Source organism: Ambystoma mexicanum, chromosome 11 (assembly GCF_040938575.1).
Source record: "Ambystoma mexicanum isolate Mex_15411 chromosome 11, UKY_AmexF1_1, whole genome shotgun sequence".
Taxonomy (NCBI): domain Eukaryota; kingdom Metazoa; phylum Chordata; class Amphibia; order Caudata; family Ambystomatidae; genus Ambystoma; species Ambystoma mexicanum.
The window spans coordinates 476,977,899-477,049,987 of NC_090934.1; positions in this window are offsets into that span (position 1 = coordinate 476,977,899).

Genomic DNA, 72,089 nt, shown 5'->3' on the forward strand with positions numbered 1-72,089 from the left:
CTTTTTTAATGTCAAAAGGTCTGGGTTGAACCAATTTTGATGGTTGCTATCAGGTCTAATAAGTTTATCTCCTTGACCCCCCTCTTTGCATGGTAGTTTCTTCAGTGTTATTGTTTTTGTCTCGCCTTTCTGCAGGCCATCAGTTATGTATTGTATAGCTTGGTCTAACTGCCAGTAATTGTTTGTCAAGATTCTTTATGTAGCTGTCTTCATAGGAGAATGTTGTTTGAGACATCCTTCCCAACATTTCTGTTTCCCCTTGGAATCTTCCTTGGGTTGTAAACATGGGTAGGTACATGAGGCATTATGCTCCTGTTGCTGGTATTTTAGTTGCTATCAACGTTCTGGAGGCACACATGGCATAGGGGATTAGTGAGTAGACATATCAGCTCTACCCTGTGGTTTCCTTACCTACTTTGGTCATGTGTTTATACCACATGTTGGTAGACACTCGAGCAGTGTCAGTGAGATATAGGTGCAACCCCCATGTCTGTGTCAGCACTGCGCCTACCTCTCCTTACTGTGCTTACAGTGTTCCCCTTTCCTGCTCGCCAGAAGAGAAATGCAAAAAACCCACTTGGGAAAAAGAGGCAAGACAAGATAAGCATATTTTTAATTACTCCCTACGTTTACCTGTGCTGCTGGATCCTTGTACAGCTTGAAGATATCAGTTGCCCACCTGAAAAGCGCAAATACTGTGCATTATTGTTCTAGTATCGTATTCATTTCAACCCTTGGATCATGTAATCTGTCATAGCAAAGATAAATAGTTGTTCCCACACAGTTTTAATTCTTGGGTCTATGAGTACTGCAAGGACAGATGGGTTTCCTCGTTCGAGTTGTGGGCAAGCGTGCACCAAAACTTCTATAAAAATGTGATAGTACACACTAGTAGGACTTGCTCGAAAATCTGTTGGACCTTCTGCTAAAGTGGACGAATTGGCTCTGGAAAGTATCAGGGTATGAATCATTGGTCAACATGGAAAATGATGCAATGAAACAATCACACTTTCACAAAGAATTTGTGCAGAGAGAAAAACAGCAAACAGACAGTGTACCTTCTCTCTGGATGTGTAGGAAGGCCTTTGCCTTATCTCTGCTGACCGTGAGCGAGTAACCATTGGGTATCCTCTGCTCGGCTCGGCAGTGCTGGTTCCAAAGTGTCTCCTTGCTCTTCTTGCTGAGGATCATTGGCCCTGTTGATCTCGTTGCCAGGTGAGGCCACAGCTTTGTAAGGCTTGATGTCACTGATATGATTCCAAACAGTCTTCCCCACTAGTTTGATCGCTCATTGTGGGGACCTGTGAATCTGGGTGCATCCCAAAGCCTGGAGAAATGTGTGAGGAGACCGTTGTCTCCTTGGTATACAGGTGGCTGCTTAAGCATGTCCTCTGGGTTACTGATGCCGTCAACACCATTGTTGTCTCTGCCGACTTCAGGCCACCCCTGTTGTCGTTGTATCTGTCGATAGATAAAAGAGGCACCACCAATCAAGGAAGTCACATAATCATACATTTCCTGACCCAATACATCTGCATCATTCTGCGCATCCTTCATTGCCCTGGTGGGAGGAGCCAGGGGAAGTTGCATGCGTGCGGCGTCCTGTTACAACCTCATGCAGGGTTAAATGGTGGTCGGACACGGGCTTGTTGCGCAATGCGAACAGAGCTAGAGGCAAACAGTATAGCCAATTCGTGTTGGGACTCTTTTTAGTCTTGGCTATAGATTCCTTGAGCAGGCAGTTGAGGCGTTCACACATCCTGTTTGCTTGTGGGTGATAAGCACAGGAGAATTTGTGTTGGATGCCCAGCAACATTGTATATGTTGGAACATCTCATTGGCGAAGTGAGGACCATTGTCAGACCATAGGACTTCACACACGCCCCATTGTGGGAACACTTCCTGGACCAGAAATGTCACTGCAATGAGGGCATCAGGATGACAACAGGGACCAGCCTCGAGAAAATTGACATACAACCACTATCATGTAGCGGTACCCTTTACAAACCTGGATCATGTCGACATAGTTGACGTGGAGATGTTGGAATGGACCAACTGGCGAGGTATGGCTACTCTCACAACTCTCAAGGTATGTCCTGCGGTAAAATGCTTGCAAGTCAGACAGTTACTCATGAATTCGGCCACGTGTTCTGCCAAGTTGGGACAGAACCATGTTTCTCCAATATGGGCGGCCTTCCCTCCCTTTATGTGTTGGATAATGTAGCTGTGTCGGTACTGTGTGCTATAATGCGAGTGGCATAACCACCTTCCCTGTGTTATTTCGACACTATAGGGCATCTGTCGGAGATAGTGTGCATCCCCTCCTAAGCCACAAGTCCTTTTCCTCCCTGGGTGCAGCTCCCTGCAGCTCCATGATTTGTGTCACTGGTAGTATATTGTATCCCTCTTTTAGTATCATTGTTCTTGCAAAATTACATGCGTGTGATGAGGTCTCCATTTCAGAAAACTCCCCAAAATATGCAGCACATTTTGCTTCTGCATCTGTTGCTTAATTTTCCCTTGAAACAGCGTCCTCCCCTCTTGTATGTGCTTGGCATTTTACTATTGCTAGTTGCTCTGGGAAATGGCTGACGTCAACCAACCTGCCCAATAGAAGTGTGTGCTGCACCGGGGATCCATCAACATGTCGGCAGCCCCTCCTCATCCAACGTGACAGCCCAGAATGCACTGTGGATGTCACGTAGGCTGAATCTGAATAAATCATCACTTCCTTTCCCCTGCTGTGCTCTAAGGACGATATTAAGGCTACTAGTGTAAATATGCATTCACTTTAGTACTGCAATGGTATAATGTTGGCCTATGCACACACGCATTGAACCGCAATATGCTCACTTGACTGTCATTTTGTTATTTTGTCATTTTGGTTGCTTTGCTCGATTCACTGTCCATTCCATCATGCACGTGGTAAAAGACTGCTCGGTGAACCTCTCTGACACTCCCGTACAGGAATACACAAACTGCTGAACACATTGTTTGTCTTTCATTGAAGAACCTTGAAGCTCTCACATAGAGCGTAGTTAATCTGTAAATTAGGTGCCATCCTGCCGGGGCTGTGTATTTCTCTCCACTGTTATATGCAATTAAGTACCTCTGAAACGTGCTCCTTTAGAGAAACCGTATTGCTAAACTGAAATGAAGACTGACCTTAGGCTCTAGGAGCAACACAGATAAGTAGCGTGAGGAATGTTACCTTGTACTAGAGAACAAGATATACTCCCACACTGCATTTTGCCCTGTTCCAATACAGTAAATTGTCTGAGACACGACGTGCAGGTTTTAGCTATATGTGGCTATGGTAGTTATCCACGTTTATAGGTCACAAACCCTAATACATGAAGGGGTAGGACAAGCTTGGTATATGCTATCTGGAAGGTATATAACAGGCTGTTTCCCAGAGCTCTGGGCTCACTCTACGCTATTCCTGTGTACATGCATGACTGAGAATGAGACTTTTGTACGAAATGCAAATAAACGTTGTACTTTGCTCCTCGTGACTGGTGTGTTTTCATTCATTTATAGTAGCCTCATTTTTGGACTAACACTAGCTCTGCTGCTTGTGCTGAATAATGCAATGGCAGTCTTGCGCTTGTCACTACCTCACTAGTCCTGTCTTCTCTCAATCTCACTACTGCTGTCCCAGTATGTCTCTCTCCATCTCTGTGGTCAATTGTTGATGACCCGTCAATGTAGAGCACCTCTCCCCCCTCAAGTGCGTCCTCCTGTTCTTTGCGAGTGTCACTGAATTCTTCCAGATTTGCTGTGCAGTCATGTGCGTAATCACCCTCTTCTAGAACGTCAGTGATAAATGTTGCTGTGTTAACATGTCTGCACCTCACTAGCTTGAGGGCTGGGTTGGATAGCAACACCTCATACCCTGATGCACTTTGTGTTGTCAGTGTGCTCTTTGGTCTTTCCGGTGTTTCAAAGAGAGCATGCTCCAAGTAAAGTGTGGTGCTGCATCCCATGGTACTGCTCGCTGATTTGTCCACTGTGAATGCGGCTGCAGCCAATGCTCGCTCACATGGATAGTGTCCTCTCATCACTCGGTATAGCTTACTGCTGTAGTATGCTAGTGGCTTGTGCCCTAGGCTAGTCTTCTGTGTCAGTACTGCTGTCATTACTACTCCATCGGAGTTGGACAACAGGAAGAATTCCTTTTGATAGTCTGGGGTCCCTAACACTGAAGCTGTGCCAATTAATTCCTTCAGCTCATTAAAGGCGTCATTCATTTCTGTTGTCCGCCATTGTATTTTCTCCCCCTTCTGTGCTTCGTTTAGTGCAGTTAGTAAGGGTCTGGTATATGTGCTGTTGTAAAATACCCATGCCCTGTAATAATTACATAGTTCCAAGAACTGCTGCCTCTTTCTGACTGCTGTGGGTTTTGCTGTCTTTCGTATTGTCTCTGCCCTCTCTTGCATCACTCGTCAGCCACTTTGGAATCATCTGTCCAATGTACAGTACTTCTGTTTGGCAGTATTGCATTTTGGTCTTGTCCACCTTGTATCCCTTGTCTGCTAACACTGTCAGCATGTGTAATGAGTAATTTATGCACTGTTCTTCTGTCTTGCTACAGATCAATTTGTCATCTACGTACTGTATGACCGTGCTCTACATCTGTATGTTGCTTAGGTCCATATGAAGGACTCTATTGAATATGGACATTGATTCACAATACCCTTGAGGTAGTCTTGTATGTTTTCACTTCTTACTTCTATATAGAAATGAAGTTAAGTCTTGTGAGTCTGGGTGTAGTTGGATAGAGAAGAAAGAATTCTTCAGATCTATGACCGTGAAACAGGCAGCTTCTGTTGGGATGCTGCACAACATTGTGACTGTATTTGGAACTAAAGTATATTCTGCTTCTACAATATGATTAAGAGGGTGCAGGTCCTTTTTAAAACTCCACAATCCCCCTGTTGCTTTTTGACTGGGTACACGGCTGTGTTGCATGGTGATTCTGATGGTACTTGGATGCCTTGCTTCCCTATTGCTGCAATGGTTTCATAGATACCTTCATCTGCCTGTCTTCAGAGTGGGTGCTGTTTTACTCATGGTAAAATCGCTCCTGGATTCAGCTTTATCTTCACGGCTCCCACCCCTTTAGAAGCCCCACATCATAGGGACTAGCAGTCCATAAAATGCTGGGCACTTTGGCCATATCCTCTTTGAGAAAAGTCGGCAGTGCCTTCAGCCTCATCGCCATTCTCTGTGGTACCTCTGTGTAATGTATCCTCACCCAATAGGTGACCCTCATTTCAAACACCATCTCATGGTCTGATCATGTGTCTCTGAACAATTCTTCATCTGTCACTGTGGTCAACCTGAATCCTTCAGCTACGGCGATCACTGCTCACCATAGTTGCCCTGTGTGATCTGTCCCATGTACTGCTATCCACTCATCTCCCACAATTATTGCTTCTAATTCCAGTGGCCCTATCATCCCTTCCTCTTCATCTAATGGTATCTCTAGGTCTGAACAAGTACTCATTTGGAATGCACCACATCTTCCCCATAATCCCTGGGAGCCATGCTATTGCAATCTCAGTCCCGGATTGGGACATCTGCTCGTCCACAGACACACCCCTCTGTACCCTTTGTCCACAATAAGCTTGAATGATTTCCCTCCCATTGAGAAGGTGTATCCCTGGTGGAGCATGCTACCCCCTGGTCCGTGAATGAAATGGTCATGTTAAGTCTGCTCATAATGTCTCTCCCCAGTATGTTTACCGGTGTCTGTTGGGAGTAGGTGCAAGGATAGATCACGTTCCCCTATAGAAAGTGTAATATTGTCTGTGAAAGGAACCACTTTTGTAGCCCCAAAGAATCCTGGATCATTCATGGCATTGCCTGACAACCTATATCTCCCCTCTTGGATGCAGGATTTAGTCGCCCCTGTGTCCACAAGAAAGGAAAAAGTTTTGTCACCTATCATCACCCCTGTGCGTGGCTCCTCCACAGGGTTGGGTGTAATTGACAGGATGGAAAACATTAAGTTAGTCTGTGGGCTGTCCCATTGAGGGTATAAGGATATCCCCTTCCCCAGAAATGGGTTGTTCCCTACCATGTCCCAGGAGGATAGCTCAGCGGCAGCGTGCACGACTTGGAAACAAGACGACACGGAGCAACACAGGTTCGATCCCTGAGTCCGCGCTTAGAAACCTCTGGATATTAAGCGCGTTATAAATAACCTATCATATCATATCATACCATGGTGACCCCTGCAGGTTTCTAATGGGGGCCATTGCTATGTAGTCCCTACGTACCATTTGTCCCGTCATTTGGTTGTGCGTTGTTCTGTGTCTGCTGTATCTGCTGTGCTGTGCACGCGTGCTGTGTGCTACCCTGTGCCTGGGACATCTGTGGTGACTATAAATATTGCGGTATATGTGCTTGCATCTGCAGTGCCTGTGTCATGGGCTGTTGTGGCTGCGGGTATGCGTTTGGTGCCTCTCCTTGTTATTGTGTTTGGTCCTGTGTATAATACTCATCCTGTTCCTCTTGTTATGCTGGCTGGTATTGCACCCCCCACATTCTGTGACATCCCCTGTGTCTGCACACTCTCAAAATGTGCCCTATTTGTCTGCATACCCAGCACTGTGGTGGCTCCCTCCCCTGCCCTTGGAAACCACTTGGAACCTACTGCATCTGCTGCTCGTATCCTCGAAACCCTCCTGTAAATCCCCCTTGGTTATGATGTATCTCCGGTCCTTAACTGCGTCCTCTAGGTGGCCCCCCTCTTCCTCGGAACCCATGCTGAACATTCCCCCACCCCATAAATCCTCCCCCCGCTGGTGGTGGTGCATACTGCGGCTGTGGTGTCCCTTGCCCTCCCGTGCTTGTCAGTAGTGCCCCTTCCATGGCATATTTAGATAGCTTCCTCTGCACTAACATCGGTTTCTTGTGGTTCCTCTCCTCACGCTTTTTTATCTTGTTTTCGTGCATTAGCCTACAATGTTCTACTATCGTGGGCTGTATTTCTGGCCACGGTTTTGCCTCCATACCTACTAATTTCTTAAGCTGTTTCTGTACCGGTTCTGGTAAACCTTGGCACAATATGTGGTAGAATAATGCTACTGTTTTATCCCACGGTTCTCGCATTTCATGGGGGGAAAGCTTTTGAATTTTCTCAATATAGTGTAAGGGGTCTTGGTCTTCCCCCATTTTGCATGCTATAATCGCACTAATGTCTGATGTGTCTGATTATTGTGTCCTTAGAGCCTGCTATAGGGCTGCTCAGTAATTTGCAAATGGCAAACCATTGTGCACCGTGTCCTGGGTGGTTACTCCTGGGTACCCCGCCCTTCTCCATACGTCATCAGCGGCCTCCCCGAGAATTGCCACTAGTAGCCCTTTTACATCCCCCATTGCTAATTTCTGTCCTGCTGTCATTCTTTCTATTTCATATATCCATTTCCCAGCACCCGCAGTTAACACGGGTAGCCTACACCTCAGGTTTACTTTGTCTATGTGCTTCCATGGTTTATATTGAGGGCCCCCCCTCCCTTTTCCAGTAAGGGCAACTGTGTGAATCCGATCTCCTCATCCGCTCCTCGTGTCAGCCTGATATGTCTGTCAGTGTCTTTAATGTCAGTGTATGCTCTTCCTGGCTCCCCTTTCTGTCGCCCTAGGAGATCCCAAAGCCTTTGTACATATGGAACCAGGTCATCTAGGTTGCATAAGGTGCCCACCGGTCCGCGGTGCTCAGTCGTCCTTGCCTCACTTAGATCCCCCTGTGCTTTTTTCCCATGTCCCAGGTCACACTTCTGTCTTCGCTTTTCCCCATTGACTGGTGCTTGGGATGCCCGCTTCCCTCGTCCCCACTACCCGCTGTGTCCTCTTCTGAGTTGGTGTCTATATTACTGCAAAAGTCATCCATGAAGCTCAGTCTCCTAGAGGTCGTGTCTGTGTTGGGCTTCACTGTGAAGTCGATGTCAATCCAATCTTGCCAGCCACACAGCAACTGCAGTTTGAGGGGGGTATTAAGCATTGTGGGGTATCAGGTAGCATTGTTTAGCATTACAAGGTATTGTAGAGTATTGTCAAAGTATTGTTTAGCATTGTCAAACTTAGTAGGGACAGGAGCGGAGGTAGACGTCATTACATGTGTATAGGGCGCGTTCGAGCTCAGAGGTAGGCTCTGGTGAACAACCTAGAATATCGACTCAAAGGCACGGATGACAGAAGTATGTAAATAGTGGTTTCCCGTGGGGTGGGCGTTTTAGCTTGGGTCATAGATGATGGTATTCCAGTAAGGTTTAGCAAGGGAGCTGACCTAGATTGCGGACGGTGATCTGACTGATTAAGTTTCCAGGAGGCATATTATTTGCTAAGCAGCGCAGCAGGTACATATCGAACACAAGAGAATATTGGTATACTCTGCTAGAAGGCAGGAAGACTGTGAGATATGTGTTGGGGTTGTGTATATTTTGGGGTAACGAGCTATAACATTGTGTGCATTGTATCTGACTTCTCCGTGATATTTGGTGAGTAAAGTGGTGACGTCACCAGGAGGTTTGTACATAGGACATGGAGAGCACAAGACAGTGAGGAGCTAGCATTGTAAAATTGAGATTGGCAGTGAGGTGGACCATTGGCAGTGTGCGGAACGCACATGCACAAGATTGTGGGTGTGCTTGAGGAGGCAGTGAGTCTGAGGGAGGGCGGTGCTGTCAATCTGGAAAAATGAATACCCTTCATTTGAATGACAGACGTAACTTGATGGCCGTGGGCCAACCGTCTTATGCACCGAATTATAGAAATATAAACTGCTATGCTTGATCGACGAGCGGCCATTTTAAATGTAGCAAGAATCGCCATTTTGCTTGTTAACCATTGCTCATTGCTTTCTGTCTAAAAACTGCTTTGCAGCTTGCAATTCTTGCGGATTCTGCTTACTCTGCTCAACTGTTAACATTGTTGTCTGAATATGAAAGGACAAGGTCGCGGGACTGAAGAGTTTGCTGAAACTCCTCATGAGTAGCCCAGAGGGGAAGGCCCACGCTCCCTCTCTGTAGCCTTGGGAGGAAGCTGTAGGGCATTTAATCACTTCACAGCTGCCAGCCAGTCTCGTACGATATGTTAGAATAGTACAGTTAAAGGCTTGAATTATGCTTTTCTTACGGCCCCCCTTCGCAAAACCCTTTAGAACATGCCGGCTCCCAGGACACAAATAGAACCTCATAGATAGCAAAGCTTGCAATGTGGCTCTTCCCCCGTGTACAGCTTGCTTCCAAGAACAGAACCACCGTGTTCTAAAAGATGCCTCCGCACTTTCTAATTGCACATTGTTACTAGAATAGACATCGAAAGCATTATAATCGTCATACTCGTCGGATATGTCCATCGTCATCCCGAGTTCAAAGGAACTTAATAAAGAGGGGTGTTGAATATGACTTTGCTGATTGTATGATATGCATTTTGTATATATGTAACTGATGTACGTAATTCGCTCTCTTGCGTCCCTCGAGGTCTAGGAAACTCACGTCGCGGGGCGTGAGATCAGAATTGGCCAATTGATACTATCTTTTGCTTGCAATAAACCCTAGCATTGGGAATTTCGACCTCGTGTCTGGCGCATCTTTTCGTGTATGGTTATTGCCTTGTTTCCATAGCACGAGGGACCCCTAGGGACCCCTTTCAAGATGGCGCCCGAACAGGGACCCTCCCCCACTTGCCCCATCGTATACGTTGTAACGGAGTAAAGGTGGAAGAACGGCGAGGACGGGACGGTCGAGCCGGGATCAAGAAGTGTACGGGGCGCCCTGTAGAAGAGAGGAGAGATTCCTTCCGCAGATCTGCACACATCTGATCCCTGATCGACGTACCGGGCCAGAGGGCCAAAGAGGCGAGGGTCCCGAGACGAGGCAGAAGCCAGAGAAGCGCAGACACGACGTGGGGAGAGGTTGCGTTAGAGCAGGCGACTTGTTTTATCAGGTGAGTCATTCCCCGATTCAAAGAGAAACCTGATTTTTGGTAGAGTGTTGATTTTGCAAACTCAAACGTCCAGGTAAAAGTGGCTAACCAAAGGGGAAGGTTAAAGAAACATGCCTGGAGTACTGTCCACTTTAGCGGGGCTTTTCAGCTGCGGTAGACAGTCCTTGGAATATGGACAAAGTACACCGCCTGGGGGATCGCCGGCTTATGATATGTATGCAAAATATGGTGTGGGTGCGATAATATTTTGTGAAATTTGGCATAGGCAAACTAGAAAGCAACCCGACCATCAGTGGCCGATTAATGGTAGTTTTGAGATGGGGAGGATAGATGACCTAGAGAGGGTGCTGATTAGAAAGAAAGCGCGACCTGCAGCTTTTGAGACCGTCAAAGATTGGAGGAGGGAAGCAATGCTCCGACTAAGGAGTAGAGAGAAGCATGCGCGTAGGCACAAAACAAAGCTTGAGATAGCAGAAGAGAAGGAAGAGGAGGAGTGACTGAGAGTCTAAGACGGGAAGGGAGACGGGACCAGATGAACATAGACAGAATATACCCGCAGCGGAACTACACATAGCAGATGAATTAATGGAACATTTGTTAACTAACACGGGTCGAGGCCCAAAACCAGAATCGAAACCAAAAACGCCAGCAGTGATTACGCAGGCCCAACCAGTAGCTCTCATACCCCCTCCCGCAGTCCAAGCACTTCCCCTCACGCAAGCGTTAACCCAAGCCCCGCCCACAGCGCGAGCACTCCCACAAGCGCAGACCGCGGACACACAATTTCCCAGCACCCAGCAAGGCCCTTCACAGATGCCACCTGTGTCACTTGTCCCATCCGCACCTCCCGCTCCAGAGACAGATTCAGCACCATCCGCCCCTCCAGAAGTCGAAATTGAGACTGGGGAGGCAAGAGGCGGGGCTGAAGGAACAGGATTTGGACGGGTAACTCGAAGCGCAATCAGCAAAGAGAGAAAGATTGAATTACGGAAAGAGGCAGAAATGTACATAGAAGGAAATGATGAGACGGCAGCATTGGCCTCAGATTTGAATAAGTTAGCATGCAGTGAGCAAAGAAATGAGTATGTAAGAAAACATGTGCACAAACTGATTGAAGTAAAAAATGAAATGGAAGACAGATATGCTGAAATGTTTGCTACACCTGAGTATAGTAGAGAGTTTATTAAGAAAGGTAGGAAGGAGGCGTCAAAGTTGAATATGAAAAAATCATGGCCGAGAGTTTTTCCAGGTGGGACAAAGCATTTGCCGGTACCGGGACAAATAGGCGATAAACAAAGATTGCAGGTATGGGTAGGGGAAACAATGCGATGGATGTCGAACAAAAGAACGTCAGTAAAAGAAGTAAGTGAGATATGCAATGGGTACCCATTGGAGATGAGAAAAGAAGCGATGCAAACGATAGTAGGGGTGTTACTGCAGCAGGTCATTGGATACAATAGAGGTAGAAGAAACGCACAAGGCCGGGGAAATTTGAATAATATGCATGGGGTGTCATTGGGATTAAATCAATGTGCGTACTGTAAGGAGGAAGGACACTGGCGAGCGCAATGCCCGCACCTACAGAATAGAGGTGGGTTTGGTCAGAGAAGGCCTCATAGAGGACATAAGGGGTCAAACGGCCCAAGCAGAAGTAACATGCAGCAGCAGCAGGGATATACCAATGGAGGTACTCAAACCCAATCATATGGTCAAAACCAAGCACAACAGAACCAGACAGTGAACCAAAGTGTTTCAAACCAAAATCAGGGCGGGCAGGGCCAACAGAGAAATGATCAGAGTGGAGGACATCGAGAGCAGTAAAGCCTGAAGGAAAGAATGTCTGGAACCACATCGCAGACATCAAGCCCTGCCAAGCAGCGGCCTCGCCTGGCGACGAGTTCAACAGAGCCAATGATCAACAGCCAGAGGAACAAAGCGACAATTCTGAATTTACACTGCAGAGAGCAAAACACCCAATGGTTACTCGCTCAATGGCAGTAGAGCTAGGGAACGCACTGCTTACATACATAGAGTGAGGATACACTGTCTATTATTTTATTCTCTACATACATTCTTCGAGAAAGCCAACTGTGATATTTAGTGACAGTTTATGTTACCCACTGATTACCAACCTCATACTTTCTCGAACCAATTTGTCCACAATGTGCAAAGGCCCAGTAGATTTCGGGCCAGCTCGCCTAGAGTATACTATCTTGCCTTTGTAGCATATCTGGCACAAGCTAACCCACAACTCGGACAAGGAAACCCTTCTGTTCTCACCATCCTGAGAGACACAGGAATTAGAGACCTGTGGGAGCAGTTATTCTTTTTTAACCTAATACTAACGCAATAACGCTCACTTCTGTGCATTCCGGACGGGCAACTATATCATCAGGCTGCACAAGGATCCAGCAGTGCAGGTAAAGATGGGTGAAATAATAAAGAATGTGCTTATATTGTCGTGTCTCTTTATTCCAAGTGGAGTATTTGTATTCATATTTTGGAGAATTTCATCGGTTGCTAGCGAATATGCTGTGTCCTCTACTAGCATTACCCAAACCCCAGCAGGTGGTATGACCATGTCAGGTGGACAGGAGAGCACTGCATGTATGGTAAGGAGAGGTAAGTGCAGTGTTGACACAGACATGTAGGGGGTCGACCTCTATCTCACCAACACTGCCCGAGTGTCTGATAACATGAGGTACAAGTACATGACAAAGGTAGGTAAGGAAACCACCGGGGAGAGTTGTTATGTATGCTCATTAATACCATATGCCATGAGTGCCTCCAGAACATTTATAGCAACTGAAATACCAGCAGCAAGAGCTCAATGCCTGATGTACCTGTTGATGGCAACAACTAGAGGAATATTTCAAGGGAAAACAGCAACATTGAGATGGATGTCTCAAGCGATGTTCCCACATGAGGACAACTACATACAGACTCGACATGATGAACAATTACTGGCAGTTAGACAAAGCCATACAGTATATAACTGATGGTCCACAGAAAGTATACACAAAGACTATAACGTTGAAACAATTGCCCTGCCCATAGACAAGGGTGAAGGAGACAGGAGGAGAACCAGGCTGTTGGGAAAGACCACAAATGCTCATGTATGGCCAAGTTTACATAGTGGAAGGATTGAGTGGTGGGAAGCAAGGGCCTCACCCTAGCACAATCACCATTGAAAAAGGTACAAGAAGAAAATGACAAGTGTCTGAAGGAGTGGGATGCAAGTGCAAAGTTACTCACATGGGTGGAGAATGAAGCTGGACCAATGCCTATTATAACCCTGAAAACGCCAGCACTGTGTCACCAAAATGATGGTGAGGTGGAAGTTGGGGAGAATACAGGATGCAGAAGCATAGAAAAGCATGCAGTGATGAAGGCAGGCACTGCAGGACTGTTGGATCACTACTGGGCATGCAGATCCAAGGCATACCAGAAGCTGCCACCCAACTGGGGAGGCGTTTTCTCGTTGGTACATATCCATTTGCCATGGTTGGTCGTGCCACGAAAGGATGTAAAGCTTGATGACTTCCTGAAGATGGACACTAACAAAATGAAGAAAAGGTCAGTGGAAGAGGAGCAAACGGGCAAAGGGGAAAGGCCAGCGAAAATAAATAGACTGAAAAGAAGCAACTATTTCTCATTGAAATCAGAAGCAGCTCTGGATGAGGTGCCAGCAGAACACAGGTTGTTCAGCAGAACGCAAATGTTCTTCGCATTAGTAGTTCCATCACTTCAGACGTATGCGAATACGAAGTGGCTGCAGATTAACCAGTGGGAGCTGATGATGATGATAAACTCTACAGTGAATGGGTTCAATGTAGTAAAGTAAGAGCTCCGAGCAATAATGTTGATGGCGCTCCAGAATAGATATGTTCTGGGTCTGCTCACAGCAATGGAAGGAGAAGTTTGTGCAAAATTGGGAGTTCCTGTTGCACATTCATACCTGCCAACGACAAAGATAACAGCACACTGACAGAAGCAGTTATCCAGCTATCTCAGATGCATGCAAAGATGGAGGAAGAAGCGAAGGGGACTGGAAAAGACCAGAGCTGGATAGCATACCTATGGTCATGGATGCCGTCATGGATATCAGACAGACTGAAGGTAACTACAGGAGCTCTGATATTGGCACTAGTGACACTATACGTGGTGAAGGTAAGTATCGTCCAATGCAAGAAGACAGCAGAGAAAACTATCAGAATGAAGGTTCTGATGGATGTGAAAATAGGAGGAGCAAAGGACAAAATAGTGGAGAAGAGAGACAAGCTGAAAGAAAGAATAGCAAACTGTCCACACTTCCCACTTGAGGCAATGAAGCTAGGTAATCCATTCGATGCAAAGTACTGGGAAGGGAAATGGGTATGGTGCAACCTGTAAGGAGTGTGCAGTTATATGGAATGGACTTTTGATGATCATGTGAATTATTATAGACACCTCAGAGGAATTACAAAAATATGGCAACCAAGAGCTAAAAGCTCAAGATATCAGAATGTGGTCAACAGGTCAACCAGAGGGAGGACTGAAGAGCGGATCCTGAAGATGCCCCTCCTTACTCCCAGATTCATGTCGAGACGAAAAGCCACAAATGCTCGCAGTCACCCATCTTATCTTGGATGAATCCCGAATGCAGCAATGAGTGACAAGTACACTGAAAGGTATCCTCTCAGGCAGCCACACAGATTGAATACAATGCAAATCTTCACCGGTATAGGAGAAGAACCAGAGATTGTGGACAGAGACACCTATATGGATAGCCTCGACTAAGCACCAAGAAGCCGCAGTGCTGACGTCATTAATGACACCACGACATAGCTGCATTAGACATGACACGCCTCGCAGTCCTGCACTGCATCACACAAATACACACTCGTATACATGAAGAACATGTGTGCACAGTTCTATTGCTAGAGGACAAATACATATGCATACTGCCAATGTTTTTATTATTTTTTCATTAGCCAAATGCAGTAACACAGAACCGCATCGCACGCTTGCAGATACTTAACGCGAACAACCCTATGGGACTACAGGGATATATATGGAACCTGGTAGAACCCTGTGTGACTAACATATAGAGAACCTGGCATCAAATGGACAATGTAGAAACCACATTATAAAGGTTAGGAACATTACAGCAGGCCTCAATTCACTGAGCATGATATGAGCAAAGCTGATTCAGGCTGCATGGAGCAAGAAGCAAGCCCAAAGCCAAGGTCAGCGATACGCAGATACATTCCAATCTCAGACAACAAGGGGACCAGCTGTAGAGAAACTGAATAAATCCTCATAATTGCAGGCTGCAGAGCACGATTTTGTGGTCCCTAAGCACGTGGTACAGCCAAACGAGACACCGGACAGTCATCCATGGTGGGAAAGGGGAGCCGATCCCAGCGAGCCAGACACAGACTGCAACAAGTGTTGCAACATGAGGAGCACAGTCTCATAGGCAAAGGTGGTATGCATAAGTTACAATGCAGACACATAATCATTCACATCACCTTGAAGAGGTGCACAGCTAGCTGAGAACTCAATCGAGTCCCAGGCCTGCGGAGATCAGCTCTAACCAATCGCAGAATAGTAACCCAGGGGTGGAGGGTAAGTGGCATGAACCTATGGTAAGCCCACTACTCTGCAACAATGTAATAGATCGTTTTTTGGGGATGGGACAGGCCAGCCACCTGACATGCAAGGACCAGTAGAATAACACCTATGCGGTCCTCTATAGGTAATGGTATTCTCAATACCCAATCCCTCATGTTGATAGGTTTTTTGGGGAAGGGCCCAAGTGATGATGATATTGTAGCACAAAACTATGCTTCACGCCATGGAAAGCTGAGACGTACCAGAGAAGTCTTGTTTTTCTTGTATTGATCCCTGTTGGTTTTATTTGCAATAAACCACAGTATTACTTGCTGTTATCTGAGCCCTCAGTTTGTTCAGGGGAGGGTGTTGGGCTCTCGAAGTCGGAAGACCCCCACCCATACTCTGGCATACCTGGGAGTCCCTCTCAACAGAGTCCTATGGACTCCATAAATGGGTCTTTACGCGGCCCTACTACCACTTAGAATCCCATTTTAATCACACAGGACATAGTGGTGGTAACAGCATATCAGTTTGGTGGGAAATTAACGTATTTACCACCTTATCGCTGGATTTACCGCCAATTTACTTCCAAACTCATAATAAGGTTCTATGTCCCATCTAAATCCTTATGTTTCATGATTTGCATAATGGTTAGACTGCCGATTCTTGTGCTGGAGGCCACACCAGCCCATCAAATATTGAATGCGCTTATTAGACCGTCTATTAGACCGTAGCAGCAGAACCCAAATACAAAAAAATGAAAGCGTGGCAGAAGAGAGAAACCTTTTCAAACGTATAGTAAAAAAAGAATACATTTGTACTGCTTGCATCAATTAAACATAACATCTTTTGATGTTCCAAGCGCAATTGGCATAAGCTGTAGTCCAGCACAGCGATCGCACTGCTGACCCAATCCACAATGTGAGCAAGCAGAACCTTGTCCTCAAAACATGCTCCATCCACGCCAGTGTGCATAGATAGGAAGGGAGCAGCAGATGTGAAATCCGGTCCAGAAACTACATGGGGAAATGGTCATAGATCACAAAGGCACACCGAGAGCGGCAAAGGACGTGAAGCAACACAGTAGCCTTGAGGAATTTACAATCAAGGCATGCTGCTTGTTGTTATTTGCCCCCTACGGAGTGTTATGAAGCGAATACCGTTAAGAAGACAGCCATGTGCATCATGGCGTTGATGCCATAAATGGGGATCAGGCTACATGGGCTTAGCAGAGCATGAGCAGACACTGACAGTAAAGCAACTCAATCTCCTATGCCTCATTTACGTCTACGCAGGGCGCGGATGGCGTACATATACCCCCCTGCTCTCGATAACATGGCATTCGGAGGACCTGGTCTATCCAGCGCTAGGATCTCATACAGGCATCCTCATACTGCCATTGTAAATCCTAATTGAGCAGATGTGATGTTAACATTAAGGGCCGGATTCACAGAAGCGTTTCATAATGGTGCAATCCCATTGGAAACCGCTCTGTGAATCAGGCCCTATGTGCGGGAGTGGGCGCAGCCTACAATGATTCCTTATGGGAATTCAAGACCAACGTACACACCCATAGCACTTTACAAAAGAAACTGATGCCTGTTACTCTGGTTGTTTTTACTGGGAGACCCTATCACCTCTGATCCTCACACGTAACCAAATTAATTTGTGACACAGCACCAATATAAAGAATGTTTACAATAGGGCTGTTACGTGCTGTGGGCCCTCGTATTCCCAATGTGCAAGCTTACTTCTTACTTTCACGCCCAGGCATGCAGACTCCCTCTCAGTGTCAGCCTAAATGAATGACTGCCCGTTCTTTTGCTATGTTTCGTGTGAAGGCAAGTTCACAGCCTAGCCCAACTTGAAACAGTGTTTCAGGTTGCAGCCTAGCAAGACCAGTCCCTCAACCTGTTAATCAGTTGTTTTCATGCACCTTTTCACTTTCCTGGACAGCCTTCGGTTGCCTGCCCACTCTGCAGCGCCCAGCGTAGCCGTGGGTGCATTTGCCTCTTCCCAAGCACAGTCTGGGTGATTTCAGCTTTTACCCCACTCCACCTGGAACTCAAATAGTCCCGCTTGTCAGCGATTCTGGCTTATACCTAAGGCCTGTGCATCCAAGGGGAGGGAGTTGTAGGCAAGTAGGATAAGTCCTGCAAAAGGCGGATGGATGAAAATATAAGCCTCAAGGTGCCCTCACCCCCCCCACACTCCCAGTGCAGCTTATTTCAACTCTCTTCACAGTTTGTTCTTAGTTCAACCATTCTATCAGGGTTCCCATCCCTGCTGTCATGTTGGGGATTGTAGGTCGGGAGGCAGACGGGACCTGGGGAGCAGGGCGGAAAGTGACGTGAGGGAAAGGAAAGTCAGTTAGATGTCTGTGATTAAATAAAGATGTGTTGAGTATCACTCTGTCTTTTGTTGCCTTTTCTTAGCGCTGCGGCCAGCAAAGTCCCCATGGTTCCTCAGGAAGGAGAAACCCGACACTGGTGACAAGGATGGGATATAGCACACGAGGGACACAGATGGATTGTCTCCACCAAGAGGATGTTGAGACAAAAGGTGTGGTTCCGAAAACTTGAGTCAATGGTGGAGCAGCTGTTGCAAGAGTGTCCCATGTGTTGTCTGTCCGACACCCCAAGCCACTAAACATGCCGGAACTTCCAAAGGGTGTCTGGGAGGTGGTCGCGGCGGACATCTTTGGTCCTACTGAAGGGAGGAAATATGTGCTTGCAATTATGGATGAGTACTCATGATTTCCAGAGGCACAGTTAGTGTCATCTACGGCAGCACATCATGGCATACCCGTGCTGGACCGGATCTTCACAGCATATGGATACCACGACAGGTCAAGACGGACAAAGAGCCCCCTTTTACAAGTCAGAACTTCAAGATGATCTGTGAATACATGGGGTTGCAACATCACAAGAAACCCTACTTTGGCCACAGGCCAAGGGAATGATTGAACAATTTATGACCAATCTAAAGAAAGAACTCCAGGTCACACATCTTACTGGGCAAACTTATTAACAGGTACTCCATCAAATGTTGCGGGACCACAGGAACACACTGCACAGTTCGACAGGGAAATGCCCTGCGGAGGTGATGTTTGGAAGAAGTGTTTGCATGCGACTACCACAACATCAGAGCGAGTGCAGCAGATACTCATGGGATAAGGACATCCGGGAAAGAGATGAACAAGCCAAAAGGAAAATGAAACAGCATGCAGATGCTAGAAGAAGGGCCAAGGACTCGTCACTGGAAGTACGGAGATAGTGTTAGTTAAGCAACCCCAAAAAAGAAAGTACATGGCTGCATTCCATGAGGATCCGCTCATCATAACAGCACGTAAAGGATAAATGGTCACCGCAGAAAGGGACCAGCGGCAAATAACGAGGAACTCATCACACTTCAAAAAAGTGACAATGACTGAGATACCAAGGAGACATCGCTCGGGTGAAAGAGTAGTCAACTATTCATTGGATGAATCATACCAAGGTGAAGGGGAAGACACCAACGGGGCCGGGCCAATCAAGCTGGTGTATGAAGATCAACCCGAATGATTGAACGGCAGCTGCCCGAGGCCTCAGTGCGCAAGAACAAGACCGAAGAGACTCATTGAAGAAATAGAGTTATGACACCATTCAAGTGTTCAATTTGGGCGCGGGTGTCATTTTGGGGATTGTAGTTAGGGAGGGGGGAATCTGGGGAGCAGGGCAGGAAGTGATGTGAGGGAAAGGAAAGTCAGTTAGAAGATGTCTGTGATTAAATAAAGATGTGTTGAGTATCACTCTGTCTTCACGCCTTTTCCTACCGTGGCAACCAGCAAATTCCCCACGGTTCCTCAGGAAGGGAAACCCGACACCTGCCACTTACCTTGCATCCAGACTGCTCTGGGGACACTGGTGGCAACTGCGGTGGACCGAGTGGTATCAGGTGGCCCGGGGACAATGACAGTGATGCCAATGGTGGGGGTCGCAGACTATGCCCACACGAAGATGGTGATACCACGTTACACGCTACGTAATGCGATGTGCTTATGCCATTCCGGACCTCACGGAAGTTAAAGCTCCGCGCCAGACACCTGATCGATGTCTTACAACTGCTGGAGCAGTTATGGACTTAGAGTGCTCACAGTTCCTTCGTTTATAGGTATGTAGTTCGGTTATTAGTGGTGTTTTTGTTTATCTTTGTTTTTCCATGAACTGGGACTATTGTACTCAAGTTATGAAATGAAGACTTTAGTCTTTTGTTATTTCCTGTGTCCACTGCAGCAAGTGGGCAAGTGTTTACCCTACACCTCCATCGTTAAGGAGTTCTCCTTCACTTTGGAATCTGGAAGATAAAAGAAGCCTGGAAGGTTTCTCCTTGCATTGTTTTTGGTTCGCACGTTTCACAGTCACGTCATTGGTAGGTAGCATTCTAGTACTATTACCTGAAAGAAAAAGGGTGTCTCACCATGGGATTTTAAAATTGATACTTTTGACATCCCTGCAGAATCTTTCAACACGACTTCCCGACCCAAAGGCCCAAGGACCCAATGGGGCAGCTTAAGACTCCCTTGCCAGAGGAGAGGGCGGGGAGACCTGAGCTAATTCACTGGAACCCTTACCTCTATTATAGTTAGAGGTGTACTCACTACATGGTTTCTGAGATCCACCAGCGTGTCAAGACCTAAGACATTCGTACTTTGGAGACTGTACCAATACCTGTCAACGTGCCCGCTTTTTGTGGGTGACACCCATGAGAGAGTCAGTTCCTTCCCCCTCAACTCCCCTTGCCGAACAATAGGTGTCAATTCAGAGCACACCTGCAAAATGAAAATGAATGTTCTTGTTTCAGCTGCCTTTCCATTTGTAAAGATTGAGAGGTATGCATACCCCTACTGCTTCTGAAAAGTAAAAGGAACCCATTTTGCTGAGATGTTAATAGGGGGAAATTAATAGGTAAGTTCGTTGTCCAAAACAAAAAAAAGGATTTTTCATTATCATTTACTAGAACATATTTTGTTGCCACATTTCTGTTCCATAAGAGAAGAAGCATGGTACTAATGCAAGTGTCTCTCTGTTATTAAGTGCTGATCGCGAGGGTGCCCTCGCTTCACTAAGACATGCCCAATGACTTTAAAGCAGGCAAACAGGAAAACATATACACGTTCTTCTAAATTACTGTAGAGGACTTCGATTTTATGCTTTTCAACGACCTTTACTGATGAATGTAAGCATTTTTTGTTTGAAAACTGTTTCTTAAAAAAGAAATTACATGTTTCTCTTTTCTATACATTTTGGAAAATGTTGGTTGACTTACGCAGACCTTCTTTTACATTTTCTTCCTCATTATAGTAAACACGATAACACGATGAGTCCTGAAGAAGCGCCACTTACAGCATGAAACACGCATGGGCCTCATTAGGACCCAGGCGGTAAGGGGTTTACGGCGGCGTAAACAGCGCCGACCCTTACCGCCTGATTCCGAGGTCCCTTAGCGCCATGGAGGTTTTAACACCTGCTTTTAGCAGGTGTTAAAATCCATGGCGCTAAGGGACCTTGTTGTTAATTACGCCACCGTAATTTACGGTGGCGTAATTAACGCCTTCCCCACTCCCATTATGCCCTATGGGGCAAAAATGGGAATGGGGAAGGGTAAATGGGTTAATGGGGACTTACCGCCCCACTCACCTCGGAATGGGGCGGTAAGTCCGCCAACCACCATGGCGTAAACGTAGTTTACGCCATGGTGGTAAAGGTACGACCCAGGCGGTAACTTACCGCCTGGGTCGTAATGAGGCCCAAATGACTTGCATCTTATTGTCTTGCAAACATATAGTGATTTCAACCAATTCACACACATGTTAATAAAACACTTTAAAAAAAAGGCAATGGTGTATTAGTTGGAAGGGCGAAGTTACGGTTTAGCTACTAACTTACCCTCTCAACTCAATATGCCATGGGTGGATATGCCGTGAGGCCCTTTATAGGCTACCAGGCACAGCACGTCTAACATAAACATTACTCGAGGGCATCGGCCTCGAGTGCTTTACTGTTTCCCACAGACTTGGGTCTCTTTTTTTACAATTCCTCTGAGATGTGCTGGTTTATATTTGTGGTTTCAATTGGCAGTGTTTCACACATGACCTACTGCCTCTTTTCTTTTCGTGAGTTTCACTGCTAGATTTACTCTATTTCATTTCAGGGGTCATGGGGGTCTGTTTGCATGGTGCCCTCCTACGACCATGCTCCACGTCACTACCTCTCTATGAATACTTCATTGCACAAGCCTTCAAATACAGTGATGACGTTGTGAAATTTGGTAAACAAAAACAGAAACTCACTTCAAAAAATGAGTTACATCATCACTGAGTGATAGAAATCACAAGCGATAATTTTGCCAAAATGTGGGCGTAAAGTGGCGGATTTACCTCCAGCATGATACTGGAGAAATACTCCATTTCAAGGTCAAACTTGAAGTTCATTGGTGCATTCGAAATGACCGTAATTCCATTACCGACAAAAAATGGTGGTGGTAGTGGAATTACCACCCATTTTTTCCCCCACTGCCAAAGGTGTATTGTGGCTCAGGGGGTTACACTCTGCTCTGTTTCTCGCAATAAAAATAATTTTGGAGAAAAAAATATCCTGATGCACGATGAGGACTGTACCATACCCTAAATGCAACATTTGAGAGCACCTAAGAGCAAGGTTTTATAGTGTTATGAAATATCATTCACCACCGATACCAGTGGCAATGTCTGAAGTATGCTGGTCCCTCTTAATAACCTTTGTATGTCAATACTGAGAGGATAGTGACCAGTGCTCACTGTCTACATTATCAGATTCACACTACCGCTTCAGAGTGGCTCCTTTGAACCCACTTCCTGTTTGCCTACCAGTCAAGGTACTGGCTAACAAGCTGCTCCTCTGCAGCCACTAGGGGATAAATTACTCAGGTGAACAGTACTATCAGACTCAGCTTTTCCCCTTACCCTGGCAAGACAATAGGGCCTCATTGTGAGTCGGCCGGCGCAGTAAAAAAGTGCCAGTATTCATCGATACTGGCACTTTACCAGACTGGCCAACTACGGGTGGGCGGTGGGGCACCTGGGTTACCTCCAGCTAAAATCTGGAGGTAAGCCAGGCACTCTACCGGTAAAAAAAGTTAGCCAGTGCCGGTAATTGCAGCAAATCCCCTCATGGAGTCCTATGGGACTCTATGAATGGGGATTTAGCCCGTCACTGCCGCACCCGCAATCAGGCAGCAATGCCGCCGGACCGGGTGCCGGAAATGGTATCAACATTTGCCGGTATCCTGGCTACTTTAGCGCCAGGATGCCGGCAGGGTCAGAATGAGGCACAATACTTCATGCCCCAGCCAGAACCTGCCCCCCAAGACTCAGTCGCTCATTCCATAACTTCTTCCACATGCACCCTGGCATGGTGTAGCTCCTGATACACCTCGGCCCCTAGGAACCTGCTACAGCAGTCCTGGACCCCTATTTTGTTTCACAAACATTGCTCAGCTGGTTTACCTGGATTAAGTTCCCTCCAGTCCACAGCTAGGCTACCTGTTCCTGAAGATAGCAGGTGAGTGGCCCACAGATTCAGGTGAGCATCAGCGCAGAGCTCCCAATCCATCACTAGATAAACAGAGTCCAACCCTTCAATGGCGCCCCACAACTCCAAAAACGGTTTATAACTTGCTTTACAGCAAGTAAAGATTCCAATTGATAATTCAAATGTATGATTATATGTATTAAAATACAAACTGACAGACACAAGAACCATTCCAAGATGGCAGCCACACGTTATCTGGGGCAAATGTACTGCATGCAAAAGGACAAAATAATTTTGTTTTCAGTATTTTCCTCACCTTTCTTTCCCTGTCTTCAGCACAGCAGATAATTACCTCTTTGTTGGTGCTGTCTGAATTTGAGATGTTGCATACAATCAAAACATTGTTGTGAGGAGCAACAGCTGTGTTACCAGCCTGTTAGGCGGAGAGGAAACATAGAGCTGACCATGGCTTGATGGTGCTGGCAGAAATACCTTGAATATGGCCAACACAGACACACAATACTTCCAGCGGTTTTCTGCATCACAGAGCAGCTAATTGATACCAAAATCCATCTAAAATCCATCTAGGCAATCAATACGGCAGCTTAGACTTTTATAACATGGATTTGTGAAACATAACTCCTCTTTGCAACATATAGCTATCAAACAAATTAACTGTAGCATGGAGAAAGTTTTAAAAAACTAACAATGAACTTGATAATTTGTCGATGGAGTGGTGGCACAAGTGTGATTATTATTTCCACACTTCCTCCAACAGCCAAATATATTTGTAAATCCACAGCAAAAAAAACAAAACAGGCATGGTTGACTGATTGTGATATTCCAGTTCCAGTGTAGGGAGGCAAAGTAGGGGAAGTTAGTGCCTCCTGCCCTGGCTCTTTTTAAACCTGGACACAGTGAGCATGTTTGCGTAGGGTGTTCTGGTTGGCCTTGCAGATGTGGCGGGGTGGATTCTTTGTGATAGGTTAGCTGGTGCAGAGAGGTGGATGCATTTATGGGTAAGAGTCAGGGCTTTGAATATAACCCTCTCCTTTAAAGGGAGCCAGTGGGCTGATTTTCTGGCGGCCGAGATATGTTCTCTTTTAGAGATACCTTGGGCTGCACGCAGAGCATTGTTCTGGATTACTTACAATTTTTCTAGATTTTTAGTGGTGGTCCCTAGGAAGAGCACGTAACAGTAATCCAACCTAGAGCCGGTGATAGCTCTGGCTTTGTTGGTGCAGTTCTCTTTAGAGAGAAAGGGCTTGGCAGCGTTAATGTGTTTTGCATAGTAGGCTGCAGAAGAGGCAATTACATTGACTTGTCTCGTCATGTATAGATTAGAATCCAGATAGACTCCAATGGTTTTCACTGTGTCAGATACTGGGATTTTGATGGAGTCAATGGTGAAGTGGCTGAACTGGGTGTCAAGATTTTTGAGCGTTTCAGTGGATCCTACCAGCAGGAGTTCTGTCTTGTCAGAGTTGAGGCAGAGTCTGTTGACAGCCATCCATGTTTGGATGGTGTTGTAGATGTTGTTAAGAGTCGTGGAGTCTGTGTCGTAGTTGCCTGTGAGGGTGAGGAGGATCTGAGTATAGTCAGCGTAGTTGGTGTAGGAGATACCCAGATACCCATGGTGTCAAGGATGAGAAAGAGAGGGTGTGTAAAGATGTTGCAGAGAGTAGGGGAGAGGCAGGAGCCTTGGGGCACACCACAGAGCATGATGGTGGGTGAGGCAGAGGCTAGATCATAGAAAACGTGCATGGTCCTACCTTGTAGGAAAGAGGCAATCCATGCAGTGGCGTCAGGGGAGAATTTGGCTGTGGAGGTGAGATGGTGGCATAGGACATTATGGTCTACGAGGTCAAATGCTGCAGAAAGGTCCAGAAGTAGGAGTAAGACCGGTTTACCTTGGTCTCTAGCATCGTCCATCTGGTTTTTGAGGTCAAGTAATGCAGTCTCTGTCCCGAGCCTGGGGCGAAAGCCAGATTGTCGTAGCCCTAGGAGTTTGTTCTCTTCTATGAAGTGCTGCACTTGCAAGTACGCTGCTTTGGCCAGTATCTTAAGTAAGAAGGGGATGGTGATGATGGGCCTGTAGTTACTGGGTGAGGTGGGGTCAAGTGTGTTTTTTTTAGGAAAGGTCGGATCCAGGCTTCCTTGAGGCAAGAGGGGACTTTCCCTGTAGCAAAAGAGGCATTGACAAAGGCTGTTAAGAATGGGGCGAGTGTGTCAGCACAGTCCTTAATAATTGCGGCTGGGCAGGAGTCACCCTTGCAGTTGGAAGGCTTTATAGTTTTCATGATTATGTCCTGCTCCTGTATGGGCTTAAATGAGAAGAGGGAGAGGTGTCAGGTGGAGAGGGGGGGGCAGGGGTGTGAGGGCTGGTGAGTGCATGTTTGGTGGTCAGGATTTTAGTTTGTGGTGAGTTCAGCTTGTTACGCATGGCTGGTTGGATGTCGTCACACCATGTCTTGTCTTTGGTGAAATTTTGGAGGGTGGGTGTAGGGGTCTCTAGTTCTCTGAATATGGAGAAAATTTCTTTTGTGTTAGACTTAGCATCAGATATTCTGGTTTCGAAGGACTTAGCTTTGGCGTGAATGATGGCTTTCTTGTACTCCTTTGAGCGTGCTTTAAAGTTTTGATTGACTTTGTCAGTTGAGTGGCTTGCCAGAGGGTTAGGGTGGCACATTTGTCAGAACGGAGTTTGATGAGGTCTGGGGTGAACCATGCATTGGTGTGGCTAGTGGGTTTGGTTTTTCGAGGTTTGAGTGGGACGATGGAGTTGACTGCTGTTGTGATAGCGGTGTCATACGCTTGGGAAAGGGCTTCTGGGTCATTGGAGAAGGGTGGTCTAAAGGTAGGTCCCGGGAGGAATGGAAGGAGACTTTCTTTTGTGAGTTTGCGGGCACTTATAGAGAGTGCTGGAGGAAGAGGGTGAGGAGTGCGAGGGGAGGTTCTGGCAGTGGGGATGCCAAAGGTAATGACGTGGTGATCAGACCATGGGTTAGGGGTATTCCCTGTGATAGAGAGAGGGCAGTTATGTTGGGCGACCAAATCCAGGGTTCTGCCTAGCGTGTGGCTGGTGTCTGTGATAGAGTTTCTGAATCCTAGGGTCTCGAGGGCTGAGTCTAATGATTTAGCGGCGGGGTCTTTGGCATCGTTCAGGCCTAGGTTAATGTCGCCGAGTAGGATGGCTTTGGTTGTTTTTTTAGATTGTCTGCCAGGAGGTGGGTGAGGGAGGCCTGAAAGTCACCTATGGGGCCTGGAGGGCGGTAGACAGGTGCAAGATGATGGTACAGTGATGGGAGATACTGAGTTTCAGTTGGAGATAATCACTGTTATTGCTCATGGTTTTGTCCATCTTTCTGATGGCAAGGGTGTCTTTGGCTATTAGGGCAATGCCTCCACCTTTGGAAGAGCGATCTTGTCCTGGTGACTGTATAGCCAGGTGGGAGTGCAAGGGATAGGGCAGGGCCAGAGGCTTCATGTAACCAGGTTTCAGTAACCATAAGCAGATCTAGGTTGTGAGTGGTGATGAGGTCATGTATGTCTATGGCATGAGCGTTAATGGAGCGGGCATTGATCAAGGTGCACTTGAGATGGGGTCCTAGGGTGGACGAGGCTGGATGGCTATGAGGGATAGGTGTGGTAGTAGGGGTAGAGGAGGCATCGGTAGTGGTGGGGATGGCGTTGGCAACATTGAAGGTCCCGTTACCATTACCAGGGATCATAGACATTGTAGCATGTAGGTCAGTACAAAGGGGCATAGGGGTATAAGAATGTGGTATCAGAGAAATTGCATTGGGGTCCCATTTCCGGGGGTGGTAGACACAGGTATGGTGGCATTTAACACATTACAATTCAAATTAGTGGTAGAAGAATGTGGCATCACAGAAATTTCATTGGGGGTCCCATTTTCGGGGGTGGTACACACAGGTCTAGTGGTATTCAGTACAGTACGAATCAAGATGGGAGTCATTGTGGTTAGGTGAGAGGTGTGTGTAGGCATGAGAGCCTCCTTTAAGTCAAATTTGAGACTGCTGATGGCCATTGCTTGCAAGACGGAGAGTGCCTTTACGTTATGTGCCGGTGCCTGGGTTCGGGATTGAAGGCGGCCTTTACGGGCACTCGTGGGGGGTGGCTGCGATTGCAGTGGGGGTGCATAGGTGCGTGCATGTAATCTCGTTTGCCTTGTGGCAAGGGAGGTGATGTTAAGGAGCGGGTTGCATAGGGGCTCCTTACCTTGTGAAGAGGCCAGGGCTCTGCGGCATGCAGCAGTAGTAGGTGAGCAGCAAAGAGCAGATAAGAGCTTGGGAGGTGGCCTTTACTCACGGCCTTCCCTGCTCGACTTCGTCTCTCGGCCCTCTCCCCCTCCATTTAAAGCAGGAGGGGAGCGGCAGGCTGAGAAAGGCATCACATGGGCGCTCAGGCCCACGGATGGAACTTTGGCAGGCTTGTTTGTTGTGTTGATGGTGTCCATGGCAACCATGGACGCCATTTCAGGCTGCAGGGCCTCCGGGCAGGTGATGAGCATCGAGGGGATGATGGAACTCTCAGACATTCCAAATTGTATCGGATGATACAGCTGATCTGAGTGTGCATCTGCTTGCAGCAGAGCAGATAAGAGATTGGGAGGGGGCCTTTCCTCACGTCCTTCCCTGCTCGGCTTCGCCTCTCGGCCCTATCCCCCTCCACTTAAAGCACGCATCCGAAGTGGGCGTACAAAGTGGCTGTTGGGCTGCCGGTTCCTTGGATCTCGCACTGGGACTGCTTTTGTTGACAACACTCTGGCTCGCCATCTGCGAGAGGAATCACGCATGTTGCTGTAACGCGGCTTTCCTAGACTTGCACTGGACTCATTGTCAACTACTTTGCTCCGCCTCCTGCCCAGCCCCCAGCCCGCCGCATACAAAGTGGCTGTTGGGCTGCCGGTTCCTTGGATCTCGCACTGGGACTGCTTTTATTGACAACACTCTGGCTCACCATCTGCAAGAGGAATCACACGTGTTGCCGTAACGCGGCTTTCCTAGACTTGCACTGGACTCATTGTGAAGTAATTTGGACTCAAGATTGATTACCTTTTTCATGAGTGCCGCAGCGTCACCGCGGCTCCAGGGCATTAATCAAGCTTGTCCCGCCCACACCTTCCTCACCTCTCTTTCTTTCTTTTTCTTGCAGCTACTTTGCTCTGCCTGCTTCCCAGCCCCCAGCCCGCCTCCACTCACACCACTTCCTACTTATACTCAGGTGTGCGCGTACCCGCACGCTCGCATCCTAAGTGGGCGTACAAAGTGGCTCTTGGGCTGTTAGGGGGGGAGGGCTTATTGGTGGGTTCGCAGCATTATTCTAAATATTGATGTCAAGGGAAATTTTGGCTTTTAGATTAAACTGCGCAGTGTGATTTTGGAGACTGTTTCATTTCACCGGCTGCTGTGTGTTCAATTGCAAATGGTCTCCAATTTACGTAGTGGCCGTTCACTCTGTTCCCCCCTTCTAAAAAAACTAGGACCTCAAAACTACCTAAAATAAAATGCCTGTCCCTGTCTACCCCTTCTAAAAGCTCTCCAGTTTACTTGAAAAGAATATTCCTGAAGATGCCAATGACCTGATTTGCCATGAAGTGGCGTTCGCATATGCCCGAGCTCAAGCAGCAGCAGTTCTGATTGCACCGCCTGCCCCCTCTACTATTATGCCTAATAAGTTAAGTAGCACTTTTCCATCCGCACGCAAGAGCTTTCTTAGCATGCGCATGGATGCACCTCTCATTGTAGAAGACGGCATTGTGGAGGACGGCACTAGCGATGCAATTAATTCTTCGCCTTCTGACAATTTCATCCTTGCCCGCATTGTACTTGCAGCTCTAGAAAAACGTGTACAGCTGTCTATTGGCCCCTCTACTCCTGTCACCCTACCGTGCGCTTACACTGTAAGGAGGGAGCCTCTTCTAGTGATTCTAATACTGCTCCCTCAGCTGAGGGCTCCAAAACGAAGTTGCTGAATTTCTCATCATCCAGCCCTTCTCCTCCACCTCTATCCAATATTGAAATTACACACCCGGCACCAGTGATAAACCTCTCCTTTTCACCAACTCAAAAGGCTCCAGTTCCCCCGTTAGGCTTTGATTTACTCGAGCCTTCCGAGGACATGCAGTCTCTGGAAGCCTCTTATCCCGTACTGTCAAGGATATTGAATCTATTGGATAGAGGACATGATTACACTCACTATGAAATAAGAGACTGCAAAGCCTCACTTACGCAGATTCTTCTTAAAATAAACAAACTGGAAGGGTATATTTTTGCGGACACATTTCGACATGAAGGTGGGTGTCAGTCCCCCTTGTTAGGGGCCACTCCTCACTTTATATCCACCACTACTCAAACTGACCTTCCACAAGTGTCTGCTCAGACCCTTCCACGCCATGAGGACCCTCCCCTTACTTATACCTTTCCACAATCCTTTGCTGAAACAGTAGTTGCTCACCAACGCCAACCTCCATGTAAAATCTTTACTCATACCCAATTGTGTCAAAAGGTTGCCTTTAACTCTGAAAAAATACAGCAGTTATTATTCTTTCTTCAAGCACAACCTGATGAGCATGACGCAGAGCCTCCTCCTCAGTTAGAGGAAATGGAGATGTGTGAAATTTCGCATCCCGACAGTCCCTCAGCTCTAACAAAGCTGATTGATTGAAATGAACAAAGCGCTTCTGCCTCTCCCGAAGGAGCTGTTGGCAAAAGCGACGCTCATTCGGCTGGTGCAGGCCAATTCTTTGCTTCCCGCAAGGAGAAAAGACTTTTCTTTCGGGCCCTTAAAAGAAAAGTTGATAGGCAGATGGCATCTTCAGTGCCCAGTGCAGCTTCACTACTAAACAAAAATAAAAAAACGAAAAATCTAAAATAAAAACAGCCCTCAGGCCCTTCCTCAGCTAACATGGATGCCCCTGCTCAGCTCGGAACCATCGATGAGCTGGGCATTAACATTGAAGAACTTTCGAGAGAGAGCAAAAACACGCTACAACATCTAAGCGCTGAGGACCAACAGGCCATTATGGGAGGTATTGGATCCATGCTTCACAACAACAAAGCAATAAAGTCATCAGCCTGCTTGGGCAAGCCTGCCATCGTGCTTTCTTCTTCTGCACAACAGAATTTAGCGGTTATGGTATACCCGACGCTGCAAACACATTTATCGGCATTCTACAAACCTATTGAAAATAAAGTTGCTCTAGCAGGGAAGGGCGCGGTAGGGACGCCCACAGTTGGCGCCTCTAATTTGACTCTCATGCCAACTAAACCTACTTCTCCATTAAAGAATGGGATTGGGAACGTGCAAAACTCCATCGTGCCTTCTGCTCCTTTGCCCAATCCTTCTTTGGAGCAGCCATTGGATTCACATGAAATTCCAAATAGGTCGGGAGTGCAATCATCGTGCCTCCAAAGTCTGATAGATGATAGAGCAATAGCAATGGATAAGGCCTCAGGTAATTCATCGACCATCCTAAAATGGGTGACCGATTCTGAAATCAATGGTGAAAAGCACCTTAATCGGTCTGCCCTCCTTCAAGCATTTAGTAAAATTCCTGCTTTGAGAACCCTGAATACCTCTGACATAGAATGGGTTACCCTGCCAGCAATTCACAACTACCGCATGGTATGCAAGTTCCAATCGGCTATTATCACCGACTTGGTAATGCAATATCAACGAGAATTGCAACATATTGGTTTATCTCCCCACCTTTTTGATTCAATAGATGCGATTTGTTTTCACGAAATGCCTCTTCCTGTTATCAACATGCCTTCCCCGAAGAGTAATTGTGCAGATGTTCAGGGAGAGATGAAATCTGTTGTAATCGCGCAGCTTGTTGCCCTGTCTAACATCAGTAAAGATTGGTCATGGTTGTCCTCACTTGCTATCACCTTGAATCCGGCCATGGTTAACACCCCCAAGTAAGAGGATTTCCCCTTTGACGATCTTGTCCTGGAATTCTTGTGGGTACACGAATTTGTGCACATGGTTAAAAAATGCACCCCCAAACTTTTTGTGTGATATTCTTTTATGTCAAGAAACTATGTGTGTTCAAAAGCTAATGTTGCCCGGATTTATTGTCCATCAAATTATGGCTAAGCGTGGGTTTAAGGGGCGCCCCTACAGCGGGCTGGCCATATGTGTCAACTCAAATCTGAATATAAACATACGGGACGTCTATAAACTCTCGGCAACATTGGCTCTATTGGTATTCTTAAACAAAGTTTCTTCTGACCCTTACCTTATTATTTCCCTCTATCACAATCTGGCCCTTCTGAAAATAGCAATTGTGTTTCAAGAACTTGATAGCCTATTTGACGAAGTCATGTCTCAGCATCCAACATGTCGATTAGTGCTAGGTGGGGATCTTAATGCTCTTTGTTCTGAATCTCAAGCTCGGCTAATAGCGGTTGAGAGTCCTACACCAGTATCACTTAGAGGGCAACGATGGCGAGCGTACCTGGTTTCGTGGGAGGAATCATTTCTCTCGTTTGACGTTAGGGGATCTTGCCACACATGGAGGAGGGTCTTGAATTCCTCATGCATTGATCATTATGCTATTTTAGCTAACTTGCAGGACAAGTGTAGCAAAATCTCGATCTCCGACCCCGGCTTGGGCGATCATCTCATAATCCAACTGGTAGCATTTGCCACTGTTGAAAGCCTGAGAAATGACCCCCTCCAGTGTTTCCTGGAAGGTGATCGCCCTGGTATATCCATTCTTTGGAGTACCAACCTCAGCGATAAGATCAATGACATGATTGCTGCCCAGCTTCTTAATTACAAGGACACCTCTAATCCGCACTCCTCTGTTGATGCTGAGGCTAAGTGGCACTTGCGTGTCATTAAAGATGTGATAGTGAACTTGTGCAGTATGAATGGACTGCACATGAATCACACTCTGAATTTTGGCAGCAAGTTTATTCATGAAGCTAAACATTCTAAAAATGACGCCTTACGCAAACTTCGGAAGGCCGCCCTCTATATGGAGGATTTTCAGCAGCAAAAAAAGGCTATTAGTAATACTTATCGCAATAAATGCTTGAACCATAAATGTTATCTACATCATCTGAATAACCAAAAGATGCTTGCGACCTTATGTCGCAATGATAGACGCTCTACGTGAGCCATGCTTAGGGCTGATACCAATATTCTATGCATTGAGCAGGTGTCGATGATATCTGCTGACACCTGGAAGGAGTTTTTTATGTCCACATTTTGCTTACCCTCCACATTCGAGAATGCCGAGTTGAAAGATCTGAGCAAACTAAATGAACCACCTCCACAATGGTCTATTGTTGATATTGAATGTGCTTTGTTTGTTTGTTTGTTTTTATTATTTACATTGCACACCAGACCCAGGGGTATTCGGGCACGAAGGCATAAAGAGGGTTGTTCAACTTAGGTTACAGGTTACAGATTAAACATGGGGGTACAGCTTCGGTTACAATGCTGTAGATCTGTATTGTCAGAGAATCACAAATGTATATACAGTAAGTTTACAGGAATGCAGGTGTGACATATAAATAAGGCCGAGCAAATATACAAAATATACATGAGATCCCGGATGTCAGAAGGGTGAAGTTAGGCATCATGTTCTTTTAGCCATTGAATCAGATTAGATCTGAATTGCCGGTAGGGGAGATCTTCCCTGAGAGCAGGGGGAAGGGAGTTCCAATATTGTGCTGATTTAACAGCAAAGCTGCTCCCACCAGATTTAGTGAGTTTGAATCTGGGTTCTAACAAAAGGTTGGAATTAGCTTTTCTTAGGGGGCGATAGGCTGTTTGTCTGGAGAATCTGTCTATAAGGTATTGCGGGGCTGCATGGTTAAGACATTTGTGTGTGAGGGATGCTGTTTTGAGGAGGATTTTGTCTTTTGTGGAGAGCCAGTTAGTGGATCTCCTGAGGTCTGATATATGGATGTTTTTAGGGAAGTTTAGGGCAGCTCTCAGGGCATTATTTTGAAGTGTCTGTATTTTGGCAGTGATGTATTTGTTACTGCCTATATAGAGGGCGTTGCAGTAATCTAGTTTCGACAGGATTAGTGCCCTTGCTAGAATGACACAATTATTAGGTGAGAGGAAGGGCTTGGCTGCTCTGATTAACTTGCAGGTGTAGGAGGTGGCTGAGGCCATGGCATTCACTTATTTACCAAAGATAAGCATGGAGTCTAAGTAGAAGCTGAGGGCTTTAACTACTTTGGCCACAGTAATGATGTTATTGTCAATTCTGAAGGAGTCATAGTTATGACCTAGTTTTTTGATGTTGGAGGAAGTGCCTAGATTGAGGAGTTCAGTTTTGTCTTCATTCAGGCATAGACCGTGGGAGGCCATCCATGCCTGGATGATGAGGTAGACTCTATTCACAAAGGCCAAATCCTTGTCATAATCTCCCGTCAACGGGATGAGGATCTGTGTATCATCTGCATAGTTAGTGTAGGTGGTACCTAGACCGTCTAGATCATTGAAAAGGGGCTTTGTGAAAATATTGTAAAGGGTGGGAGATACACATGATCCTTGGGGTACGCCGCATGAAAAAGGTGCTGTGTCTGCAGCTGCTAGAGGAGAGAAAACTAGCATTGTCCTGTTATCTAAGAAGGACTGGATCCATGCGACTGCTTCATGGGAGAAGCAGGCTGCCGTGACCAGATGATTGCATAGTATTGCATGGTCTACCAGATCGAATGCGGCAGAGAGGTCGAGGAGTAGTAGGAGTGAAGTCGTACCTTTATCTCTTAGTGTGTCTATTTGTGCCTTAAGGTCTAGGAGTGCAGTCTCAGTCCCGTGCTGTGGTCTGTAAGTGACTTCAATCCAGCAATCCAACTAAGTCAATGCTTAGGATGGGATGCCCAATGGAAGCCCTTATTTAGATATTTTTATGTCAAAGTTCTTTGAATCTGGATGATGAACCCTTATATAACGCCCCTCTCTTTGAATCCCCCTGACCTAACTGAGCCAAGAAGTAGGTTTGTTTTGCAAATTAAAAGATTTATTTGAAGTATTAAACAATATATATATATATCACACTTTTATGAACAAAATAATATCTGAATAGCACACTTATGAATATGGACGGTAATCAACAATGGGTAATATTACAAAATTGACAATCTCTTTAATCACTTAGGAGTAGGAATAGTAAGGAAAAGGTAGCAGCAATACTTTTATGGTTCAAGGAAATGCAAGATGGAAAGAATGCAACACAGGAATAAACTTGATATGATTTCAACAAAAGATAATATGATCACTTTTTCCCCTGTGACTACTCACCCCCCCCATGCAATATGAAGAGATGGAAATGAGGGCACACAGGTTTCAGGAATACAATCAAGAATGCAGTTCAATTCCAGTTTCCCCAGCAAGCTTAGAGAGACACAGGAATGATTTTAAAACACAGGTCAAAATGCTTTTGAATGTGATTGCAATGGATGGGAAAATATGCTAAATTGATTTTAATTCGCTAAAGAGATTCAGGATGAGTGATAGTTACTTTAGATTGGTTCAGGTCAACACTAGCAATGATTCATGAATGATTATCAAATTGGAAACGAAATTCAGCAGTGTAAAGCAAGAAGCAGCTATTTTTACAAGTGGTGAAATGGAGCTAAATTGCAATTCACGGCAATTTTTCCGCATGCGTAAATCGCGATTACGGAAAAACTATAATGAATTGGAATGTCGTTTTGGGTTTTGCTCCTAGGACGTGCGGTTCAAAAGATACGGATGTTTTTGTGAAGGTAGATTTTCAGAAATAGTCAAGATTTCAGAATGACAGATGGCGCTTTACAGATTTGGAATCAACAGGATGAACACAGGATTCTATAATGCAGTTCTGGATAGGTTGAAATGAATGGAAAATGATTACTTTAAACTAAGGGATTGGTTCTGTACAGATCTAGACTAGATGCTCACTCCTACTTTGGAATGGAAAGGGCCTCGTCACAGATCTGGTCAGGTTTGGACTTCATTCGACACCGGACCGTCTCATGCACTGGTTCTGTTCACAGCACGGCCTCTGATCTGGGTCTGACAGTTCGGGATACAGCACTGCTCTCTGGGTCTGGATCTGGGTTCTAGCACAGGGTTCTTAGCTAGAACAGCAAAACAGCTCAGCCAGGCTGTTGGATTTTGAGATGCCCCTTGGAGGTTTAGGGGTTAGAATCAGGTTGCTAAATTCTACAGGCCTGCTGAGAAGAATTCAGCTTTTGGTTTATGCCTCTCTGCTTCAAGGTTCTAGAGTTTGGGTTCTAGAGTTCTGGTCTCTGGATCTATCTGGAGTCTGGAGTCTGGAATCTTCCGGCAGAGTGCTTCGCAAGGAATCGGTTGAAGAGTGGAAAGAGTGTGTCCTATCTGTCCTAAGCAGTCTCTTTTTATGTGTTTTCAAAGTGGGTGTGGAGGCTGATTCTACATGCCCAACCCCCTAAGGATTTGATAGGTTAGAGAATTTCCTTTCGCCTGACTAGAGAAGGGCGTAGTGTGTCATCCTGTGTCATCAGGTGTCATTTTTATGGCTTAAGGAAAGAACACTCCCCTTTGCTTTTACTTAGAAAATCAATTTTTCCCAAAAAACATATTTCCCAGATACACAAGTTGTTGAGAATACATGTACACATCACAGATTAATCAAGGCATGTCTCTGTTCAAGTCCCATGTTCCTACGTGCTTGGGTTCAGAAATGACAACTTATTCACGCTTTTGGTGGGTTTCGCAATATTGGTTCTGCACCAAATTTGATACATGCATGCAGATCCTCTCTGGGCATATTACTGTAAGTTCTTATGTTCATAGCAAAAACACTACAGCTGCAATATTAAAAAATCCCGGAGTTTGGTCTCAGAACATCGCACAATGTCCAGCTTAGTCTTAAATTGTGAGTGAATTTTTCATATTAACCGTCCCAAAGTTTCACATTTTTGTCAGCCTGTTACAATATTTTAGAACCATTTTCCTTAAACATATATTTGGTGCAATGTTAAATCCACATCCCAGTCTGGTCCGCCCCTAGAGCTGGCTTGACTCAGAGGTCACATGTCCTGTCTCTCCCAGAGCAGTTGTTGACAAGTCACACCCAAATCAGCATATTCTATTCAGCTGAAAGAATCCATTGTCTCTTTTTCCTGCCAGCGGGGGAAATCTCCTCCTCTCACAACAGTTCTAATTAACATGTACATGCGATATCCTCTCCTGTTGGTAGGAAGGCCAGGAGTGAAGGGTTCCCATGGACAGAAGGCCTCTTGAAGTTTTAATTAAATCAGATTACCTTCTAGTCAATTTCAACAGAGTTCCTTGTGAAAAGAAAATGCATTTTATAAACTTAAAATAAGCAATATATCTTTAAATAAAGTCTTTTTCAACATGAAATCACTGTGTAGCACCCTATATGGCATTTTGATGGAATTCTCTCTTTGGCATATTTAGCTTCTGAAACACAGCTCTCCTGTCAGAATTTAGAGATCGCCAGCACGTATCGGAGGCGAGCAACGGTATTACACCCATTTTTGACAGCTGTCTATCTTTAAAAGGAGATTTAGCTTGATAACATATGATTCTTGCTGACATTGTATTGATGTGGATTCTTGCAGTAGAATAATGTGGAACACCCAACAAGAAGGTTGGATCTTTTTGGTGATTTGTGAGCCATGATTTTAGCACATTTTGACAATCAAGAAAATGAATTCCCAAACAGCTCTGTGTTGCTTTTGGCAATCAGCATTTCTTTTTCCAAGTGGTTTCAGGCTGCTTTGTGGATGGCCTAATGGTGGTTTTAAGCAGTGATCTCCTGTGCGCCCTAAAATAGGCAAAAGTGGATGGCAGCCTATCTTTCAGATTTTTACTGCGCATTCTTTGGCTGGTTTTGAGTGAGCAGCATGCTTTCCAGTGGCCATTCTGATGTTTCTGCTGCCAGCAATGCCTAGGGATGTTGCAGGGCTTGAATGAGTGGGTTAAGATATCCCATAGGTCTGAAGCCGGACTGTCGCACTCCTAGGAGATGATTTAGTTCCAGGTGGTGCTGAATTTGTAGGTAAGCTATTTTGTCGAGGATCTTCAGTAGGAACGGCACAGTGGTTATGGGGCAGTAATTGGTTGGGATGGCGGGGTCCAAAGTTTGCTTTTTGAGGAGAGGGAGGACCCAGGAGTGTTTCAGGTTGCTAGGTATGGTACCTGATGTGAAAGAGGCATTTATGAGTTTAGTAATGAAGGGTGAGAGATCATGGGCAGCGTCTTTTATGATTTGGGCTGGACATGGGCCACCCTGGCAATTGGAGGGTTTGAGAGTGAGGATGACTTTCTCGACTTCTTTAGTGTAGACTCTGCGAAAGTAGAAGGGAGGGGTGTCCAGAGTGGGTGGATAAGGGGTGGATTACAGAATTGGTGGTGGATTTGTGGTAGCCTTAGAGGGGGTGCCTATGTTGACAGTGTTAGGGGCAGTTATGGAAGCTTTTTTGTTGTGGATCTTTGGCTGAAGCATTGTTATCTTATTGGCAAGGGCATTTTGTAGGCCTGTGCACCAGTCCTTATCCTTGAGGCAAGAGTCGGGAGCTTGGATAGGGGATTCTACTTCCTTTAGGATGGCGAACATTTCTTTGGTGTTGGATTTGGCTTGAGTGATACGGTGTTGTAGGATGTTTGTTTCGCAAGGATGATTTCTTTTTTGTAGAGGGTAGCTAATTTCTTCAGGTTATTTTTATTGATGTCTGAGGGGTCGGATCTCCAAGTTGTTTCACTTAGGCGTTTCTTTTGTCTGATGTCTTTCAGTAAGGGTGTGAACCAGGTATTTAGGTGTTGGCAGGGTTTGCTCTTCCTAATTTTCAGTGGTGCGATAGCATCCAGAGAGGCAAGCATTACTTCATTGTACTTTTCTACCATGGAGGCAGGGTCAGACTGATCTGAGATGGAGTTCAAGGTGGGGAGAATGAGAGGGATAAGATTTTCAGGGGTAATATTTTTTTTATTTCTGGTAGGTGCGGTGGGAGCTAGGATGCTGTTGTTCATGGGTGTGGTGGCTTCTAGGGTGAAGGATACCATGTGGTGGTCAGTCCATAGCTGAGGCATTAGAGAGGTGATGGTGGTTGGGCAGTTATGTTCGGCTATCCAATCGAGGGTCTTTCCTTTAATGTGTGTGGGATCTGTAATCTTTTGGGTATATCCTAGTTCCTGAAGGGTGCTGTTAATTTGTAAGGCATTGGGGTCACGTGAGTCATTGAATCCAAGGTTGAAGTCGCCTAGGATGTGCGATCCATGCTTTAAATTATTCCAAAGCCGCTGGCCCCGACGGCATTCCACCTTGCGTATTAAAGCGCAATCCAGTACTTTGGGCTAGTATCTTAAAAAGCCAATTTGATAACATCTTATTGAGCTCAATTATCCCACCTTCCTGGTTATGCTCTATCATCGTCCCGCTGCACAAAAAGGGCCCTAGATCGGACCCTTCCAACTTCTGTCCTATCGCCCTTATTGATGCAGTGGCTACGTCTTTGAAATCCTGCTTCTTCATGAATTGCATGCCTTTCTGAAACAGCACAACATCCTCTCAAGGTTCCAAATAGGGTTTCGGGCACAGATGGGGACTGCTTTAAATTCAACCTTAATGGCGCATATTCTTGCAGAAGCAAATGTTCCTGACTCAGGCCCACTGTATATGGCTTCCATAGACCGTACAGCTGCTTTTGACTGTGTGGTTCGAGCTCTCCTCTGGAAATAAATGGAACTTATGGGAATCCCTCCTCACATTATATTCTTAATTGCAAAGCTACACGAACACACTGCTTATTTTGTCAAGGTCAATAACAAGGGCGCAACCACTAATGTCATTCCGATTGCAGTTGGTGTAAAGCAGGGCTGCAATCAGGCAGCTACTTTATTCAACCTATATCTATGTGGCATCAATGAAATTTGGACAAAGTAAATTAGCTATCCCGCAAGGCTGGGCCATTTAAAAATCCATTGGCTCGCCTTTGCGGACGATATTGTCATCTTTGATCGCACTCCTTTTGATTTGCAAGTTAAATTGTCACTGTTTGCTACCTATTGCAGTGCGCACAATCTTCACTGCAATGTGGAGAAATCCCACATTTTTATTTTTAAGAACTTAAAGAGGAATTCTTGCTCGTGGAAATGGTCTATTGACAATATCACCATTGCAAGGGCTTCTACGATCCGCTATCTTGGGTATTCAATCTCTGATACGAATTCACTTATGAGATGGAAGGATGAATTAAACAAAAAAGCAGCATTTCTTGGTACACAAATGCGCATGGTTTACACCAAATTTTGCACATTCTCCTTAAAGGGATGGTCTAGTAAAAATATTAGATAGGCAACATAAAAAAAATAAAATACTAGCATTCTCTTTTTTTAAAACTTCCTATGTAAAATTTTGAGCTATTCAAGCTCAAAATTCGCAAAAGCAAGCACATGGGCGCATCCATTTTGTGAAATGGAGGCCCTCCTGTGCTGGCTTTTGCTTTTGCGGCACTAATGAGGGAAAAGCCAGCCAGCTGTAGTAAACAAAAGCTACCACTGGGTGGCTTTCCCTTCATTAGTGCTGTAGGCGGAGGACGGGGACCGGAGACCAGAGCAGGAAAGCTGCAGCTGAATCTCGGTAAGTGCTATTTATTTATTTTTTTAAAAATAAGCACTAGCTGCGGTTTTTTTTCTACGTTTTCCGGGCTGGAGGAGACCGGAAAACTTAGAAATAAAACCGCAGCTTTAAAAATGTTGTATTTATGTTTGCGGTCGCTTTTGAAGCGACCGCAAACATAAATACAGCGTTATTGTGTTGGAAAACGCTGCGGTTTTTCTTTCCAAGTTTCTCAGGCTCCTCGGAGGAGCCTGAGAAACTCGGAAAGAAAAACTGCAGCGTTTTCCAACACAACCGCATTGTTTCTGCCTGAATCTGCTTTCCCATTTGGGGCTCTCGGGCTCCCCACGGGGAGCCCGAGAGCCCCAAATGGGAAATCAGCTGTAGGTAGAAACACTACGCGGCATGTAAACATAACCGCGTTGTGTTTCTGCCTGCTGTGGCTTTCACTTTGGGTCTCCGGTGCTCCCCTGGGAGCACCGGAGACCCAAAGTGATAGCCACAGCAGGCAGAAACACACGCGGTTGTGTTGGAAAACGCTGCGTTTTTTTTTTCCAAGTTTCTCAGGCTCCTCCGAGCCGGAGGAGCCTGAGAAACTTGGAAAGAAAAAACGCGTTTTCCAACACAATAACATTGTATTTATGTTTGCGGTCGCTTCAAAAGTGACCGCAAACATAAATACAACGTTTTTAAAGCTGCGATTTTATTTCTAAGTTTTCCAGGCTCCTCCAGCCTGGAAAACTTAGAAAAAAAACCGCAGCTAGTGCTTATTTTTAAAAAAATAAATAAAAAGCACTTACCGAGATTCAGCTGCAGCTTTCCTGCTCTGGTCTCCGGTCCCCGTCCTCTGCCTACAGCACTAATGAAGGGAAAGCCACCCAGCGGTAGCTTTTGTTTACTACAGCTGGCTGGCTTTTCCTTCATTAGTGCCGCAAAAGCAAAAGCCAGCACAGGAGGGCCTCCATTTCACAAAATGGATGCGCCCATGTGCTTGCTTTTGTGAATTTTGAGCTTGAATAGCTCAAAATTTTACATAGGAAGTTTAAAAAAAGAGAATGCTAGTATTTTCTTTATGTTGCATATCTATTTTTTAAATAAAATTTTTTACTAGACCATCCCTTTAACTCCACTAATCGAATTTTATACTCTAAAAGTTGAATCTATTATTTTGTATGCCTTAGATATGTGTCTTGCAGACATCGGCAAATTCCTCGACCAGCTGCAAGGTAGACTATGGAATGGGGCCTTGCGCCTATCGTAATCTTTGCCTAATGCTATATTAAGACAGGAGCTGGGTCTTACCTCCCTGTCAGCACGTAACAACTGGCGGCTTTTGGCAAATTTTGCAAAAATGCTATTCCCTCCTAGAAACCCCTTATATGAGGACTTAGGTCGGATGCTAATTGCGCCTTAATCCACCGTCCTTGGCCAAGTACCAAGACAAAATGGTTTCATTGCTTGCTGAAATCGCCCTTACTCCCTCTGATTTGGAATTTCGTTTGGTGCATGTAAAACTCCGTCTGTTTGATTACGACTGATGTAACACCCTAAATGCTATCGAGGCCTTCAAACTTTATAAAGAGGCGGCAAAGTTTAGCACGGGAAGATTACCGCATAAGCTTTACCTAGTGCAATTTCCTTGTCATAAAGCCAGAGATACTTACTTAAGGTTCAAAATGAACCAAATGCAAACGCTCGATAGAATCAAGAGCTGGCTCCCACATGAGTCAGCTAACACGGGGTATGGCTGCAGATTCTGTAACATTGACAGCGAGTCGGAATCTATAAAGCATTTAGTTGCCTATTGTGCATATTTTGAAAAAATCTGTATCCAAGTTATTGGAATTGAAAGGGTGGGTATTACAGAACTTCAAAGGGAATAGTTCTGGCTTACTTGTATGTGGGGTACTTGCATAAAAACAATATTGTTGCTAACCAGGTTTCTTTCAATCATCAACCTGGAATTGGACAATAAGCTTGTAATGCGTCTGATGGTTTAATTTACTGTTTGAGATTAGCATGACTCTAAATACCACTATTCTCTTCCGAATTGTATTTGTTTGTGCCTCTTTTGTAGTAAATTGGTTAAAATTATAGGTTCCATTTTCTTTCAAAGTTATAATCTGAATATAGTTAGCGTTTTCTCTTTCCAACTTCTTGTGTGTTTCAAAAATGTATGGTTTTTGCTATTAATTGCACAATTTGATGCCTGTTGTTTACAGTAAGGCACTTCTGTTACGCAAAATGAAAATGCGTTTTATTTATGTTTGAAAAAGCAATTTTTTTAAATAACGAAGGTGAAATGTAACTGAAAATGTCATAAAAGTTTGTTGATCAAACTAAAAAACAATGGTTTGAAATAAAAAACAAATTTAAAAAAATGCAGGAGAGGAGGGACTGTTACGCTCACCTGGTATCCACAGGGACGCCACACAGCCCTGGTTGGATGATTTGCACTCTCGAACCCTCTCCCGGTCCCTTGGTAAGGCCTCTGGCTAAAGATGGGTCTGCAATATAGGAGAGCTGGATTCAATACCAGATTGTCTTTATGTTTTCGCACCTCCCTTGGCCTCAACACCTTCCTCCCCCTTAGGCCTTCTCCTCACCTTAATATTTTAAAAGGTGGATTCTCTGTCCTGCTCCTCGTGGCAGGGGTGCTTAGATGTGGGGGGCGAGCAGCGACCAAGTTACTTCACTGGTGCAAGCCCCCCCTGTGGGAATCCAGGCTAGCTGCAACTCCGTAGGTTTGCTGCTTTACAGTCTTTATATGCAGTTCTTATGTTCTTCTTAGTTTGAATAATAATGTCTTGCTTCTTTCCTTTTAGGTAATGAAAGGTATTTTGGTGTTGTCATGCAGTTTGAAGATGAGCATGGGCCGGTAGGCGAAAGCGCAGTGTGCGCGATGCTGTCCGGTGAGTAATACGCGATGCGCAGCGCAGTTTCACCTTTTATATTGCTACCCTGTGTCTTTTCTCTCCTTGCAGGTTACAATGTTCCTCGCCGAGCGCCGTCATGTTCCAGCAATGATACTGACCAGGAGATGACTACCCAGGTAAGAATTGTGTGGCTTTCTTCATTCGGGAGGAAACGTGAGTAAACTCTTATTAATGCTGTCTTTCTTTCTCTTCTTTCCAGGATACATGCAGTGCCGGATGATGGAGTTCGTACCGTCAGGTGAGTGGAACTGAAGTTAGGGATGGATTGAAGACAGGATACTGTTCCAGGAAAGTTTCGTAGTGTTCTTTCTCTCTCTGCAGGTCCTTGGTTTCAGGTAAGATGGCATCAAAGAACTGGACACGTTGAGCGTTACGCTGCCCACAGCAGAATAACGCAAAATATGTTCTGCTGTTTGGGTGCGGTTTAAATAGTCTCAGGTAAAGTAGTCCAGGTGAAATAGTCCCAGGCCTGCCACACCCAAAGTAGTCCAGATAAAGTAGTCCCAGGCCTGACACACCCAAAAGACTAGACCGCATAGCTCAGTTCCTTGTAACTGAGCCATGTGTGTGCCTCCATGTTGCCTGAACCCCCCCAAGTTAAATAGTCCCAAGTAAATAGTCCCATTCTAATGTTGGTTTTCATGATGCTTATGAGCCTGGCGCCAAAGGTGCCAGGACTGACTCCACGAGAGTCTTGGATGAGGTTTTAAGGCCTTTGACCTGGCCCTAACTGGAAAGCTCACTTGCCAGTGAGGGCCAGGGGCAAGGGCCATGACAGGGGCGGGCTGAGAGAGGCATACACATACACACACACACACACACACAATCACATTTATACCCATTCACCCACCAGTCACTCACCCATACACCTTCTCTCGCATCCACTCACACTGCATTCTCCACACAGCACCCACACACCCTGATCATGCAAACATCCACATAATCACATTCATACCCATTCATTCACCAGCCACTCACCCATACACATTCTCTCACATCCACTCACATGCATACTCCACACAGGACCCACCCACCCAGAACATTCAAACACACAATTACATTAATACTTATTTACTCACCCATTTACCATCTCTCACATCCGCTCACACTGCATTCTCCACACAGGCACCCACCCAGAACAGTCACACTTGTACAATCACATTCAAACTCATTCACCCACCAGTCAATCACCCATAACCCTTCTCTCACATCCACTCTCCACACGGGCACCCACCCAGAATTGTCAAACATACACATAATGCACATCCACACTTATTCACCCACCATCACTCACTCATACCATGTACATGCATCCCCCACACACCTCACACAGCAAAATACACATATTACACTTTTACACATACAAAACAAAATAAAAAAAACTCGGTCCGCCGGTCCACTGCATCACTCCAGTATTCCGTCTCTGCCATGCTGCACACAGACAGGAATCAGGAAGCCTTTGGAGCTTCCTGGTTCCTGTAGGACGTGGCACAAGGAAATCGGAGGAGTAGCCCCTCTTTCCCTGCCACGAGACACATTCGGAACTTCGGCACCAGCCCAGCCTTCACACTAATGGGTGAGGGCATGGCCAAATCGCACCTAGGTCTGGTTTGGCGGGTCCCCGCACCGTGGGTGGTCGGGGTCCCCCACTTCACCAGTGGTAGGATGAGAAATAGCTTGTGTATCGGATCGTGCTGGTTGGGATTTAAGCGTTGCAAATGTTCGCAGCTCAATAGAAGAGCGGATGGTGAGGTCACTAAAGGAAATGCTGACAGCACGGCATGAAAAAGCAAAGATGCTGCTGTCTTAACAGTAAACTCTAAAGAGGAGTTAAAAGTGAATGTAGAGTGGCAAGTTCATTTTTAACAATGAAGAAAAAAACAGTGAAATGGGTTGGTGCCTCAACATGTTACAACTGCGTACACTCTCCTCCACAGATCCGCTTTAGAAACGTTGTGCATAAGTCTCAAACAAAATGAGGCTACCTATCCAATAGTGTTCTTCATCGGCGGGGCAATGTCTTCACCTTGAATCGGGACGCTGATGCTGCACCGAAGAATACAGCTCAACCTGGCACATTATCAGATGCTTGGGAGGTCTGGAATGCAGCCCATAAACACATCCACATAGCACTACTGTGCCCTTCGAGCAGCCTGTGCGTGAAGACCGCATCCATGGAAGCAACTGCCTTAAATGTGTCTATGATTGCAATGAGAGGGCTGAAGGCCGGGCCCTTGAGTGTGCCTGCACCCCCTTCCCTCCCTAACAGTGCCTAAAGGAGCACAGTTCACAGCAAAAAAGCTTAGAAGCTCCGAAAGAGGGGCTCTTTACCAACTGTCATTCGGTCAGTCCCTGCCACACTTCCGACAGCAGAGGGGGGCACCAGAACATCAATGAGTCTGAGGCTTTCGTTCCGAGCCCACCGGGTCCAGGAACAGAACCAATCTAGAGCTTTAACAGCAGGGCTGGTGCTGGCCTGTGGCTATGTGGAGGCAGATTCTTAGATAAGATACTTTCTCACCATAATGGCAGCTGCAGGTGTTTCTGCTCCTTCGCCCTGCAAGCAAACAGTCAGAGGCTATGCTAGAGATGATGGCGAGGAACCACAGAGCGATGAACATGAATGGCCTCACAAAAGCAAAGAGAGGAGATGACTGAAAGTTAGGAATTATGCTGGCCATCATCAGATTGAATGTGTTTGTTCGACCAATACAAGTACTATTCCAAGATGCCAGCCATGCCGCCACTGGGAAAAGGCAGTCATCTTGGAATAGTATGATAGTCAACAGCCTTTTATTGGTTTGCCACTCATGTAGCCCTGCTTTTATTTTCACTGCTTTCGCCCTCTTGCACTCCCCATATTCAGCAGAACCAATCGATACCCCTTTAATATCGCTGCCTGGATACAATGAATTGCGTGAATACTAATAAATGCTGACCAATATGTATCTTCAAGGGCTCTTTCAGAGAGCTAAAGATATCTCTATTGAGACCTGAAAAGGGCAAAGCAATAGGCACCGCATGTCTGTCTCCAATGCTTTAAAAATGCAGGCCCAAAAAGACACAAGGGGCAATTTACCATCTCATTGCCTCACTGTACTAAGCAAAGGCTGGTGGTTGATTGAAAAAGATTGTTCTAGAAATCTTTAACTCAAAGGAAAGCGAGCTGCAAAATAAATTATTTCGCCTCCACAAGGAAAAGAGCTCTTCTTATTCTCTGGTCATGTCAGTGTGATAAAACATTCTTGGACAAATCAAGTCTAAGCATATCTTGCTCCTTACCTTGAGGATGTGAGGACCTTTATTCAGTCCCTCTCCCTTCTACAAGCTTCTTCCATTGGCCGTGCGTTTTAGGATTTTCACTAAGCACTTGTGACTCTCTTTGACTAAAACCAATCCTGCTTGCACATTTCACACCTTCCCTTTCCTGTTGTCCGCCCTGGATCACCTCTGAGAGTCAGACCCCCAAAACAAACATGAGCTATGACTTAAGGTGCAGGTGCAAATCCTGGACACCCCCCTTACACATAGCCTAGAAAAATGCCCTTTCTGCCCTCACCTCTGACCTGAATACTGCCAAATCCTTCTTCTTTAAAAGCCTCATCTCTTCCCTTTGCAATCACCCCTGCATACTTTCCTCTACCCTCCAAGCTTTGTTCACACCTCCCAAGTCAATAGCCATCGCCTCCTCCATCTATGCTAATGGCTTTGCTCACTACTTTTCCTGTGAAATCTCTAAAATGTATGATGCTCACACAGCCCTCTTCTCTCTCCTCCCAAACACTCCTCTCCAGTAACTCTCCCCTTCCTAGACTACTCACTACTTCTTCCCTTCCTCTACTATCGAATTAGGACTCCTGTTGACCCGTTTACTCCCCGAAAGGTCAAAGACTTAGTCTGAATAACCTGCTCATATCTATCTGAGCTCTTTGACCTCTATAGCTCTGCTGAACTCTTCCCTGCCTCCATCAAATCTGCAACTGTTCTACCCAGGGACGTTGCTAGGGGGGGTAAGGGGGCTATAGCCCCTGATCTTTTGGTTGTAGCCCCGGATAGAATCTCAGGAGCTACAGACAAAAGACTAGCTAGCCCCCAGTCCCAAAAGTCCCGACATCAGCGTAGCCCCGGGTCTTTTCCAGACCGAGCAACTCCCCTGGTTCTACCGCTATTAAAGATGCAATCTGTTGGCCCAAATATTCCAGACGCTATTGCCCCGTTTCCCTCCTTCCCCATTATTCATAGGTCCTCTGGTGGATGTTCTTTAATCAGATCATGCAGTACCTTGAGGATAATTGCCTTGATGATCCACTCAAATTTGGCTTCTGTACTGAACAGTTCAACAAGACTGCACCCATGCATGTCTTCAAATTTTCTCTGATACCACTCTAAACGCTCTTCTAAACTCATCCTTTTGGACTTCTCCACCTCTTTCGATACTGTTGACTGCTCCTCTACCGTTCTCACTCGCTAGGACTTTGGGTTTTCAAAATCTCCTACTTGGAAGGTCACTTCTTTGAAACCTCCAGGAACCTGCAAATCTCTGACCCCACCCTGCTCCCTTTGGTGTCTCTGATGTTCAGTCCTTAGACCTCTGCTCTTCACCCTCTAAACCTCTGCCCTAGGAAGACGTATCTTGTAATTTGGCTATCACTATCACCTCGTTGCTGACGATACTCACATCTTGTTCTCCTTTCCCTCCTTCTCCCCAGCCATCTCAGAATGAATTACCAACAATCTCACTGCAAATCATCACTCGATGGCTCTCCGCTATCTCATACTGAACTCTTCAAAAACAGAGGTCATCTTTTTCTCGGCTTCCAAAGCCAACCCTACCATCCCCTCTCCTATTTCCTTTGCACCTGACCTTTCTCCCTCCGCCAAGGCTCACAACCTGTGGGTCCTCTTTGAAAGCAACATCACACTGCAACAGTTCATCACTACCACTGCCTCTGCTGCTCGTATTAGCCTCCTCAACATTCTGAAAATGTGCCTGTTTCTTACTAACCACTCTATGAAAACTCTAATTTCAACCCTCATGCTCAGCAATCTTGACTATTGATCAAGCCTACTTTGTGTCCTCCCTCTAGACAATGTCCTCAAATATGCTACCCAATCTGTACAACGTATCCTGATCCTCCCCCTTTTTTTACTTACCAGCCACATGCTGGTTGGCTCTCCATGCATAACTGCTCTTTTTACAAGTTCCTTCTCCTGGTCTACAAGGCTATCAATCCTGTCTGATTATATGTCTGTTTATTCACCATCTGGTTCCCTCTGCTCCTCCTCTGCATTCAAGCTCACTGTCCCATGCCCCTGCCCACCCCATGTCTGCTTTTGCTTCCGCACTTTTGCGCTTCTTTGCCCGCTCCATTGAACCCTGCTGTCTATCACAATCAAAGCCAACCCAACTACGGGTCTCTTCAAAGCTTGGCATAAACTTCCCTTATTTGATGAAGAGGCAGATTCCCCTGTCTTCTCCCCCCATCCTTCCTGCCTGACCCCAATAATCGCTCCAGTGATGATTGATGGACTGGGTTTACGAGGCTGGTTGGTGCAGTCTACTGGTGCTACAAATGTAGAAGTTGCATGTAAGTAGAAATGGACTCTGCCTGTCTCATAAAAGTTAATTCCTTCCACTTCCACTACAGAAACTCGACTGCAGGCTTGTCTATATATATCACTCTACATTTTCACTATGAATACAGATAGGAAAAAAGTGAGAAAGCTGAAAATAAACCAGATGTAACTGGTGGCTAACCCGGCCCTAGCCCATTGTGTCAATGCGCCTGCACTTTACTTACCACAGTTTCATCAGGGAAGTATAACCTCCCTGACGGGAGTTCATGTGGTTTCTTGTGAGGAAATCTGTTGGCCATCAGTAGAACTGGATCCTTTGAGACCAAGAAAATGCGTGCAGTACTATTACCAACATGCAGATATATGGAAAACAACCATGACCCATTTTGCTCGATATATTTTAGCCCTCGCATGAATATAGCTCCCCCAACTGTGCAGGCAAAGCTAATTGTTTCCCATGTGTCCATTCTAGTTGAGTCTCCTTATTTAGCCATATGGGTCTGTTTCAGGACTGCAATTTGCCAGTTTCCTTATGTGTGACGTTTGTTCTGCCTATGCATGCCATTTATATGACTTATGTGTGGCCCTCTGAGTGACACTTTCATCATGATCTTAATCGCTCACTCCTAATAAAGTATTGTCCTCTATTTATAGCAAGAAATGTCACAGAAATAATATTTGAAATCCAATTAATTATCTTGCAGCAGTACAAGAACCACCATTTCAATTAGCAGGAATATCTCATCCAGAATCTGCCATGGCACTAAGAATCAGTGGCCACAGCAGGAATTGTACTAAACATTTCTTCAGTCCAGGAGGCATTGCACAAAGTAGTAGTCTTGCCCTAACAGGAACTGACATTTGCACCAGTATCGGAATTACACCAGAAGGAATTGTTCCCAGCAGTTGTATTGCACTCAAAGGCCCTCATTACACGGATGGCGGTAAGGATTTACCGGTACCGGTAAAATACCGGTACCGGTAAATCCTTACCGCCTTACTACGAGGCCCCTTTGCGGGTTGGGGGATTTAACGCCTGCTTTTTGCAGGCGTTAAAAACCAACCCACAAAGGGACCCAGGGAGCTAATTACGGTACCGCAATTTGCGGTACCGTAATTAGTGCCTTCCCCATTCCCATTGAGCCCTATGGGGCAAAAATGGGAATAGGAAAGGGCAATGGTGGAAGGGGGAATTACCGCCCCTCCAACCTTGGAATGGGGCGGTAATTCCCCTTTCCGCCAAGGCGGTGCCAGTATTTTACTGGCATGAACCATGGCGCTAATAGCGCCAAGGTTCACCACCTTCCGTGTAATGTAACCCAAAGTCTTTATTGACTTAGCATCCGGAATCATAGTCTCCTTCCATGGAATCTGTAGGGAATTCGAAATGGCGTTATCACTAAATTGATTGCTATCATGAGGTTGTGCCCAATGTGTCTTCCCACCCCATCATATATGATATCCTGGAGGGACGTCATTTGGGGGTTGCTAGGGGTCGCATCTGCCTTTGATCGCAGGCAGTTGACCTCCGAACAAAGGAAATGTCTAAAATAATAGTTTCATTCAGCGCAATTTCTTTAAATATCAATTCCACATTAAAGCACTTCCATGGCATTGGTGATGAGTTACTTCACTGTGCGGATAATAGTTTTGACCAGGGTTGCTGAATAAATATTATTTAAAATACACAATTTGCATCCCATTTTATAAAAAAAAAAACCTCCTAATTAGGTACTATTCAAACGGGGTGATTTCTGTTCGTCAGAAGCAATGTTTTATTTTACTTGAACTGCATCCGCGCAGCTCCCCTCTGAAAGCAGTTGGGTGCTGCATCGTGTGTAATTGTTTCAATGTTAATAGGGCTATTTATTTATTCATGCAATGTTTGTGGATACCTGTATATTTAATTATTTATGCAAGGTTTGTCAGATACAAGTATTCCACAAACCTTGCATAAATAAATAAATAATCTGGGTCCATGGATCCGACAAACATAACATAAATATATAAATAAATAAACCGGGTCGCGGCCGAGAACTGTAATTTCCACTGGTGGCCCCTTACACGGGGTCACCAGAGGAAATTACAGTTTTCTTATCCTGCAGCTGTGACCAGAATCAAAGCCCTTTAGGGGGGTGGAGAAGCTCAGCAGCTTATTGGCGCCATGAGCGCTCTGGCGTCGCAGGCATTTTTCTTTTTTTTTCATGTTACCTAGCGCAGAGCATGGGTTTGGGGTTTGTGGTGGCTGACTCTGGCTGGATCCCGAGATCCGGCTACACATCTGATCCTGGATCTCGGATCCGGCAAGAGCCGGCCCAATGACCAGCACTGATTGTATGTAAATATGTTCTATCCAAAGCGCTTTGGCAAAAGCGCTTGTTAGGTAGAATTCTCATTTTATGGCTAATTTCCCTCACCTAGTGAGTCCCCCAGCAACTTTGCTGGATTTCTGGAGTTATTTTTTTCAGCTGGTAAGAGTGTGCCTCTTTTTCCCCACTCTTAGCTGTGTTTTTGCCATGTGTATTTCATCTGCTTTTGTGATTGTGGACTCTGGAGTACACCACTTCAGTAGCCCCCTTCTTTTGTGTGTTATACAGCACCTTCAGTGCAGTGACACAGGGTTGTCTTTTAGACTTCCCACCGACTCCATTTCTGAGGGTGACTACTTTCCCCCAGAAAAGGGTAAAGTTGCCATTAACTTTACTTAGTCATTTAACCACAGATCCAGTACACCCCATCTTACATGGAGTATTGGAAAGGGTTAACCCTTAGCCCTTTTTATCTGTACCTCCTAGAGCATTGTTTCGCTCTTTTAACATTTAGACTTGGCTGGTGGCAGTGGTATCTACCTTAACTTTTCTACCGCGATTATACTATATAAACGTGGTATTGTTGTAGGCTATTATATTAGCCTCGAACTTAAACCCGCTTGACCAAATACTTTTTCTTTTTGTTCCGGTCGGGTTTATTCGCCATTTATTTTAGTTAAAGTGCTTCTTGTGTTTTACTTTGCGCGGCAAACCAGGTTTGCCTTCTTTGTTCACTGTCTTTTGGCGGGCTTCTGCCAAGAAGCCCTCCTCCAGGCGCCTGGGTGTCTAGGTGGGCTGAATGTGAGGGAGGGGTGTAGTCACCCCCTGTACAGGGTATCCTAGGAAACCAAGTCGCACTTTACCATGATTGGCTGAGGTGGTTGTCCGGGCTGGACAACCCCACTGCTGCGTGATTGACAGCCAGGCTGTGTGAATGGGGGATTTTCGCATAAAAGGCAGGTCTCTTGGGCTAGAAGTCAGAATCGCCACTGGAACTACAAGGAATCAAAGAGAAGCGGAGAAGAAGACAGCTGCTGCAACTACCCCGTCCCAGTGAAGCCCTGCTGCAGTCCTGAGCTATCTACCCTTCGACGACCAGAGAAGATCCAGTCCGGAGTCTTCTTCCCTTGAGCCTGGTGGGGATAACCAGCTCATCTTCCACAGCCAGAGGATCCTCTTCTTGGTTGAAATCACTGCACCCTGCTGTAGTGGTCCGGATAGCCATCTGAAGAGCCTCTCCTGTTTTTAAGGAGCACACCTTTTATTCACTGTCGCTGCTGCCGGCCTCATCTCTGTGTGGTGCAGACCCCTCCAGACGTCCTCCTTCGTACGGAAGCTCCAGGAACCGTGGGTCTGCAGGAAACTACCAGGAACAACTGCCGTGGCACCAGCTTCTTCATTGAATAAGGTACTGTGTTCTGCTTGCGGAATTAGGGTGAATCTCTTTTCTTCGCCTCCAAGGCTTGCCCTTGTCTTCCCTCCTTCTCATAACTTTTGCTTCCTCTGTTGACAATATCTAAGTACTCCTGGCTACGTTGAATCATGAACTGTCCGACTGTGTGATCCTCGACAACAGGAACCCGGTTCAACTTGACACTGGCTCCGGCCTATTGACTCTTGAATTTCTGTCTATGAGTGTTCTCTGATTCTGTCTGCCTTGACAAAAGTATTGCCTGTGATGTTTGCCCTCAACTCTCTCTGGTTAACTCAGGTGCTAAGTGTGTTTTTGTCCCGGTAACATTTCTTGACGCAGATACGCGTTTCTTTAGTAAAACCGAACTGTCATTACTGTAAAAAAGTGATCGCATCTGTATTCCAGGGAATTTCTTTTGTTTCACAACACCGGTCCGTTAAAACATAGGGTACTTACCTTGAGTTAGAGTGTACCAAAGTGAATTTGTTGGTTGTAGTGTATTTTACATGTGATTTTGAATTAATAGAAATGTTGTGTTTATAACAAACGGTTTAAAAATAAAAGTACTTATATTTTTTACCTGAAACCTTGAGTCAGTTTTTGCTTGAGTCACAGTAATTGTGGTCCCTTTGTGTAATCTCTGCTACTGCTCATATACTCTTGAGATAAGCCTGGCTGCTCCGCTACTGCTACCACTTTAACATAGTAGTACAGGCATGTACCAAAGGTAAAACTTGTATTGCCACCTGTAGTCTTAATTATGTGTAGTGGTCCCTAAGGGCACTGCACAGGATTCTGCCTAACAACGCTATATAAATGACACATTATCATTATCCAAAGCATCAGCCAGACAGTGCCAGTGCACGGCTCTCCACTTACAAATAATTTTGATCTACTACTTAAGTAGCAGCAGTTATTTTTCTAGAGTCTTCACCATGGTATTGGCAGCCGTATGTAAGTTCACATTTCATTCAAAAGAATAGTATGTAGTTAAGCACTGACGTTGTAGACCACTCATATATTGCACTAAGATGTAAAAAACAAACCACGCTGGGATTGGAACTAGGAGTGCCCATGGTATGGAGTGATTATACGATATTGCAGTGGGCAGTGCAAGGTCGAATTTCTGCTGTCAAATGGGCATGGCAGCATATTTAAATGGGAATGGAACTAGAAATATTGGCTTTGTATGAGGGACATACATTTCGTAGAAAAGTTCCCATAGCTGAAATATTTTAAGTTTGATTTCCTTTTTTAGAAGCACTGAGCACATACTATTGTGCTAGTCTAGAAAACATAGCAATGAGTAGATATTGATATTGATATTTTATTTCTATCGCGCTCGTACACAAGTGTTTAAGAGCGTGACAAGGCAAGGGAGGGGAACAGGGGAGAACAATACAGCGATCTTACTAGGCCCAGTGACATTGAGAACGTGCAAGTGCATGGAAGAGGGGGAGGGGAAAAGTGCATGGAGGGGGGGAGAAGTGGAAAGTGTGGAGCAAAGGAGAAACATATAAATAATAATAAATACATAAATAGTAAAGGCAACAAACAGTGTTAGTGCAGCCAGCAAATGGCAAGTGATGGGTTTAAGGCAGTAGACAGGGTAGGTCTGATAAATGCAGGAAGAAAAAGGGGGGGCTGTATGGGTACAGATACAGACCCCAGTGCAAGGGGTGGCCTGGAGGCAGTGCGGGAGGGTGCCAGGGTGAGCAGGTACCTGGGCCCAGAGGACAGAGGGTGTCCAGGTGTACAGTGCCAAGAGAGAACAAATCAGCAGGGGATAGGGGGAGCGAAGGCAGAAGCAAATAGGAAGGTCTTGAGGTGCTTCCAGAACCAGAGATGGTTCTACTCAAGCTTTAGAGTGGCAGGGAGGCTGCTCCAGAGGGAGGCCCCAGCCGACGACAAAGATCTACCCCCAGCTCGTTTCTTTGAGAAATGACTGACCCTGAGGGAGTTAGAGGTAGAGGAGCGAAGAGCTCGAGAGGGGAGGTATTTGCAGAGGGATAGCTGAAGGTATTTTTCGACACAGGCCCCAGAAAGCTTTGTGGACAATGCAGAGGGTGATCTGAACCAAGTGAACTTTTTGTAGTGTATATTGGCTCTTCTGAGCATCATTTGAATGTGTGTGCTCTTAACCTTGACCTTTGAAATAAAGTAGGGATCTATGTCCAGCACAGCCCCCACTTACTTTTCAAATGACTGGGTTTCACTGTAAAAGGAAAGACACTTTTCTGAAAAAATCCTGCAGAGGGGTTGAAGACCAAACCACAGCAAAATGAAGAGAGATGGAAAGAACAGGAAGGAGGGAGAATCCATCTCATAGATGTTGCTGAAAGCAGCCAATTCTAAAGACGTTGGTAGGACTTGGCAGTCAGTCATATGCATGCACCCTAAAAGCGGAGGAATTGAAAAGCTTGTTGGGCTGTGTCACTCATTGTCAGTTACATGGCAGGCACTTGAGAAGCTGAGCTAGGGCAGAGTAAGCTGCAAGTCCGACCTCCGAGAGGATGCACACATGAAAGGCAGATGGGCTGGGCAAAGTAAGTCTAACAATAGATAAGGGATCTCGCGTCCCCTGCACAACCATAAGACTGAAGACAGTCAAAATTGATCCTGGCAATTAACAGGAATAAACTTAGGTAAACAATTTTAACAGCAGAACAATCATTCATGGGCACTTTTACAAATCCATTCATAGGAAGAAAATTCACAGATAGAGCATTCATCAAAAAGAACATGTAATCATGTAGTTGATCAAACAGACAAAAAGCTCAACGCATTGAGCTTTTTTCAGCTTTTTCCTGTTTGATCTACTACATGATTAAATGGCTCTTTCCTTTCATTGATAGCATATCTTCCACCTGGTGCCAGGGTGGTTTCCCTCTCCTCTGCACCCTAAGTGTATTTACTGTCCTTACCGGTTACCTTTACCTTCAGGAGTGCCTTATCAGTTTTCTTTTTGTTCAGTCCAAAGTCAGTCTAACCCCTGCAACAGACACCCATTCTTAGTTGCCTTGCAGAATCACCTGCTCCAGCCATTTTCCTGTGTACCTGACAGTGCAAGGAATGTTGGTAGGAATAGTAAGTAACATATATAAATGTAATAACTTTCCCACAGGTCATTGTTATGTCACATACCCACCTTTCCAGCAAAGCAATTCTCAACGCTGAACAAGATTTTATTTTAAAATACAGAACCAGGGGGTGCATTTCACAAAAGCTAATTGTGTGTTGGCACGCTTACGCATCTTTCAAACAACTCCTTTAATATTTCAATCAGTACTAATATCAACCAAGTTCAGCTGTTTTTAAAAGCAAAGCTGCATCATTACCAAAAAGCCCTTACTCAAGGGGTTTGAAAATCATTAAGGAAGTAAAGAGCTAAACTAATAACATAAGCTAATCCTGGGCTCTGCCTTGAACGACACTTCATCTAGTATGTACATCCACCCTTTGGAAGACCTCTTCTGTTTGTGTGCAACTATTTTCTTATGAGAATTACACTCTGATAGGTGTTAGGCTGTATAAGAGCCATTCTAATCTGGCCCATACACTTCGCTTTTACATCCTTGCACTAAACAGTTGGATGCAGGCCAATGTTTTTTTTAACATATATTTTTATTAATTTTCCATGCTATGGATATCATAACAGTTAACAGTTCAACGAAAATTGCCTCCCTCCCTTCCTTCCCCCATCCTCCCTGCCAGAAGGCAAATAGCCTATCTTTATAAAAGTATTTTTCTCAGGATCCCACAATGTCCAATATTCTTATCTTGTGTGGGCACCATTGCATCAAATAGTCACTTTGTAAGTAGTTCAGTACCAGGCCCCAGTCTTTCTTGAATCTCTCTTGATCTCCTTGAATCTTATATGTTTCCCATTCTAGGGAAACGAAGGACTAAACCTTTTAGAGCAAGTCTTGGAGTGTGGGTGGGTGGTGATTGTTGCTTCCATCTTTGCGTGATCACCAGCCATGCCGCTATTAATAATATCATGAACCCCTTTTTCTGTGATTTGGTTGGAACTTTCTGCTTTGGTTCCTACATACCACACAGCCATACCCTTTCTCCTAGCTGATCCACCCCTTACATCTTTGCATTTGTAATTTAACCCTGTCCCAGAACGTCTGAAGCTCCGGGCATTCGCTCCATATATGTTTCCAGTCCCCCACTTTCTTGCACCCCCTCCAGCATTGATTTAGTGACTGTGGAAACATTAACTGCATCCGCTCGGGTGTGTAATGCCATTGTTCTAGGATTTATATCCGCATTTCTCTTATCTGTATGGCTCGAGTTAGTTTTGGGATCTTATGAAGGGCGAGGACCATGCAAATGGCGAGTACCCGGATTTAGGAATCATTCATTTGCTGTTTATTGCAAACAAATATTCTTTGCAGTAAATAGTAAATAAACATTTCACGGTGTGCGGCTGGTCACTGGGTGGCAGCATTGTGCCAAATATTAAATTTATTAATGGCAACATGCACCATTTACCAGAAAACACTTGACATTTTTCTTACATTTATAAAAGGGCAAGGGTATTTTTGGGGGTGAGCAGGTGAAGTAACTAACTTGACCCCTACGTCTAGTATTACTTTAAAGAATTTGTGAGGCCTGATTAGAGAGCCCCTTTAGTACTCAAACACTGCAATGTCTATTACGTGTAACATTTATTCTACTCGCTGTGGCCACACTATTCTTTTTTTTTTTTAGGGCGCCACTGCGATTACTGTAACATTTTTTGTAGTACTTTCAGACACAGCCTTATTGAAAAACATTAACATTGTTCTTTAGAGTAATACACAATAAAGTGGAAAGCTACTGTACTGCATGGACTGAACATCTTAGACGCGAACTTAAAAGACATGCATGACCAACACCCAAACAACCTGCATTCAAAGAATGTTGAAATAGTGATTTCTCAGCGAGCAATAGTTCTATAATTTGTACACAAATAAAGTACCATTGCTCATTTCAGAGACAGGTAACATGGAGAAACAAGCATTGGTAAAGCCAACAGTTTGGGATTTTGTGTATCCCTGTGATAGGCATTTGCCAAGCACTGCTCTTGCCAAGCACTGCCCTAATGGTACTACCTGGCTACAAGCCGGCAACAGCTGTAAATGGTGTGATTGCCTCAATTTATGATCTGGCAAATGCATATCTAATACCTATGCACAAGCCACAACTGTTGGCTTTGTCAGTGCTTGTTTTTAAAAGGACTTAAATGCAAGGAACTGATATAAATCAAGTGGATAGAGACGCACTTGGTTAAGACATTTATTACACCTGTCATGCATTTACACCGGCAGTTGAGCCATTAACTCTCAGCAGACTCCTTGGAACGAAAACGAGCAGGTCAAAGTTTGATGTCACTGCTTGAAAGGGCTAGCTCAAAGAGATCGATGAGTATGTGTTCTGGGTGGGAGTGGAAGGTAGTGAGTGGGAATGGTTATACAGATGAGTATGAAACAATCAATGAGTCAGTAATTAACCAAACAACACCCACAAGCTGTGTGTCCATTCTCACATGTCATGTCCCTCTGACATGTACTCCAATGCAGTCGTTTTGGCTCATAGGTGATGCTGAGGTTTCACCTAATAACCAAAGCTAAAACAGGTGAGGAACTACTGACAACATAGAGATAACCTCACAGGAAATCACACGAGGGTCAAGGAGGCAGCAGGAATCAGCCATTAGGCCAGGGAGGTGTTAAAAGTAAATATGACATATGTAGGTACTCCTTAATTAATTGTGTTCACTTGCCAGCATGTTTTGAGATGGGGCTATCACTATATCAGAACTCCTTATTGTGGTGATATAACTATCTCAAAACACCCTTTGAAGTCATACTTATTATATATGCCCAACATGCCTGCTAAAGTAGCACTAAAGTGCAAAAAACACCAAAGCAGCATGGGAACTAATCAAGCCATTAAAAGCAAAAATGTAACACAAGTTTCATCCACTCAAACATGCTACTCCAAAAGGGTCACTGCTGTAACAGCGGTTTCAATAGGATGCAGAGGTTTTGCTGCGTAACACCATGGACCCTCTATACTATGTATCCCCCTGAGCTCTGTTGACAAGCAAATATCACTCCAGCCAAACCGAAAAAGGGACAAAGGGCCTCATTCCGAGTTTGGAGGTAACCACGCCGCTATTTGCGGCATGGCTGCCTCCAAACTCGTTCCGATTCCGCCCTGGTGAATGGAGTAATTACCGGTCCATTCCAAGGTTGGCGGGACCGGTAATTCCCCATTCACCAGGGCCCTTCCCCATTCCCATTTCAGCCCCTATAGGGCTCAATGGGGAAGACGCTAATAACGGTACCGTAAATTACGGTACCGTAATTAGCTCTAAAGTCCCTTTGCGGGTCACATCCTTAAAACCTGCTAAAAGCAGGCGATAAGGAAGGACCCGCAAAGGGAACTCGTAGTAGGGCGGTAAGGGTTTAACGGCACCGGTCTCGTTACCGGTGAGCGTTAACCCTTACCGCCCTACTTGTAGTGAGGCCCAAAGAGTTCAAAGGAGTTTGTATCTGGCTTTAATTTGATGGGCTTTACTATGAAACAAAGTTGTGGTTAATACAATATTGCCAGTTTATTGGCTGTAATGGATTTACCTCTATTTTTACTGCACTGCTGAATCCGAGTTTAGAGGTGCAGCGGAGGATCCACCTCTTGCATATGACTGGAGGTATTGGGCCTCATTACACGGATGGCGGTAGGGATTTACCGGTACCGGTAAAATACCGGTACCGGTAAATCCCTACCGCCTTACTACGAGGTCCCTTTGCGGGTTGGGGGATTTAACGCCTGCTTTTTGCAGGCGTTAAAATCCAACCCGCTAAGGGACCTCGGAGCTAATTACGGTACCGCAAAATTGCAGTGCCGTAATTCGCACCTTCCCCATTCCCATAGAGCCCTATGGGGCAGAAATGGGAATGGGGAAGGGCAATGGCGGAAAGGGGATTTACCGCCCCCCCAACCTTGGAATGGGGCGGTAAATCCCCTTTCCGCCAAGGTGGTGCCGGTATTTTACCGGCATGAGCCATGGCGCTAATAGCGCCATGGCTCACCGCCTACCGGGTATTGAGGCTCTATTGTCTCCACTTTACCTTAAAAAAGTGAGGATTTACCATGGGCGGGATTTGTCACCTGTGATAATTCCTCCAAAATCCATATGGAAGCCTACGGATATAACGCTGAGTACATGGGCGCATAGGGGCAATGGACTCAACATTGGAGGCAGGAGTGTAATTTTGCCTCTGTGGATATTCTGCATGTATTTGTATGGGAAAGACGATAAATAAAACAAAAAAAGATTTGAGTGTGCGTGCTTTTAAATTGTTCGACACGACAGGGCTTCTGGCTCCTCTGCTGCGGGCTGAGGCTCAGTGATGTGTTAGCATGCATCTTGCAAAATTAGCAAGCGCTGCTCATTTCCAAGTAGGAAGCCTGCCTAATCAATGGACCACCTGAGCCTTAATTGTAGGGTGGAGGGGAAAGGAGAGGTCTGTACAGGCCAAAGCTGTTTGGCCAGCAGATAAGAAGTAATGCTGAGGAAAGACAGCTCAGGAGGTTAGGCGACTGTTGCTGACATTTTATATATTTTGACCTGCCTGTAAATCCTATATTTTGTTCCAATTCTTGCTGCAAAATATCCTCTAATATCGGTTGTTTCGACCTGATATGGGTACAGCTCCCTCGCTTCACTCAATATGGGAATTTCTGCCCCATTGCAAAAATCTAAAGTTGACACCCATGTCTACGTACTCCAAAAATGGGCATTTACACCATCATTCTGCCACTTGTAATTGGTCGAGATTCACATGACTGCAAATTGTGGTTACAGGAATCCAGTTTTGTGTTAATTTCTCAGGAATTAAGAAAACAGACTTGTACTGAGGCCCAATATTCTAACACTCTCCTTAGAATTATGTTTTATAATACAACTCAATTTCGCTTAGGAAGGGAAGAAGGGTTACAAAATAGGTTCCCAGATACCGTTCTGCCGTTATTGCTTGATGGTTGTTTTTCATTTCTTCCCATGTGTTCAAATTTAATTCTACAGGTCATGGGTGGGACTGGTGTATGAGACTGTAACTGGATGTGCAGAGCCAGATGGCCTATCACTAGCGTATGCAAGATAGAGGTATTGCTTGCTTCCTGTTAGAGGTCTGGCTTGCTTCCTGACCATGCCCAGTATGGCATGGTCAGCTCTGGGAAGTGGGAGCTTGTGGTTTTCCGCTCCTTGGGTGGGACACGTCTGCTAGAAGTCAACCAAAATGTCTCAGCACTGTTTTTACCTTATAGGTGAAAAAGTGACAACTTGATGACCATCAAGATTTTTTGAATCAGGCAACTGTCAGATATAAGTTCCCTGTGCTCTTTTTTTCATTTGGGTGGCATTCCCTCCCGGACCTAAAGGAAGTCCTAAGGAATACCTCCTGGATGTACTTGAGTGCTATCATGGGTGTATAAAGCACAGGATTGGTCGCCCCTTATTGACAGCCCCTTATTCTGTTAGGATGATTGCTGGGTTGGCTTACTCTGCGTAAGGCTATTGATTCCACTTCTGACACCATATTTCTTATCATTGACATGAATTAACACACAAGACCAATGCTAGTATATGTTTTCATTGGGGTTTATTACTATTCTCAGTCAACTTTTGAGGACAGTTGACTAATAAGCCAAGCAGATAGGCAGAACACGCACTAGGTTGCTAAGGCTAGCTCATCCTGCCGGCTTACTAAAAAAACCTTCCTTCCACTTCTACCCTTAAACCGAGATAAAGCAAGTTTTGTCCTGATGCATTTTCTTTTCTCTACTCCTTTGGAATATAACAAACAATAAACTGTACATTGAAGGGTTATTTGAATGCAAGCATTAGAAGTTGCAATGTTCTACTCTACATACGTCTACTCTCTTGAGGTACCACCATGTCACTCACAGTCTCTGGGGTACCCTATAGCTTTCCTTCAGTTGTCTCTTGTTAATGGCTCTTGTTGATTTTGGTTTTCAACCAGCATCAGCCCTCAGTATATCGTGTAGAGATGTTGCTATTTCTCCAGCATGAGCCGCAAATACAACTGAAACATCTCCACAAACTCTGGACATAGCAAACTAGATTTTTCTTCCCGAGTTCACTAGCTTGTTACGCCCCTTACCTTGAAGGGGCGTCCTCCTCCTGTACCCGCGCAGGCATCTCCCGCAGATCTGCTTGGTGCAGACTATGTTCCCGATGAGCGCAGTCATCTTTCCAGGACTGTTCATGCACATGAGACTGTGTCTGGTGCTCTGCACATGCGTGGTGACCCGGCACTATGGCATCAGCGGCTTGCTGCTCAAGCCTCCTCCTCACTCCAAGCCCTATATCTAACTTCAGCTGTTGCCGGTTCTCTGCATCTTAACGCGGTTTGTACTTGAACCGTACTTTGCTCCTGGATACTCTTTTGCCTGCTTCCATTCTGGTCTTGTCCCGGCCTCTTGCCTTCCACCCTTCTTCCCTTGCCCTTGTTCCCCTTAGCTTGCTTGGTGGCCACTCTCTTTTCCTCTGCCTTGTGTGCCTGGTTGTCTCCCTTGTGTCCTCCTCTCTCCATTCCTCCTTCCAGCCTTGGTTCCATCTGCTGTGCAGTCCCAGTCTTCTGTGCCTGCAGCATCATCATTCTATTCCTACAAACCAAGATACAATTGTGGACATCTGTGATCCTGCTTGGCCTTCCCTGTCAGTGCTTGCACTGTCCCGGCATCACGGAAATCGGGGAGGAGCTGGCCCGTGGCGTGGGGAGCTGATTTAGGGCTACACAGCCACCATCTTGCGGGTTTTGGATTGGTTTCCTGTTCTACGTTTTTATCTGTGTTCCCGTCTTGGATAGCCTGGCTTTGTCTTCACAACAAGAGTCAGGAAAAACAGGTACGCAGCGCAAGCGAGACGCACTGCTTAAAATATCTGAGCGTGACCAGGTGATCCTCACAGTGGCTGGGCCGATCAGCCACTAAATCAGGAAGGTTCCCAGTCCCTTTGGTCACCACACTATAAGCCCCCAGAATAAGAAGGGGACTTTGCCATACAGTATATTCCCAGTTTGTACAAATGAGGTATATTGCCCGTTTATTAAAATACGTTTAGTATACACCCTCTGTGCTATTGTACAACTGCATGGTCCTTGCAATTTGGACATCCCATTTTCACAATCCCGATGTAAAACCCAGATCAACAATCTCAAAGTAGTCAAACTTTGAGTATTTTAAGTATGAAAAATTCCTGTATATTCCTAATTTGACAAACTACTTTTACAACACCTAAACACCACCATTCTGAGAACACCGGTGTGCTCCTAGTTTGGCAATCCCATCATCCACTGAGTTAGCACAATCCTAGAATATCTCAGGCTTGACAATGCAAGTATATTTTCAGCTAATTTAGCCCCAGCATATCCCTGCTTTGCCCACCCCTAGTATATTCCCAGTTTCTCCAAACACAGTATATACCCAGTTTGTCCAATGCCAGTAACTTCCCAACAGCATTCCATCCAATAGTAATTTCATGTTATAAGAACAGAGTATTGTTTAATACATTATTACCCAAGGCAGCAACCCCTCACCCCTCGCGTGTTGTATTCTGCATACTTCAATTATGATAATACCATTATGCTTCACCTTTGTATAGTCTATGTAACTTCCTAATTTGACAATCTCAATATAGTCACTGATTAAAAATGTTGACTCTTTCCCAGTTTTGCAATCCCAGTGTACTCATAGTTTATAGAAACCTAGTATATTCCCTGTTTGACAATACCAGTACTAGTATGGCCCCAGTTTGGCGACCCCGACATGTCAATGGTTTATACCATACCACTGTTTCCTAGTGTGCCATAGCCAGTGTGACAGCGTCAGAATGCTGGCCCTGTCTAGTGGGGATGATAATGCCTCTCAGCCTGGGGTGGGAGGCCTACCACGCTAGAAGCCACAGCCAGTGCTTCCCATTAGGGTAAAAGTGGCAGCTGGGATGCCTCCAGTCCCTGTCCCATCTTTTAGTGCCAGCATGCTTGTGCAGATTATCACTGTCAATCGCCCCATGACGGTTTCACTCAATCTCAGCCACTTTCATTCCGTCTTTTGTAGCAAACTATGGGTTCCAGCATGACTAGTGGTAGGAGTTCAATAGAAAAGCCTGAGAGAGACCCAGAAGAGTTGCTGTGTGTCGCAAGTGAAGACGCTAAGAGACATGGCCCAGCAGACCAACTCAGAGGTCAGCATGAATGTGGGAAGCTCAGAACCGCTGCACAGAGACATTACGCTCAACTGATACAGGAAGTCCCATGTGCCAACGAGCCTGGGAGGACCTCACACAAAAAGGTGAACTGCCTAACTCACTGCAGGGGGCAGTCATTGCCAAACACAGGCGGACCTGAACACAAGGAAGGGGCAGGCCTTAGACACTCTTATGTCTTTTGCCAATTGTACTAACTCACTGGGGTGGAGGGTGGAGAATAGTAAGCGGTTGGCAAAGTGAGGTATTGGCTGGTGAGAGGGAATGACACTTGGGGTAGAATTATTGCATGTTATGAATGGAGTGGTAGGGGACAGTAGGGAGTGAGGTGGTGACAGACGGAGTGAAAGGGGGAGTGATTGAGGGAGAGGGATTAGGGTGGAGTGGTAGCAGTGGCGATGAGAGAGCAGCGCAGCAGAAGTGTGGAAAGGGGAGGGAGCGATTAATAGGGAGTACAATTGGAGGGTGGAGGTAGACTAGTGAAAGGAACATCGGAGGGATAGAGGAGGACGTTTCAGGCAGAGAGAGGAGAGTCAGTGAGTGGAGTAGGAAGGAGGACAGTAGGAGGAGGAAAGGAAGAGTGATGAGGAACATCAGAGCGTGAAAGGAAAATATCAAGTGGGGCTTGAGTGTCTGGAAGGCACAACCCCTAAGTTACATCACATTGGGGATTCTTTGAGTAGGGAGCCCTAGATTGTTCTGTGAGGGTGTTTATACAGATAAGGCATTTAGTGTGTTCTTGATGCCATTTGTGACACTGGTGTTGTAGCGCTATAATACTCATACGTTTATAATCTGGGTATGTTTTGATTTTGTTGAATCACAGTATATTACCAATTTGACAATCCCAGCGTGTTCTGCATTCGTGCTGTTTCCTAGTATAGACCCACCTAAATACACAGGCCCTCATCATGTCAAGGTTGGATCACTGCAACACCTTTCACATGGGTCTTATTAAAGGTCTAATCCACCAAATGCAAGTGCTGCAAAACAATGTAGTTACGTTGATCTTCTCATTGACACCACATGACCTGATCTCCACAGCATTGAAAGCACTTAATTGCCTCCTAATGGAGCAGAACATCCCTCTTAAAACAATGTACATCATCCACAACATTTTAGCAGCATCTAATTAATTGTATCTTAATTCTGGCATTGCTAAACATGCTCCGAAGAGAAATGTCTGCTGTACTTCACAGAATCGTTTTGTTTTGCCCACTTTTCAAGAAGAACCTCTTTGGAGGTAGACCGTTGGGGGTATTCAGAAATAAAAACTGGAACAATCCCTCCGCCGCCTGAATATCTGGCAAGTACCCTCTTTCTTAAATTCCGAAAATAAACTGAAATCCTGGCTGTTCTCCCAGAGCCACTAAAGGTTCCTCCCCAGACTTCATTCTTTTTGGGAAACCGGTCCAATCCAAAGCTCTATTCTATATCAGGGCCTTATTTTGTTGACAGTCTTACTTGCTCATTTTTAAGTAACCAGTGGCCTTTAGTGGAGTTGGGATTGACCATGTCTGCTTTCTGGAATAGTTGTGGTCCACCTGCTTATTGATCTTATTGGTGTCTTTTTCAAAGGTCAAGCCCTATTTGATTTTGTCTTTCCTGTTAATGAGGCATGTATATTCAAGGGTTTACAAAACCGCACTGTATGCTGGTCTGGACAATTCCAGTAAACTCACAGATTGACAATCACAGTATGCAACAATTTGGGTATATTCTTTGTTTATAATATGACGCTAAACACCCGGTAAACACACATTTTGATCACCCCAGTATATTCCCAGTTTGTATACACGTGTAGTTTCAGTTGTAAAACCCCAGTCCCTTCTCATTTTGTACAATTCCAGCTTACAAGATCAAGACAATGCAGGTTGTTCAAAATAACGCAGTTAGATCTGTTGGTGGTATTTCTAGAACAGAACAGAACATATATTCCAGGCTCACAGATCTTTGCATTGGCTCCTGGCTAAACACCGAATTACCCACAAAATGTTATCTCTGACATACAAATGCCTGTCTAATCCAGCTCCCGGGTATTTGGCGAAAAGAATTCAGAAGGCTTCTATTACTCGGGCCCTTCACTCTAATGTTCTGGAAAAGCTTTCTCAACCGCGTTATGAACTACAGAACTTTGCCGGTACTAACTTTGATGTTTGTTCCCCGCTCATTTGGAACTCGATTCCACTTGATCTTAGAAATATTCATGACCTGTGTCACTTCAAGAAAGCCATCAAAACTTTTCTCTTCAACTTCAAGAATTGTAAACGCGGCGTTCCCAGGTGAGCTGTAGTGCCCCCTACCCTTTCAGGGCCCATTTCCATTTTTGGGCCGTGTCTCTGTGGGCCCATCGGCCGCGTGCAGACTCTGTTTCTCTACCCCCTCCTTCCTCTTCCCCTCCCTCCGCCTGCCTCCCGGTCCTTTCCCGACCCGTGATTGATCCTCCAGGGCCAGCAATGTTTGCATGATTTCAGCTGCACCATGGGACAACGCCATTGCAAACGCGGCATTCCCAGCTGAGCTGTAGCGCCCCGACCCCTTCCGGGCCCATTTCCATTTTTGAGCCGTGTCTCTGTGGACCCACCGGGCCGCGTGCAGCCTCTGTTTCTCTACCCCCTCCTTCTTCTTCCCCTCCCTCCGCCCACCTTCCGGTCCTTTCTCGACCCGTGATTGGTCCTTCAGGGCCATCAACGTTTGCATGAGTTCAGCTGCACTGTGGGACAACGCCATTGCAAACGCGGCATTCCCAGGTGAGCTGTAGTGCCCCCGACCCTTTCCGGGACCATTTCCATTTTTGGGCCGTGTCTCCATGGGCCCATCGGGCCGCATGCAGCCTATGTTTCCCTACCCCCTCCTTCCTCTCCCCCTCCCTCCGCCTGCCTCCCGGTGCTTTCCCGACCCGTGATTGGTCCTCCAGGGCCAGCAATGTTTGCATGAGTTCAGCTGCACCGTGGGACAATGCCATTGCAAACGCGGCGTTCCCAGGTGAGCTGTAGTGCCCCCAAACCTTTCCGGGCCCATTTCCATTTTTGGGCCGTGTCTCTGTGGGCCCATCGGGCCGCGTGCAGCCTCTGTTTCCCTACCCCCTCCTTCCTCTTCCCCTCCCTCCGCCCACCTCCTGGTCCTTTCCCGACCCGTGATTGGTCCTCCAGGGCCAGCAATGTTTGCATGAGTTCAGCTGCATTGTGGGACAACGCCATTGCAAACGCGGTGTTCCCAGGTGAGCTGTAGTGCCCCCGACCCTTTCCGGGCCCATTGCCATTTTCGGCCGTGTCTCTGTGGGCCCATCAGGCTGCGTGCAGCCTCTGTTTCCCTACCCCCTCCTTCCTCTTCCCCTCCCTCCGCCCGCCTGCCGGTCATTTCCCGACCCGTGATTGGTCCTCCAGGGCCAGCAATGTTTGCATGAGTTCAGCTGCACCGTGAGACAATGCCATTGCAAACGCGGCGTTCCAAGGTGAGATGTAGTGCCCCAATCCTTTCTGGCCCATTTCCATTTTTGGGCCGTGTCTCTGTGGGCCCATCGGGCCGCGTGCAGCCTCTGTTTCCCTACCCCCTCCTTCCTCTTCCCCTCCCTCCGCCTGCCTCCTGGTCCTTTCCCGACCAGTGATTGGTCCTCCAGGGCCAGCAATATTTGCATGAGTTCAGCTGCACTGTGGGACAACGCCATTGCAAACGCAGCGTCCCCAGGTGAGCTGTAGTGCCCCCGACCCTTTCCGGGACCATTTCAATTTTTGGGCCATGTCTCCATGGGCCCATCGGGCCACGTGCAGCCTCTGTTTCCCTACCCCCTCCTTCCTCTTCCCCTCCTTCCGCCCGCCTCCCGGTCCTTTCCCGACCCGTGATTGGTCCTCCAGGGCCAGCAATGTTTGCATGAGTTCAGCTGCACAGTGGGACAATGCCACTGCAAACGCGGCGTTCCCAGGTGAGCTGTAGTGCCCCTGACCTTTCCGGGCCCATTTCCATTTTTGGGCCGTGTCTCTGTGGGCCCATCGGGCCGCGTGCCGCCTCTATTTCCCTACCCCCTCCTTCCTCTTCCCCTCCCTCCGCCCGCCTCCCAGTCCTTTCCCGACCTGTGATTGGTCCTCCAGGGCCAGCAATGTTTGCATGAGTTCAGCTGCACCGTGGGACAACGCCATTGCAAACGCGGCATTCCCAGGTGAGCTGTAGTGCCCCCGACCCTTTCCGGGCCCATTTCCATTTTTGGGCCGTGTCTCTGTGGGCCCATCGGGCCACGTGCAGCCTCTGTTTCCCTACCCCCTCCTTCCTCTTCCCCTCCCTCCGCCCGCCTCCTGGTGCTTTCCCGACCCGTGATTGGTCCTTCAGGGCCATCAACGTTTGCATGAGTTCAGCTGCACTGTGGGACAACGCCATTGCAAACGCGGCATTCCCAGGTGAGCTGTAGTGCCCCCGACCCTTTCCGGGACCATTTCCATTTTTGGGCCGTGTCTCCATGGGCCCATCGGGCCGCATGCAGCCTATGTTTCCCTACCCCCTCCTTCCTCTCCCCCTCCCTCCGCCTGCCTCCCGGTCCTTTCCCGACCCGTGATTGGTCCTCCAGGGCCAGCAATGTTTGCATGAGTTCAGCTGCACCGTGGGACAATGCCATTGCAAACGCGGCGTTCCCAGGTGAGCTGTAGTGCCCCCAAACCTTTCCGGGCCCATTTCCATTTTTGGGCCGTGTCTCTGTGGGCCCATCGGGCCGTGTGCAGCCTCTGTTTCCCTACCCCCTCCTTCCTCTTCCCCTCCCTCCGCCCACCTCCTGGTCCTTTCCCGACCCGTGATTGGTCCTCCAGGGCCATCAACGTTTGCATGAGTTCAGCTGCACTGTGGGACAACGCCATTGCAAACGCGGCATTCCCAGGTGAGCTGTAGTGCCCCCGACCCTTTCCGGGACCATTTCCATTTTTGGGCCGTGTCTCCATGGGCCCATCGGGCCGCATGCAGCCTATGTTTCCCTACCCCCTCCTTCCTCTCCCCCTCCCTCCGCCTGCCTCCCGGTGCTTTCCCGACCCGTGATTGGTCCTCCAGGGCCAGCAATGTTTGCATGAGTTCAGCTGCACCGTGGGACAATGCCATTGCAAACGCGGCGTTCCCAGGTGAGCTGTAGTGCCCCCAAACCTTTCCGGGCCCATTTCCATTTTTGGGCCGTGTCTCTGTGGGCCCATCGGGCCGCGTGCAGCCTCTGTTTCCCTACCCCCTCCTTCCTCTTCCCCTCCCTCCGCCCACCTCCTGGTCCTTTCCCGACCCGTGATTGGTCCTCCAGGGCCAGCAATGTTTGCATGAGTTCAGCTGCATTGTGGGACAACGCCATTGCAAACGCGGTGTTCCCAGGTGAGCTGTAGTGCCCCCGACCCTTTCCGGGCCCATTGCCATTTTCGGCCGTGTCTCTGTGGGCCCATCAGGCTGCGTGCAGCCTCTGTTTCCCTACCCCCTCCTTCCTCTTCCCCTCCCTCCGCCCGCCTGCCGGTCATTTCCCGACCCGTGATTGGTCCTCCAGGGCCAGCAATGTTTGCATGAGTTCAGCTGCACCGTGAGACAATGCCATTGCAAACGCGGCGTTCCAAGGTGAGATGTAGTTCCCCAATCCTTTCTGGCCCATTTCCATTTTTGGGCCGTGTCTCTGTGGGCCCATCGGGCCGCGTGCAGCCTCTGTTTCCCTACCCCCTCCTTCCTCTTCCCCTCCCTCCGCCTGCCTCCTGGTCCTTTCCCGACCAGTGATTGGTCCTCCAGGGCCAGCAATATTTGCATGAGTTCAGCTGCACTGTGGGACAACGCCATTGCAAACGCAGCGTCCCCAGGTGAGCTGTAGTGCCCCCGACCCTTTCCGGGACCATTTCAATTTTTGGGCCATGTCTCCATGGGCCCATCGGGCCACGTGCAGCCTCTGTTTCCCTACCCCCTCCTTCCTCTTCCCCTCCTTCCGCCCGCCTCCCGGTCCTTTCCCGACCCGTGATTGGTCCTCCAGGGCCAGCAATGTTTGCATGAGTTCAGCTGCACAGTGGGACAATGCCACTGCAAACGCGGCGTTCCCAGGTGAGCTGTAGTGCCCCTGACCTTTCCGGGCCCATTTCCATTTTTGGGCCGTGTCTCTGTGGGCCCATCGGGCCGCGTGCCGCCTCTATTTCCCTATCCCCTCCTTCCTCTTCCCCTCCCTCCGCCCGCCTCCCAGTCCTTTCCCGACCTGTGATTGGTCCTCCAGGGCCAGCAATGTTTGCATGAGTTCAGCTGCACCGTGGGACAACGCCATTGCAAACGCGGCATTCCCAGGTGAGCTGTAGTGCCCCCGACCCTTTCCGGGCCCATTTCCATTTTTGGGCCGTGTCTCTGTGGGCCCATCGGGCCACGTGCAGCCTCTGTTTCCCTACCCCCTCCTTCCTCTTCCCCTCCCTCCGCCCGCCTCCTGGTGCTTTCCCGACCCGTGATTGGTCCTTCAGGGCCATCAACGTTTGCATGAGTTCAGCTGCACTGTGGGACAACGCCATTGCAAACGCGGCATTCCCAGGTGAGCTGTAGTGCCCCCGACCCTTTCCGGGACCATTTCCATTTTTGGGCCGTGTCTCCATGGGCCCATCGGGCCGCATGCAGCCTATGTTTCCCTACCCCCTCCTTCCTCTCCCCCTCCCTCCGCCTGCCTCCCGGTCCTTTCCCGACCCGTGATTGGTCCTCCAGGGCCAGCAATGTTTGCATGAGTTCAGCTGCACCGTGGGACAATGCCATTGCAAACGCGGCGTTCCCAGGTGAGCTGTAGTGCCCCCAAACCTTTCCGGGCCCATTTCCATTTTTGGGCCGTGTCTCTGTGGGCCCATCGGGCCGCGTGCAGCCTCTGTTTCCCTACCCCCTCCTTCCTCTTCCCCTCCCTCCGCCCACCTCCTGGTCCTTTCCCGACCCGTGATTGGTCCTCCAGGGCCAGCAATGTTTGCATGAGTTCAGCTGCATTGTGGGACAACGCCATTGCAAACGCGGTGTTCCCAGGTGAGCTGTAGTGCCCCCGACCCTTTCCGGGCCCATTGCCATTTTGGGCCGTGTCTCTGTGGGCCCATCAGGCTGCGTGCAGCCTCTGTTTCCCTACCCCCTCCTTCCTCTTCCCCTCCCTCCGCCCGCCTGTCGGTCATTTCCCGACCCGTGATTGGTCCTCCAGGGCCAGCAATGTTTGCATGAGTTCAGCTGCACCGTGAGACAATGCCATTGCAAACGCGGCGTTCCAAGGTGAGATGTAGTGCCCCAATCCTTTCTGGCCCATTTCCATTTTTGGGCCGTGTCTCTGTGGGCCCATCGGGCCGCGTGCAGCCTCTGTTTCCCTACCCCCTCCTTCCTCTTCCCCTCCCTCCGCCTGCCTCCTGGTCCTTTCCCGACCAGTGATTGGTCCTCCAGGGCCAGCAATATTTGCATGAGTTCAGCTGCACTGTGGGACAACGCCATTGCAAACGCAGCGTCCCCAGGTGAGCTGTAGTGCCCCCGACCCTTTCCGGGACCATTTCAATTTTTGGGCCATGTCTCCATGGGCCCATCGGGCCACGTGCAGCCTCTGTTTCCCTACCCCCTCCTTCCTCTTCCCCTCCTTCCGCCCGCCTCCCGGTCCTTTCCCGACCCGTGATTGGTCCTCCAGGGCCAGCAATGTTTGCATGAGTTCAGCTGCACAGTGGGACAATGCCATTGCAAACGCGGCGTTCCCAGGTGAGCTGTAGTGCCCCTGACCTTTCTGGGCCCATTTCCATTTTTGGCCCGTGTCTCTGTGGGCCCATCGGGCCGCGTGCCGCCTCTATTTCCCTACCCCCTCCTTCCTCTTCCCCTCCCTCCGCCCGCCTCCCAGTCCTTTCCCGACCTGTGATTGGTCCTCCAGGGCCAGCAATGTTTGCATGAGTTCAGCTGCACCGTGGGACAACGCCATTGCAAACGCGGCGTTCCCAGTTGAGCTGTAGTGCCCCCGACCCTTTCCGGGCCCATTTCCATTTTTGGGCCGTGTCTCCGTGGGCCCATCGGGCCACGTGCAGCCTCTGTTTCCCTACCCACTCCTTCCTCTTCCCCTCCCTCCGCCCGCCTCCCGGTCCTTTCCCGACCCGTGATTGGTCCTCCAGGGCCAGCAATGTTTGCATGAGTTAGGCTGCACCGTGAGACAACGCCATTGCAAACGCAGCGTTCCAAGGTGAGCTGTAGTGCCCCCGACCCTTTCTGGGCCGAATTCCATTTTTGGGCCGTGTCTCTTTGGGCCCGTCGGGCCGCGTGCAGCCTCTGTTTCCCTACCCCCTCCTTCTTCTTCCCCTCCCTCCGCCCACCTCCCGGTCCTTTCCCGACCTGTGATTGGTCCTCCAGGGCCAGCAATGTTTGCATGAGTTCAGCTGCACCGTGGGACAACGCCATTCCAAACGCCCCGTTAGGCTTGGCAGTCCCCTCAGCGGCCCTCCTGGGCCACACTGTACTTGTTTTAAAGGCCTCCATGTGGCCCAGCGTCCGTGTGCAGCCCATCTCCCAGCCCCCTCCCCTGCCTCCATGTCCCCATTCGTGTGCTTCTTCCCGCCTCCCCAACCCTCCCACCTCCCTGATTGGACCATCTGGCTGTCATAACCGACCCTTCCAGGGCAGCCCTCTGCCCAGCAGCCCCCTTCGGCTAAGGGCCCCAAGGCCAAGGGCGGCTCCGACCTCGGCGGCTCCAAGATGTGACTGCAGGTGTCCGCAGGGGAAGCAAGTGAAGCCAGCAGTCAACAGACACCAACAAAAACTGTGAGTGTGGCATGGGTGGGGAGTAGAGCAATCACTCTGCTCCAGAAAACCACTGCCACTCTATCTTACCTCCCAATAACATAGAGTGCCATAATATTAGCATGTCCACGCTTAGCTAGAATTGTGAACATTAGACTGCG